Genomic DNA, 71,380 nt, shown 5'->3' with positions numbered 1-71,380 from the left:
GTAGTGGTGACTTGATCGATGTGAATCCGGTTCCCCTAGACTCTTCACCAGATCCTATCCAGGATGATGTGCATGGTGATGTTAGTGGTGACCATCAGACTATAGGTGACTTTGATACTCCCATGGATGATGTTGTGAATGATCAACAACAAGCACCTATAGCTCCACCAGCAGTTCCACTTCGAAGGTCTTCCAGAGATCGACGATCTTCTGTCAGGTATTCTCCTGATGAATATGTTCTTTTGACTGACGGGGGAGAACCTGAATGTTATGAAGAGGCTATGGAGAGTGAATGCAAAGATCAGTGGGTTGAAGCGATGAAAGACGAACTTCAATCCTTGCATGAGAACCATACTTTTGAATTGGTGAAACTGCCTAAAGGCAAAAGAGCTTTGAATAATCGGTGGGTTTACAGGTTGAAGCAAGAAGAGAAGTCTTCATCTCCACGATACAAAGCTAGATTGGTCGTCAAGGGTTATACTCAGAAAAAGGGGGTTGATTTTGAAGAAATATTTTCTCCGGTTGTGAAGATGTCCTCTATCAGAACTATACTGAGTTTGGCAGCTTGTTATGACCTAGAGGTTGAACAAATGGATGTGAAAACTGCTTTTCTTCATGGTGACTTGGAAGAAAAGCTTTACATGGAGCAGCCAGAGGGTTTTGTTGCACAAGGGAAAGAGGACTATGTGTGCAGATTGAAGAAGAGCTTGTATGGTTTGAAGCAAGCTCCAAGGCAGTGGTACAAGAAGTTTGAGTCTGTTATGGGGGAGCAAGGCTACAAGAAGACTACTTCTGATCATTGTGTGTTTGTTAAGAGATTCTCTGGTGATGATTTTATTATTCTTTTGCTCTATGTTGATGATATGCTTATTGTTGGTCAGAATGCTTCTAGAATTGAGAAGTTGAAACAAGAGTTGAGTAAATCCTTTGCAATAAAGGATTTGGGGCCAGCAAAGCAAATTCTTTGCATAAGACTGACACGTGATAGAAAGGCCAAGAAATTATGGTTATCACAAGAGAGGTACATTGAGAAAGTACTTCAAAGGTTTAGTATGGACAAAGCTAAAGCGGTGAATACTCCCTTTGCTATGCACTTTAGATTGAGTGTTAAGCATAGTCCTTCCACAGAAAAGGAGAATTAAGAGATGCAGAAAATTCCTTACTCTTCAGCCGTGGGTAGTTTGATGTATGCAATGGTTTGCACGAGACCAGACTTGGCTTATGCCGTTGGTACAGTTAGTCGGTTTCTTTCTAATCCAGGCAGAGAGCATTGGAATGCAGTGAAGTGGATTATGAGATATCTTCGTGGCACTTCCAACATGAAACTTTGTTTCGGCAATGAGAAACCTGTTCTTGTTGGGTATACAGATTCAGACATGGCCGGAGACATTGACTCGAGGAGATCTACTTCAGGTTACTTAATCACTTATGCAGGAGGAGCTGTAGCATGGCAATCGAGACTGCAAAAGTGTGTTGCATTGTCCACCACCGAATCAGAGTTCATTGCAGCAACCGAAGCATGTAAGGAGATGCTTTGGATGAAGAAGTTTGTGCATGAGCTTGGTTTTACTCAGGAGAAGTATGCCCTGTACTATGATAGCCAGAGTGCTATTCATCTTGGTAAGAACTCAACTTTTCATGCTAGATCTAAGCATATTGATGTGAGGTACCATTGGATACGAGATGTTCTTGAAGCTAAGCTGTTAGAGCTTGAGAAGATACACACTAATGATAATGGTGCTGATATGTTGACGAAGGCCTTACCAAGAGAAAAGTTTGAAGCATGTTGTTTGACCTCCGGCATGGAGGCATTCCCCACATAGTTGGAGGGGGAGATTTGTTAGGTGTGGGTCCCACTATGTGGGAAACCCATAATTTCTGCCACATTTTATTGTCTCTTTTTGGTTTTGTCAAAAGCCATTTTTGAGGGGCTTTTAACGGGTGATGTGGGCAGAAATTTTTGCAGAGCCAAAAACAAAAAAAAAATCTCAAATTAAAACAGAGAGAAAGAGAGAAGAAAATTTCAGTTTTTCAAGTTTGGTGCAGCAGTGATCAACTCTTTGATCGAAGGTTCATCCATGGTTCGATTGAGCTGATTTTTGGACAGCAGCTAGGCGATAAGGTGTTCTTAACTTTGTACGGTCGGATTTTTCATCCGAGTCTTATAGCATCGAAAATACCCATTTTTCAGCAGCTGCATTTTTGGTGATATTCTCTCATTTTTCTCTCTTTTGCTAAAGATTATTTATTATTAGCCTTGTTGGAGTTGAATGCTTGTTGTAGGCTTGATATTGTGATCTTGTAGTTGAACATTTGATGATAGTGGAACTCTTGATCGGACTCTAAAGTCCCGTGGTTTTTACCCTTGATTTAAAGGGGTTTTCCACGTAAAAATACCGGTGTCTCTATTTATTTTTGTTGTGGTTGCATTAGTTGATTTGTGGTTGATTAAGGTTGCTAGAGAACATATCTTGTGCTATTGTGATTGCCATAATTTTTGACAGGAGTTATAAGGAGAGAAAGAACACCGGTTGTGCTTTCGCTTTGTTTCGGTTGTTCGGTTTCTTCCCAACATCACATAGTGGAGTAATCAATTCTCGTGCTAATTCCAAAAATTTTCAATTAAGCCCATTCATCAATATTAGTCTAATACTCAAGTTCAAAACAATTCATATTGTTAACTAGAGCTTCCCTTGTAAGCATGCTTCCAAAAATAAACTTCCAAAAAATCCAAAATCGACTATACAGAATATATCGACAGAAAAGAACAATGCTGAAAAATCATATGAAGCATCCATCAATCCAACTACATTCAATCAACATGAATTAAAGTCATTCATTCTATCAAATCAACATATGGGTTTCAATAACACATATTTCTACAAATTCATCATTCTATCAAATTGGCGTTTCATCAAATTAGGGTTCATATGCAACTATTTTGTATCGTGATTAATCTATGTACTGCACTTGTAATTTTAATGAATTCCAACTTCTAATATTTAGCAATTCTAAACCCAAAATTCCAACTTATTTTGGTCAAGTACGTCCCAAAGGTGGAAGAATAAGAATGTCAGTGTCTATTGACTTGGTATTGCTTTCTATGCATCAGTGTCAACCAAAGCTAATCATATATAATATGACTTGGTAATATCAACATCTTGATTTCCATGTTAACTGTAAACTTAAGCTGTTAGCTTGTCAAATAATTCCTAAACAACCCATCACTGGGAATAGACCGTACACAATGCTAAAGACAGACATATAGTTAAATTCGTCAAAGCAAAAAATTAGACATACTTGTAAAAAATTATGAAAATACAATAGAGATCATTGAGACATTTTGTTTTCTCCATTTTCTTTTAGTGAGCAGTAGCTAAGATTGTTGAGACTGAATCGAAAGTCATGAAAGAAGACATAAACAGCAGCACCATATAAAATATTACACTCAAATAAACCCTTACATACAGTACGAAATGCAATGAAAGACAGGAATTGATACAAAGACAAACTCATACCAATGCAACCCTTCACCATAGGCAAAACAGACTACAAAACAGGAAATTATGAAAATACAACACTAATGCTTGAACATCATTTGCACTAATTATATCCTCCTTTGTCTATTGTTGCGGTTGCCATTCTTTGACTTTCTTCTTCGCCTCTTCCCATGTTAGTCTTCAACCAAATCTACAAACCATTTTGGCTTACCAGTTTGGAAAACAACATATCCCACGGTCATTCCAAACACTACTCCACATCCATAACCTATCAACACCGCTTTCCAGCCAAAAGCAATGTTTGATTTTGAGTCATCTTTTTCCAAAATATTTGGTGGTGTTGACATAAAAAAATCATTTTAGTCTCCGTATATTTTTTCATCTTTTTTAATTCTTGAGCTTGTATTATTTGTCAAATCACTTAATAGATAGAAAATTTATTGTCTGTTAACTTTGCTAATATGGCATCCACATGATAATCCATGTGTATGTCATGTCAGTTGCCGAACCATTTTTTTGTTTTGAAAACAACAGTCGACTTTTAGTTTGAAAGCGAAAAATGGGAGCCGCCACCAATCTTTTTTTTATGATGTGTGATCAGATCACCTCGTGATTGATCGTTTTAATAAAAAGTTTTGATTTACTAAAACAACAATTTTGGTTTACGAAATTCGAGAAAATAGGTTCGAGAGTCGGTTACGTGCAAGGAAGGATTAGCACCCTCGTAACGCCCAAAATAGGTACCTAATTGATTAACTAATGTCTTTGTTGAAACCATTTTTATTTTATTTTTATTTTAGAAACGAAAAACGGGGATCAACTTTTTGAAAACCAAACGTGGAGTCGCCACCAAACTTTTGTTTTGGTGTGATTGGATCACCTTAATAAAATATTTTATTCCATTTAAATCAATTTTGGTACCGAAATTAGAGAAAACGGGTTCGTGAGTCTGTTACGTATGAGGAAGGATTAGCACCCTCACTATGCCCAAAATTGGTACCGAATTGATTAAGTACTGTCCTTATGTCTAATATTTAAAGCTATTTTTGAAATATGGTTCCTTTTAAAACATTTGAATGACTTAAGTTGGTCGTCAGAATCTTCTTGTTTCAAAGGTATACAACATCACATCCAGCACGATAGGACACGATCCTTTATACCCTCGAAAACACGATAAATTTTTTACTTCCAAAATTTAATATGTTGAAAATTACAAAAGTATGTCCAAATATTATTTAGTCCAACGAAATACCGAAACCCAGCACGGTAGGGCACAATTTCTCGAATTTCCAAACATTAAACATTATCTTGCTTTAGAATTTATAAAACACGAGTGAAGTTCTAAAGGAATATTCAATTATTTTGAACAAATCAAAAATCGAAACCCAGCACGATAGGGCACGACTCTCTGAATTTCTAAACATTGAACATTGCCTTGTTTCAGAATTTGAAAAACACGAGTGAAATTCTAAAGGAATATTCGATTATTTTGAACAAACGGGAAATCGAAACCCAGCATGATAGGGCACGATTCCCCGAATTTCCAAACATCAAACATTGCCTTCGTTTTAAGGAATTTTCAAATAAATAATTGTAAAACCAGCTTAAAACGCATTGATTTGATTTGAAATAAAATAAAATAATTAATTTTAAAGATTTGGGCATTATAAAATGACATTTGTAAACCACGAGGAAAAATGAAAACATAGAATAACATGCATGCATGAAATACAACAGTTGATGAATGAAGATAATATAGCCTTATTTAGTCGACTAACAAAATAAACAATTAAATATAACTAACCTAAAAGTATAACCCAATTTTCAATCATATATAGAGAATAATTGATGTAACAATACAAAAATGAAATAATATGCCACAATAATAGACATAGCCTAATATAATATACTCAATATAAGATATACAAAACAAAATGAAAATAAAAAAACAATATGATATAAAACAAGTTTTAAATGATAATAAATACATGAATTGATGAATTAAAAAAAATAGAGATATATACGTAATTATTTAAATAAGTGTTATAGAATGAATACTTTTGAATTAAATAATATACAAAGCAATTTAAAATAAGTAATTTATAAGACGATTTAAAGTAACATATAAGATAATAAATGAAAAGAAATTTAAAATGCATAACATACAAAACAATATATATATATATATATATATATAGAACAATTTAAGCTAAGCAATAAAACTATTTTAGAATAAATAATACGAAAAAAAACAGATTTAAAATAGACGATATATAAAGCACTTAAAAGTAGATAATATAAATAATTTTAAATAATATATAGTAAAACAGTTTACAATAAATAATGTGAGGAAAAAAATGAAGCTAAAAAGTTAAGGATTAACTTGCAATCAAAATAAAACATGAGGTACAAATTATGAAATGCAAAAGATTAATAAAATATAAATCAAGGCCTAAATGAACACGCAAAGAACGACGGGGGACTGATCGGGAAATTATTCCAAGGCCACAAAACGCATCATTTCTACGCGGGCCAAAATGAATCAAAGGCCGAAGTCATGGGGCAAAATTAAAAATACAAAGCAGAGGAAAGGGACCCGATTGAAGAAGGTAGAAAAAGCAGAGGGACTAAGGGATTAAATACCCCAAAAACAATGAAAACACGCAGATCCTCCTCGGGTCGGGTCACGCACACAGGCCGTGCCATGAAACGACGCCGCTTCAATGCCAAATCTTACGGCTTAAAACGACACCGTATTAAACACATATATAAACTAAAATTTACCCTAAAAACTTTCATTTGGCAGATTTAAAAAATCTTAAAAATCTTTCCCCTTAAAATCCTCTTGACCCTCTCTCTTCTCTGGGCCGACCTGCGAGCGACAGTGGTGTCAAGTGCACCCCAGTCTCCGTCACAGCTTTAAACGGATCCCCAGGGATCCGTATTCCTTTGAACTAGAGAAGCAGCCACCGACTAGGTCGACGCTGGTCAACAGGTGAGAAGGCCTTCCCTTTTTGTATTTGTTAGATAGATTCTAAATAATGCAAGAAATAAAAACGAAAAAAGAAGAACAAAGGATTAGTGAGTGAATCACCTTTAATTTTCTCAGTATATTTCTCTTTTTATCATCTCCGTAAAAAAACTTACAATGGATTGTTCAAGGCTTTATAGCCGAATGTTCAAAAAAATAAAAAATATAATTTTTTTTCTTTGTTCTTCGTATTGGCTGTTGCTCTGCTGCTGTTTACTTGTTTTTTTTGCAGGTACGGAGTGTGTGCAGGCACTCGGGTGGTATACGGCGCGTTGACTTGGAGGCACGAGTGGCGTTGGGGCTGTACGACGGCTGAAGGCTGCGGCGCAAAGGTGGAAACCCTAGGGTTTCCTGAGAATTAAAATATTGGGCCTATCGGGCTTGTATTTTTGGGTCTAGATTTTAGGTTTTGAATTTGGGTTATGGTTGGTTGTTGGGCTTGTTTGGGTCTGAGTTTAGTTTGTAAATGGACTAATACATTTTGGACTTTTATTTTTTATTTAGTTTATATTTGTACGGGCCCCGGGCCAAAATTAGGCCTTACAGTCTTAACGTCTAAAATCAAAAACTCGAAAAGAATTTAAAATACGACCCCTTCTTTATTGATGTTGATTAGAGAAATGCTTGAATAAATTGAAACGAACATTAAATGCCCTCTCGTCTCGAGATAACAAAATGTCACGTTCCGTAAGTTAGGACACGACATTTGAACCCTCGAAAATAAGCTTACCTTTAAATTGTTTTATTTTAAAATTCGTACCTTAATTTTTTAAAAGGATATTCGGTTGTTTAGATTTAATCGAGCAAAACTGAAACCCCATAAGTTAAGGCACAATCTTCTCAAGTTTCTAAACCACTTTGGCTTACCAGTTTGGAAAACTACATATCCCACGCCTAATCCTAACACCACTCCACATCCATAACCCAACAACACTACTTTCCACCCAAAACCAAATTTTGATTTTGATCCACCTTCTTCTAATAAGTTTGAAGGTGGTGGTAGCTCATTATTGTTGCAATCACTTGACAATGGAAAACCATGTAATCCTTTGTTCCCTTCATAGGAAGTATTTGCAAAGGTATTGAATTGTTTTCCTTGAGGGATGCACCCAATCAATTCATTCATTGAAAGGTTTAACGTAGAAAGAGCTGTCAAATTGAGCAGTTCCCTTGGAATCCTTCCAACCAGCTTGTTTGAAGAGTGGCCTAGCCATTCAAGGTTGGTCAAACTCTCTATTGATGAGGGAATATTGTAACCACTAAGGTTATTATGAGAAAGGTTTAGCCCTTTGAGTGATCTACGCTTTCCAATAACCTTGGGAATCTATCCATCAAACTTCTTATTTAAGAGATCAATGATCGCCCACATGACGAAAATTTTATTCAATGTTATATCTTGTCCTTTCACGACAATTCCAATGGAATAGCTATAAATTCCAATACTACTATTAAAATCCTTCATACCCATGTATGTCATCGTACTTGCATCTTTTGTGAGATTTATGATAGCCTTGAAGCTGTTGATGTATCTCAAAGGTAGGGGTCCAGAAAAATAATTACTTGAAAGGTCAAAAATTTGGATTTTAGAGAAAAAAGGGCCAAACCTTGAGCTATTGACACACAAGGAACCGTATATTTGATTTGACTTTAGTACAAGAATTTGTAGCTGTGGAAGACTTCCCAACCAATGAGGAAATGCGTCATTGATCTTGTTGCTACCAAGATCTAGCACTTTCAGACCTCTATAGTTAAGGATGGATGGTATCAAAGGCCCTTCTAACAGATTTCCGTTTAAGTTGAAATTACTCAATTGGCATCCCTTTGCAAATGTTGAAGGAATCGTCCCATAGAACTTGTTCTTCTTCAGATTCAAGAATTCAAGGCTGTTGCTCAAATTTCCAAAACATTGTGGAATTGTTCCACTCAAGTTATTGTGGGACAAATCAACAATTCGAAGAGAACTGGCATTGCATATTAAAGAAGAGACCTCTCAATTGAAACTATTATTTGAGATCAAAAAGACATTGATCGTCGAAGCTGGAATCCGAAGATTTCCATAGATCAAATTGGAGCTTAAGTCAAGAACTACAATATTCTTCCATGGAAAGTGGTCAACTTCTGTCAAAGAGTTATGAGATGCATTTAAATACTAGAAAGAGTCATTCCCCACCTCTTGCATCCATTGCAGAATCTTGCTTTCAATTCTGTTGCAAGAAATGTCTAACCTTACCAAACTTTTAAGCCATTTTAAAAACTGGGGGAATTCACTAAGATTGCAAGATGACAAAAGTAAGTGTGCAAGATTAGGCAATATATGGTTAACACTAGAAGTAGTATTAGATGTTAAGGATAGGCTGTTATATGAAAGGTCGAATGTTTGAGATTTGGAAGGTTTGAGAACATGCTAAACGCTATGACACCACCAAGACTATTTGAGGATAAAGTGAGATAGGTAAGATTGAGAAGTTGGAATATTGACGATGGAAGAGGACCTTTGAGTTTATTATTCTTTGAGTTTATTATTCTCTAACGCTATCAATTCTAGTGATTTGGATTGGAATTCTTTGATATGCCCACTGAATTGATTTCGAGAGAGATCTATTTCCTTTAAGGAGGGTGCAGTATACAACCATGACGAAAGCTTTCCATTGAGTAAATTTCCATATAAATATAAAGATATCAGATTAGGAAAAGCGGTTACCTCATCTGGAATGGAACCTTCTCTAATGAATTTTTAGCTATATTTAAGTATTCAAGCTACTTTAGGTTTAGAATTGACGATGGATTTTGTCCACTCAATTGGTTCCACAACAAGTCTAAATGAGTGAGTTGCAAGAGGTTTCCCAGTGATCTTGGAACCGGTCCTAATAAGTTCGAATAGGGGAGATCTAAAAACTTCAAGGACACAAGATTCCCCATCGAGTCAGGCAATCCTGCAAATAAATTTGCGTCTCCAATAATCAAGTACTCCAAAGATGATAAATTTGTGATTGAGACAGACAATTCTTGAAAGAAAGAATTTCCTGATAGAGGTAAGTACTTTAAGGCTTGTAGATTATCAATTGAATCAATCAATTCTGTAAATAAGGATATCCACGACAGATCCAAATGTTCAAGATTGCTGCTCCAATTGAACTTCAAATGATCAAGATTGAGGTTTTGGTTGCCTCCCAAGTTGAGGAAATTGAGGTTTGGCAAATCAAAAATGTTTTTTGGGAATTTTCCTTGCAATTCACAATAAACAAGACTGAGAGGCCGTAGAGAAGAGGATAGATTCATGAAGACATGAGCATTAACAAAAGGCATGTTAATTTCATCCAAAAACAGATGTCTGACCTCGGTTCCAGAGCATGTTTGTCAAATGTTAGGTCATAAATCCAAGAGGAGAGATCAAGTGAAACCAATTTTGACAGGTGGGAGACTTGGGATGGGACTTCTCCTACAAACCTTGCATGAGAAAGGTTGAGATATAGTAGACTTTCAAACCGACCAAACTCATATGGAATTTTGGAACGATTAAAATCATTGTAGACAAGGTTGAGTTTTTGAAGGTAAGGAAGAAGGAAGAGAGTGGTATCAGAAGGGAAGTTGCCATATAGCTGCAGCTCAAGGGCAATAACATGAGCATTTAGGTGATGACAAGTGACCCCATCCCATGAGCAGCAATCTGTACCCTCCTTCCATGAATTTGTCTTGGGATAAGATTTAAGGCCAGCAATCTCATCGTAAAACTAATAAGCATCCACTGTTTGAGTGATGAAAAAGGAGTTCTTGAACTGGATTAGAGAAGCAGCTTCAAGGTGAGAGCAAGAGTGAGATCCTGAAGAAGAAGCATAAAGATTGGGAAAGAAGAGGAATAGGGAGAGAAAGAGATAGGAGGCCATGTTATGTTTGTAGAGGAAGATGAAGGATATGAATGGTATTTATAGGCAACAAATAATACCACAACATTAGTGTTACACTCTTTTTTGCCTTTACATTGAAAAGCTATGGATATTAGATTTTCAAACTTTTTGTATTTGTCACAATCATCAACAATGACTTCCTTTTTACCATATATTTTTCATTCTTAAAATTGGATGATTTTTTTTTAGCAAAGTCTTAAATTTCATTTGAACTTCCTAAACAGCTAAAAAAATTAAAATTGATGAGATTATAAAGTAGATTGATTTAGCCTTCTTCCCTATAACAGTAAATAATGTGAGTGTCATTCACTTGCCTGTCAACCAAAGCTAATTAATGTGAAAATTATTTTCCACACAAAAGAATAAAATTATGCTCTATTCACTATAAGTTTGAGGAAGAAGACTGCTGGAAATTTAATCCACTAGAAATACATCAAATATGTTGATAGATAGATAGGTTTGGGACCAAATTAATAATATATACAAAGTTAGGTAAATTCCAAGAAAAAAATAAATTCAATTCAATTTTAAGTTCCATATAACACTAAGTGTGTGTTTAAGTGTCTCAACCACAAACAATCCAATTTTGCAGAGAAATCACCCATTGGTCACAAAGGCAATGAGATGAGGAAGAAGACTGCTAGCTAGAAATTCATGCATCTTTGAATCACCAATTCAATTAATAAGCTTAACTAAAGGAAATAAGGACATTACATCCACCAATTAAAGCAACCTATATGTACCCTTTTACTGTCCGCATTGTTCCACGTTTCAATTCATTACATCATTCCTTCAACTCTGCTATATATTATTACTGTCTCCATCAAATAACAGCGAATAAAATTTTTAAAATTTTAAATTATTAAAGGTAAAATTATAATTTGGTCTTCTTTAAAATTGATAAAAAATTAATTTAATCAGTTAAAAATTATAAAGATATATATTATTAAATTAGTGAAATTATATTTTTACTATCATAAAAATTATAATTTAATTTCGACTCCTTACAAAAATTTTCTAACTTCTCATATGTTTTAGCCATTCATTTAATTTTTTTATTATCTTTTTTAGCCTTTGAACTTGCATTATTTGTCAATCTCCAAATTGAGATTCAATTTAACTTTGATAATCTCCTCAACATTATCATCACTGGACATAGCATTATCCTGTTCATTAAGGAGACGCTTCATCCTATTAATACGCCGAGGCGACACTTCATCCCATTAATACACCGTCCTTTCTCTTTTTTATTCTTAGAGGCCCATGCATTTAAACATGGCCTAACAGTCAAAAGTCGAACTGGAATTTGCAAATGTTTGTTAGAATTCCAAAGAGCTTTTATTTCATTTTCGCAAGAGTCATCCAACAACCAATCCATCTCAAATTTAAAAGCAAAAATGTTACCTGAATTCACCAAAGCTTCAATGTCGAGTAAAATATGGGAATGATCCAAGCAAGAATGACCCAAATGCATCAATATATAGTTTGGGAAAAGATTACACCAATTCAAATTTGCGACTCCCCTGTCCAGTCTCTTTCTAATATTATTGGAAGCAAAATTCCCCCTTTCCCATGTATACCAACACCTTTGATAACCCAAATCAATCAAGTTACAACCGTCCAATGCAGCTCTGAATTCACCCATTTGTCTCTTGTCCCTGAATCGTCCCCATTGTTTTTCCTAGATCAAAAGAATTTCATTGAAATCTCCCATAACCACCCAAGGATTGTTGTAATTTTGGTTAAGTTGTTTAAGCAAGGCCCAAGAATCTGCTCTTCTTCTACCATTTGAGACTCCATAAAAGCCATTTAACCACCATTCAGTGGTATTTTCATCGCCAATAACCAAAACATCAATATAGCAATCATTTAAGCTCCAGGGATTGATAGTATAGCTCGGTTTCCATCCCAAAGGAAGGCCACCCAGAGCAACATTAGCCAAACATCAATGCCATTATGAAATCCATATTTACATCTGACTTTTTCCATTCTATGATCATCCAATTTAGATTCAATAAAGAAAATAATATAGGTTTCGATTATATCTTCTTTTTGTGATATAATACCTAAAATTACATATAGTCTCTCCCCAACCCATAAATAGGAGGATAATGTGCTTCAACACATTCGAACCCACGTCCTCTTACATTGGTAATAATGTTAATGCCAATCAAGTTAAAAGCTTAATCGGAATGAAATAATTTTCTTTTGAAACATGAAATCAATTTTTAATCTTAAATTAAAAATTTTTCGAACATTCTTACAGAAAACTGTATATGCCAAAATTAAATGTTAAAATTGGACTTAAATAAATAAATTTAATTGCCACTAATAAAGTTTCAATTTGCTCTTTTGTCACAATAAAACCTAAAAAATAATATCCATTCAAATAAATCAGTTCATACGAGTCATTTATTTAAAATAATAAAACTGTTAGTAGTTAAATTAAAATAAAAATTCAATCATCCTAAAACAAAACATCTAATTTTATTGCTAAAATCAAATTTTTTTGTACATTACCTCACCCTATTTCATATTTCAAATTCAGAAGTGCAATTATTGCATTATATCAAACTTGCATGAATTTTTTAATCTTTTTAGTTCTTTTCCAAAACAGTTATATTACTTAAATGAGTATAAATGTGACTCATTGTATTAATTTAATTTTATTTGTTTAATAATTAAAACACACATTGTCGATTGAACTCCATGTGACGGCCTAATGGTTAAGATGTTCATTGTGTCAGGTGTGGTTTGGGTTCAAGTTGCACTAGTCATGTTTATTGTTCGAGCTTTACCCTATTATTATAATTCAAAAAAGAAAAATCACACATCACTTCTTTTTTTATTCGATGCTAATGTTTTACTTTTTTGAATCTATTCTTTTAAAATTTATTTCAACAATACTGATTGAGTCTTAGCTCAATCAACATAGTCATTGTTGCTAATACTGGAGTACGTAGGTGTAAGTGCGTTGAAGCGCATTATCCTCTTATTTATGGGTTAGGAAGAGGCTATGAATAACTTTAGGTAATGTATGAAAAAGAGAGATTATTCAAAAAAAATTTTATTTCAACAATATATATATAATGTATATTTTTAAAATTTTATTAGAATATATAAATTTTTAAAATTTACTTTTAAGAGAATTATACTGACAAACACCACCAACCTTTGCATTACACAAGTATACAAACTAGCATATAATATATAACAAGGTTTTGTTGCAAAAAGGCAACAATCCTGTATAGCATAATTAGAATTTGGACAAGTAGCACAGTTACTTGATTGACACATCAACATTTTAATTACAAATTTTATGAGTCCCATTATTTAAATTTTATGGGTCCCAATTCAAGCAATAAAAAAGTCGGTTTATATTTTAATCCAAGAAATATCAATTGAAGGACCCAATTAAATATGAAGTTAAGTGTTATGGTAATTACTAAAATTATGAACTTGAACATACCAATATACATATTCGATTTATATTTGAATTCAAAGCATCAAATATAAATTAGAAAACTCATATTAAGTGGTATGAGAGAAGTTACAACTAGGATTGCAGTGATTGATTCATTGATCAACTAAATGATACAAATGTATAAATTATCAAATGGAATTACTATAGGAGATTGCATATAGTACAAGGACCAGCTGAAACCTCATGCTTTGGTCTTCTCTGGATATCAGCTGAAACCCCAATTGCTCCCTCAATTAAGCCTACGTAAAGGAAATTAGGGACTTGGGATCCACCAACTGTACCTCAATTCACATCAACTTTGTTACCGAACTACGTTTACTCTGAAAATAGAGCGAAAAAAGAGACATGAGTGCTTCAAATTCTAACTTTGTCTGCACCATCAACATCTTGATTTCCATGTTAGCTATAAACTTAACCTGATAATTCATTAGCTTGTCAAGTAATTCATGAACAAGCCGTCACTGGGATTACATCAGGCACAATGCTAAAGACAAAAACATATGGTTAAATTGGTCAAGGCAAAACATTAAACACACTTGTAAAAAAGTTACGAAAATACAACAGAGATCATTGAGACATTTTGTTCCCCTTTTTCCTTTAGTGAGCAGTAGCAAAGATTATTGAGACTGAATTGAAAGTCATGAAAGAAGACATAGACAACACCACCATACAAAATATTACACTCAAACAAACCATTACAGATAGTACGAAATGCAATGAAAGACAGAGTAATTGGTACAATAATAAAGACAGACACATACCAATGCAACCCTTCACCATAGGCAAAACGGTCTACAAAACAAGAAATTATGAAAATACAACACTAATGCTTGAACATCATTTGTAGTAATTAGACCCTTCTTCGTCTATTGCTGCGATTGCCTTACTTTGACTTTCTTCTTCGCCTCTTCTCATGTTGGTTTTCAACCAAATTCACCAACCATTTTGGCTTACCAGTTTGGAAAACAACATATCCCACCAACATTCCGAACACTACTCCGCATCCATAACCTACCAACACCACTTTCCAACCAAAAGCAATGTTTGATTTTGAGCCATCTTTTTTAAGCACATTTGGAGGTGGTGGCTCAATGATGTTGCAACCTTTCGAGACCGGAAACCCACATAGTCCCTTATTTCCTTCATATGAATCATTTCCAAATGTGTTGAATTGTTTGCCTTGAGGAATCTGACCATGGAGTTGATTTTCAGAAACATTTAAGGATGAAAGAAATGGCAGATCTGCCAATCTATTTGGAATCGTCCCAGACAACCTGTTTGAAGATAGGTCCAACCATTCAAGACTTGTCAAATTCCCTATTGAGGTGGGGATACCACCATTAAGGTTATTATGAGAAAGGTTGAGGCCTTTCAATAAGTTAAGCTTCCCAATTACCTTTGGAATCTCCCCTTCAAACTGATTGTTTGATAGATCAATGATCATCCACATGGTGAAAATTTTCACCAATTCCACATCTTGTCCTTTCATAGCAATTCCAATGGAATAGGTATAGAAGGCACTACCTTCGTAATCATACATCCCCATGTACGACACTGTACTACCAATCTTCTCTAGATTTATGATAGCCTTGAAGTTGTTAATGTATCCCACTGGTAGGGGTCCAGAAAAATAATTACTTGAGAGGTCAAAAATTTGGATTTTAGAGAAAAAAGGGCTAGACTTAGAGCTATTCACACACAAGGAACCATGCATATGATTTGACTTCAATACAAGAACTTGTAGCTGTGGAAGACTTCCCAACCAATGAGGAAATGTATCATTGATCTTGTTGTTACTAAGATCTAGCACTTCCAGACCTTTACAATTAAAGATGGATGGTGTCAAAGGCCCTTCTAACAGATTTCCATTTAAGTTGAAATTACTCAAATTGCATCCCTTTGCAAATGTTGGAGGAATCGTCCCATAAAACTTGTTCTTCATCAGATTCAAGAATTCAAGGCTGTCGCTCAAACTTCCAAAACATTGGGGAATTGTTCCACTCAAGTTATTGTGGGACAAATCAAGAATTCGAAGAAAACTGGCATTGCATATTAAAGAAGAGACCTCTCCATTGAAACTATTATTTGAGATCAGAAAGACATTGATCGTCAAAGCTGGAATTGGAAGATTTCCACGGATCAAATTGGAGCTTAAGTCAAGAACTGCAATATTCTTCCATGGAAAGTGCTCAACTTCTGTCAAAGAGTTATGAGATACATTTAAGTAACTCAAAGAGTCATTCCCCACCTCTTGCATCCACTGTGGAATCTTGCCTTCAATTCTGTTGCAAGAGAGGTCTAAGCTTTCCAAACTTTTAAGCCCTTTCAAAAATTGGGGGAATTCACTAAGATTGCAAGATGAAAAAAATATGGCTATAAGATTAGGCAATATATGGTTAACAGTAGAAGTACTATTAGATGTTAAGGATAGGCTGTTATGTGAAAGGTCAAGATAATTGAGATTTGGAAGGTTTGAGAACATGCTCAACTCTATGACACCACTAAGATTATTTGAGGATAAGCTAAGCAGGGTAAGATTGAGAAGTTGGAATATTGAAGATGGAAGAGGACCTTGGAGTTTATTATTGTCTAACCATATCAATTCCGGTGATTTGGATTGGAATTTTTTGATATGCCCACTGAATTGATTTTGAGAGAGATATATTTCCTTTAAGGAGGGAGCAGTATACAACCACGAGGGAAGTGTTCCACTGAGTAAATTGCCAGATAAGTCTAAAGATATTAGATTAGGAAAAGCGGTTACCTCATCTGGAATGGAACCTTCTAATGTATTTCCATCTATTCTCATATATTCAAGCTGCGTTAGGTTTAGAATTGATAATGGAATTTGTCCACTCAATTGGTTCCGCGACAAGTCTAAATCAGTGAGTTGCAAGAGGTTCCCCAATGATCTTGGAATTTGTCCACTCAATTGGTTTCGCGACAAGTCTAAATCAGTGAGTTGCAAGAGGTTTCCCAGTGATCTTGAAACCGGTCCTGATAAGTTGGAATGGGAGAGATCTAAAAACTTTAAGGACACATTATTAAAATCAGATGGAATTTTGGAAAGATTAAAATCATTGTAAGAAAGGTCGAGTTTTTGAAGGTGAGGAAGATGGAAGAGGGTGGTATTGGAAGGGAAGTTGCCATATAGCCTACTGCAGCTCAAGTCAAGGGCAATAACATGAGCATTTAGGTGATGACAAGTGACCCCATCCCATGAGCAGCAATCTGTATCCTCCTTCCATGAATTTGTCTTGGGATAAGATTGAAAGCCAACAATATGACTGCAATACCTAACAGCATGCACTGTCTGAGTGATGGAAAAGGAATTCTTGAACTGGATTAGAGAAGCAGCTTCGTGGTGAGAGCAGGAGTGAGATCCGGAAGAAGAAGAAGCATAAAGGTGGGGAAAGAAGAGAAATAGGCAGAGAAAGAGATAGGAGGCCATGTTATGTTTGTAGAGGAAGATGAAGGATACCTAACAACATTAGTGTTATACTTTTTTTTCTTTTACATTGAAAAGCTATGGATATTAGATTTTTCAAAATTTTTGTATTTTTCACAATCATCAACGACCACTTCCTTTTTTACCATATATTTTTCATTCTTAAAATTGGATGCTTTTTTTTACCAAAATCTTGTATTTCATTTGAACTCCCTAAATAATTAAAATAATTAAGATCGATGAGATTACAAAATAGATTGACTTAGTCTTCTTCCCTATAACACGTAAAGAATGTGTGTGTCTATTCATTTGGCTGTCAACCAAAGCTAATTAACGTGGAAATTATTTTTCACACAAAAAAAACTAAATTGTGCTCTATTCAATACGTCTGAGAAAGATGACTGCTGGAAATTTAATCCACCGATTCCATAAAAATGCGTATAATTATATATATATATATATAACCTCATAATTCAAATCTAAAATCTCATTTGTTATAAATTTTGATAAATTTTTTTGGAAATAGTTATTTTTTATTTGTTAATTATTTCCCTTTTAATCAAGTAAAAAATTAAAACTAAAAAGATATAATAATTTATTTAACATTTTTTAACTTTACAAACAAAAAGTCATTTTAGCTTTTCTTTTTTATTTTTTTGTCTCTTTTAGCTTTGAAACTTGTATAGTTCATTAAATCACCCAAAAAAACATGATGAAAAAGTTACATCTGTTAACTAACAAAACTAGCACCTACGTGGCTGATGTTGACCGTTAGTAGTTAATGCCAACACTTACGTGGCTGTTAATAGATACCACACCAAACCTATTTGTTGACGTGACAATGCCACATGATCAATAATCGCTAACATGATGGTGCCACGCCATCGCCCATCGGTGACATACTAACCTTTAAGTTCAACTCGAATTTCTCTTTCCTTTATTATAAATTAAGAGTATAACTAATTTTTATAGGAATGATTACTTTTCATTAACTCGGTTTAAAAGACTATAACACGTAAAGTTTAGTTCTATTGCTGTCCGTGTTAACCAAAGATAATCCTCATGCAATGTGAGACATTTGCATTATGCAGAATTCAACACATGTATGGAAATTTTGCAGTATTGACTATTGAATATACTTTACTCCACAAAAAAAGACTTAAGACTATCAGTTGTCTATTGACTTCACTTGCTGTTGCTTCCTCCTATCACTCTCACCCAAACTAATTAATTTACAAGTGGAAATTTCAGACATTTGCAGCACAGTATACAATAATTCAACACAATTTGCAGTATTGTCAACGTTTACTTGAGTGAAGCTACCTAAAAGCCATTAGACATTCATTATTGATTGCAATTATGATTGTAACATCATTTAAAGAAACATATTATTTTAATTTATTGCTTAAAAATTCAAGGCGAATGTGGAAATATTTCATTGGTTGGCACTAAATGAGCGTCATTTTCTATTAATTGCGAGAAAACTACGGGGAAACTGCATTTTTGTGGAAAAATTTTTGCTCAAAATTTTTTGCTATAATGACTTATTTGGTTCTCTCATTTTATTTAAAAGGTTCTTTTAGTCCTTCACTTAATTTTTTTAGCCCTTAAACTTGTGTTATTTGTCAAATCACTTTAAAATTGATGTAAAAGTTGACGTTTGTGGACTTTGTTGACAAGGCATACACGTAGATTGTCACATAGATGCAATTAATTAATTTTTAAAAATATATAAAAATTGTTTCTAAAAAATAAAAATATATATTAAAATTTACAACCAGAGGAAATTTCAAATAGTTGCAGCAGAATGTCCAATAATTACATACAAAATAACAACAATTTGCAATATGGACTACGTTTATTACTCGAGAGGTAGATAGAGGTGCTGAGGGAAAAAAAGACATGGTTGCTGGAAATTCTAACTTGTTTGTACAGTCGACTAAAAGCCATTAAGGATATCAATTCCTCTAATTAGATAAAACCAAATGGAGACCAATTAGGTTTACTCTTTAAACTTTTAGTCTCGTAACACCATCATTAAATAATCCACATAATTGTGTGGAGTCGAATCTAATAGGAATATCTATCCATTAAGCGAATTAATGCAATAATAAGAGTTTTTATTAAAAAGAAATTTTAATTAGTGTAATTGGTATTATCAAATGAAGATTTCAAATGGTTGATCGTCCTCGACCACAAACTATCTAAGTTGGCAGTGTGAAAGCGGCTACTTCCATTAGAGAAACCTTTCACTGTATATTGACTTGGTCTTATTTCCTATAACACCTCATGTTTGGTCCTAGATGGTGGAAGACAGTAGAGACTCGATACAACACACCATTTGCACCGGCAATTAAGCTTCTTTAAAAGGAAATTAATAAGGTAATGGGATCCACCAAATTTACCTAAACTCACATCAACATTGTTATTGGGCTTTTCATTTCCTCTGAAGCACCTAATATTTGTCTCAACGTGTTTACTGGTTCCTCAATTTCACATCAATGCATTCAATTTCAAAACAGTTAAGTAGTTTAGTTCAAATACCAAGACTGCCAACATCTATTGACTTCACTTGGTCTGCCTTCCTCTCACTGTCAACCGAACTTAATCGATAAGTAATAAGGAAATTTCAGTCATTTGCAGCATAATGTACAGGAACTCCACACCCACAAAATAATTTATAATATAGATTAAGGGTGAGTTTGAATAGATGGTGCATTCACCTATGATTAGTGTTGAGATTAGATATTGTAGCGATATTGTAGCGTAAGATAAAAAGTAAATTAAACGCACTGCACCGTACTCAATTGCCCATCCGAATTTACCCTAAGTTTGATGTGTTGAGGAAAAAAAACATGAATGATGAAAATTAAATCCAAGTCTTACCCCCGAAAAATAATTAAAGCCAATACTTGGTAAGTAGACTAATTAGTTTACCAGTAAATATTTTTGCACTCATTATTAAGGTAAACCTTAGCCAATAAAAAAAAGTATAATGATTTATTTGGTCTTCCTTCTTTACAAAAAAAAATATCATTTTATCTCAGAGGCATAATTAGGGTTGGCAGGGGCCTACCTTTTTAAATGGAAAATTTTTCATTTAGACCCTTTAATTTAAAATTTTTAAAATTTTAAATTATTAAAGGTAAAATTACAATTTGACCCTCCCTAAAATTGATAAAAAATTTATTTAATCATTTAAAAATTATAATGGTATAGAGTATTAAAATGGTGATATTGTATTTGTACTATGGTAAAACTTATAATTTAATTTCTGCCCCTAAAAATTTTTTTTGGCTTCTCCCCTGTTTTAGACATTCATTTAATTTTTCATCATTTTCATCATTTAATTTTTTTTGGCTTCTCCCCTAAAAATTTCAAATAGTTGCAGCAGAATGTCCAATATGGACTTGAACATATATTATTTATCAAATTAGCTCAAAAAAAGATAGAAAAGTTAATATTTGTTAACTTTGCTGATGTGGCATCCACATGACAGTACATGTGTATGTCACGTTAATAATTAATTAAATTTTTAAAAACTAAAATTGTTTTTTAATAATTTTTTGAATTTTTTAAAGTTTTAAAAATTAATTAATTACCGATGTGGCATTTATATAACAATCCACAAAAATTAATTAATTATTAAAAGTTGTGTTACAATAGAATTAGTTTATGTATATTATATAAATTAGTTTGTTACATTGGAATTCTAAAAACTTTATTTGGGAATTATTACTTTTCCTTAAATTCGAGTCAATATTATTTAGTTAACTATTTCTCTTTTAGCTGACTAGAAAATTCAAGTCTATTATATTGTCAATTTTTGTTATATGTATATAAAGTGAAATTTGTTTTTTTTTTAAAGTCAAATATCACACCAACAAATTTAATAGAAGAATTTTAACAATGTTAATAAATAAACTTAAATTTTTAGATTTGAAAAGTAGAGGGACTAAATCCCTAAAAATTAAAGTATAGATATTAAACTTCAAATATACAAAGAGCACAAAAAATTTGAGCATGTTACAACTATTAAATTTCAATTAAGCCTACGTAAAGGAAATTAGGGGCATGGGATCCACCAATTGTACCTCAATTCACATCAACTTTGTTACCCAACTACGTTTACTCTAGAAATAAAAGGAAAAAAGAGACATGAATGCTTGAAATTCTAACTTTGTCCGCACCATCAACATCTTGATTTCCATGTTAGCTATAACTTAACATGTTAATACATTAGCTTGTCAAGTGATTCATGAACAAGCCACCACTGGGAATACACCATGCACAATGCTAAAGATAAAGACAACAGAGATCACTGAGACATTTTGTTGTCCTTTAGTGAGCAGTAGCAAAGATTATTGAGACTGAATTGAAAGTTATAAAAGAAGACATAAACAACAACACAATACAAAATGTTAAACTCAAACAAACCATTACAGACAGTACGAAATGCAATGAAAGACAGTACGAAATGCAACCCTTCACCATAGGCAAAACGGTCTACAAAACAAGAAATTGTGAAAATACAACACTAATGCTTGAACATCATTCGCAGTAATCAGGCCCTACTTCGTCTATTGCTGCGATTGCCATTCTTTGACTTTCTTCTTCGCCTCTTCTCATGTTGGTTTTCAACCAAATTCACCAACCATTCCGGCTTACAAGTTTGGAAAACAGCATATCCCACCGACATTCCGAGCACTATTCCGCATCCATAACCTATCAACACCACTTTCCAACCAAAAGCAATGTTTGATTTTGAGCCATTTTTTTCAAGCACATTTGGAGGTGCTGGCTCAATGATTTTGCAACCTTTCGAGACCGGAAACCCACATAGTCCCTTATTTCCTTCGTATGAATCATTTCCAAATGTGTTGAATTGTTTTCCTTGAGTAATCTGACCATGGAGTTGATTTTCAGAAACATTTAAGGACGAAAGAAATGGCAGATCTGCCAATTTATTTGGAATCGTCCCAGACAACCTGTTTGAAGATAGGTCCAACCATTCAAGACTTGTCAAATTCCCTACTGATGTGGGGATCCTACCATTAAGGTTATTATGAGAAAGGTTGAGCCCTTTCAGTAAGTTAAGCTTCCCAATAACCTTTGGAATCTCTCCTACAAACTGATTGTTTGAGAGATCAATGATCATCCACATGGTGCAAATTTTTTCCAATTCCATATAGGTCCCTTTCGTAACAATTCCAATGGAATAGGTATAGAATCCACTATTGGTAGAAGCATACTTCAAACCCATGTATGACCTTGCACTACCATTTTTCTTGAGATTTATGATAGCCTTGAAGTTGTTGATGTATCTCACAGGTAGGGGTCCAGAAAAATAATTACTTGAAAGGTCAAAAATTTGGATTTTAGAGAAACAAGGACTAAACTTGGAGCTATGGTCATGCAAGGAACCATGCATTTGATTTGACTTTAGTACAAGAACTTGTAGCTGTGGAAGACTTCCCAACCAATGAGGAAATGTATCATTGATCTTGTTGTTACCAAGATCTAGCACTTCCAGACCTCTACAGTTAAGAATGGATGGTGTCAAAGGCCCTCCTAACAGATTTCCATTTAAGTTTAAATTAGTCAATCGGCACCCCTTTGCAAATGTTGGAGGAATCGTCCCATAAAACTTGTTCTTCTTCAGATTCAAGAATTCAAGGCTGTTGCTCAAATTTTCAAAACATTGTGGAATTGTTCCACTCAAGTTATTGTGGGACAAATCAAGAATTTGAAGAGAAGTGACATTGCATATTAAAGAAGAGACCTCTCCATTGAAACTATTATTTGAGATCAGAAAGACATTGATCGTCGAAGCTGGAATCGGGAGATTTCCACGGATCAAATTGGAGCTTAAGTCAAGAACAGCAATATTCTTCCATGGAAAGTGCTCAACTTCTGTCAAATAGTTGTGAGATACATTTAAGTAAGTCAAAGAGTCATTCCCCACCTCTTGCATCCACTGTGGAATCTTGCCTTCAATTCTGTTGTAAGAGAGGTCTAAGCTTTCCAAACTTTTAAGCCCTTTTAAAAATTGGGGGAATTCACTAAGATTGCAAGATGACAAAAATAAGCTTGTAAGATTAACACTAGCAGCATGTTTGGTTGGCATGAATAGCCATTCCATTCCTTGCCTATTCCGCGCGCTACAGTGATTACACCCCTATTACACTGTTTGGTTCACCGTTTACTATTCCACCGTTTTGCTATTACTTGTTTATTCCCTCAGCACCTGTCATAGGTATTCAGGGGTGGGGGTAAGGAATTGGTATTCACCGTTTACTGATTTCTTCTCCCCAAAATTTTGAGACCAAAATATCCTACTTTTTTCTACCCAAAAAGTTTGCTCCAGATTTCATATCCCCAGATCTCATCCTTCCTTCAAAATTTCTGCCGCTACCAAAAGAACCATGACTCAATTCCCTAATTTTTCCACGAAAATTTCAAATTCTTCTCTCGCCAATACGGCGGAAGATGCCCAGGTGTCGCTGCCCGAGCCCAGGCCGCAGTCTCTGCCTCGCAAGCCGTGGCTCATCGTCAGTCTCGGTAATCCCGGTAAGAAATTCAATGGCACCAGCCACAACGTATTAATACATCCTCGTTTTAATTTTTTTAACGAATTTAATGTTCTTTTAATGATTTTTTGTTTCATTTTTTTACCAACAGGTGGTTTTTATGATGGTAGACGCTATAGCTAAGGCTAAAGGGATTTCTATTAACACAGTTAACTTTAAAGCTCAGATTGGAAAAAGGTACTTTTTAAAAAAAGTTCAATCTTCGAATGACTTTCACTATTGTTAAATTCAAGAACTTCAATATGCTTTGATGTATTGCATGCCTGTTGAAAATATAATAGCTATGGAACTTTGCTGGAATGGGTTATTGTTTCTTCATAAATTTATCATTTAGACATGATAGAGTCCCAAATTTCTAATTCTAGACTAGTATATTGCTTTGATATTAAGTTGATTCTACTTCTTCCAATTTTGAATAACTGTATGTAGTGTATTTGAAGGGTATATTTCGTAATGGGTACTTAATTATCTATCCATACTAATATAATGTCTTTGACTGAGTTGGTCTCACTTGTTAAACAGATTGTTTTATTGTTTTATTGTTTTATGGTTTTGGTGATTGAAGGGTATATTTTGCAATTGAAACTTCTAACTGATTGTTTTATGGTTTTGGTGATGAGATGTGCTGTAAAACACTAATAATTATATATTCTTTGATGTTCATAATCTACCACTAGCCTCCCACATGTCATTAACGAACCTAAGGGAGACATTACCTGCCTGAGGCATCTTGAGAGTGTTTGTAACTTGTATGCCACTCATACCTTAAAAAGTTTTAACTGCAATTGTTTGCAACTTTATTCTTGATTTTGAATGCTTTAGATGAAGATACTGTTTTACATTGTAACCTTGAAGAGTGCATTTAGATTACTCATTGGGAAAAGATCCTCCCTTCTACTACAAAAATAATGGAAGTTTCAACTACTTTGTTTAAAGGGAGTAATTTACCCTCAATTAAAATTATGGCCGAAATTTTAATGATTTTTAAGATATATAAAATTTAACTAAAAAAATATCAACCTTAGATTTAGTTGAAAGTGGATTAGTGACCCTTGGATAATGGAAACTAATTAGATTAAACAGTAAAACAAACAAGAGTGTATTGGATAATGGAAACTGATTAGATTAGAATCCCACCTAAGTTTATCTTTGATTTGGATGATGGCAGACAATAGCAGCTGCAATTCTTAGTGACTTCACAATTTTCATATTTTTTGAGAAACTTATTTAATACGTGGCATAAACTATCCAAAAACCTTCTATACTTCATCTTCTTCCATATTAGTTTAAGCATCAAGATTGGTATTTCCTTATGCATAAAGATAATAAAACATAAGTTCTAGCCTGATAGATGGAAAATAAAAAGTAAAAGTTTATTCATTTCAATGAAAATTGTAGGTAAATTACAAATGAATTCATGTTCTAAAATTTTCTTAAGCAACTCAGAATGTCCCATTATGCAATATTTAATTTGAGATAGTTACTTTTTTCGGATTTATAGGAAATGTTCCTGTCATGCTTGCCAAACCGCAAACGTTTATGAACTCAAGTGGTGAGTCTGTAAGTGAGCTATCTCAAAGGGCCTATATAATGTTTTAGAGAGACTAAGATTCTCACCTGATTGAAATTACTATAGTTCTAATATCCATTGGATGGTTTCACTTTACATATTGAAGGTTGGGGCCATTGTATCATATTACAAGATTCCATTGAAGCAAGTTCTGGTGGTAATTTTCTTCCTTTATTATGACTTAATGATAATCTTTTCCCTCCCCCCTTCGCACTTACAGTTCCCTTCTACAGATTTTTGTGCATCCTTGATCCCAACCCACCGCATGAAAAAGTTCCAGATTTGAAGCTTAGAGATTTCTATTTTGTACTTTATATAATTGTTTTTTGATTTGTTGTCTTGCATGAAGTGATCTACTACACTTTCAATGGAGAGAATATTTGCTTAAAGTGTAGGACACAAATGATTAAATTGTGTTGTTTAAGATTCGAGAATCAAGAGGTCTTAGTCTCCCAATTGACTTCCTTGAGCTAGTTTGATAAGCATGCAAGTCGTATTGTTTCTTGATGATTAATGTGTTGTTTTTTAAGGATAATTGAATTTCTCAAACACTAGTAAACTGTTTTAATCGAGAATTATTATTTTTTCTGTTTTAACTATTATTTTTCATTTATTATTCAAGTTTTAATTTAATTTTATGGATTGATGTAATAGATTTGTTTTAATTTAATTGTCTAAAATTCAGTACAATATTCAGAAGATAATAGTAATGGTTATTGAATTTATGTTTATTAAAATTAATCAATAATTGAGTTGAAGTAAACCGGTGAAATGCTTACAAATAAATATTCTTTTAAGTTTGGATTCAATCTTTAAAATTGCATATAAAAATACCAAAAGATGAGAACACAGTTATATAAATATTTAATTATTTTATTAAAATAATTAACTTAGAAACAAATATTATATTTTTGTTCATGTAAATAATTCTTAAATTTGAATCTAGATAATTATTTTAAATTTTATTAAATCATATATTTTAATTAAAATATATTTAATATTAATTATTTCAAATTATATTTTATAGTATCATATATTATGATTTTAGTAAATTCATATAAGAATATTGATTATTAGAATTTTATTAAATTATATATTTTAATTAAAATATATTTAATAATTATTATTTTAATTTATATTTTACAGTATCATATATTATGATTTGAGTAAATTCATATAAGAATATTAATTATTAAGAATTTTATTAAAATATATATTTTAATTAAAATATATTTAATAATAATTATGTTTAAATATGAGTAAATTATTTATTATTGATATTAATAATCTTATTAAAATTTAAATAAAATAATTTACCAAAACAAATTTCTGCTAATTATTAAGAATTTTATTAAATTATATATTTTAATTAAAATATATTAAATAATAATTATGTTTAAATATGATTAAATTATTTATTTTTGATAATAAATAATCTTATTAAAATTTAAATAACAATAACAATAATCATTTACCAAAACAAATTTATGCTAAGGGTATTCTGGTCATTTTAGTTTTCTCCATTATGCTATTACACCTCTATTACATTCAACCAAACACAGTTTTACTATTACGCCTCTATTCCATTACATTCAACCAAACAGTTGATTTGCTATTACACATCTATTCCATTACACCTCTAATCCAATACACCTCTAATCCAATACACCTCTAATCCAATACAGCGAACCAAACGTGCCCTAGAAGTGCTATTAGATGTTAAGGATAGGCTGTTATATGAAAGGTCGAGATATTTGAGATTTGGAAGGCTTGAGAACATGCTCAACTCCATGACACCACTAAGATTATTTGAGGACAAAAAGAGGTGGGTAAGATTGAGAAGTTGGAATATTGAAGATGGAAGAGGACCTTGGAGTTTATTACAATTCTAGTGATTTGGATTGGAATTCTTTGATATGGCCATTGAATTGATTTTGAGAGAGATTTATTATCTTTAAGGAGGGAGCAGTATACAACCATGATGGAAGTGTTCCATTGAGTAAATTGTCATATAACCTTGAAGTTATTAGACTAGGAAATGCGGTTACCTCATCTGGAATGGAACCTTCTAATGAATTTGTAGCTATTCCCAAGTATTCAAGCTGCGTTAGGTTTAGAATTGATAATGGAATTTGTCCACTCAATTTGTTCCATCCTAAGTCTAAATGAGTGAGTTGTAAAAGGTTTCCCAGTGATCTTGGAACCGGTCCTGATAAGTTGGAAATGGAGAGATCTAAAAACTTCAAGGACACAAGATCCCCAATCGAGTCGGGCAATCCTCCACAAATATTTGCGCCCCTAATACTCAAGTACTCCAAAGATGATAAATTTGTGATTGAGACAGACAATTCTTGAAAGAAAGAATTTCCTGATAGATCTAAGTACTTTAAGGCCTGTAGATTATCAACTGAATCAATCAATTTTGTAGAGAAAGACATCCACGACAGATCCAAATGTTCAAGATTGTTGCTCCGATTGAACTTCAAATGATCAAGATTGAGGTTTTGGTTGCCTCCCAAGTCAAGGAGATTGAGGTTTGGCAAATCAAAAATGTTTTTTGGGAATTTTCCTTGCAAATCACAAAAATCAAGACTGAGAGACCTCAGAGAAGAAGATAGATTCATGAAGACATGAGGATTAGTAGAAGACATGTTGATTCCAGCCAAAAACAGAAGTCTGACCTCGGTTAGGTTTTGAACAAGTCCCTCCAGAGCATGTTTGTCAATTGCAGAGTCATAAATCCAAGAGGAGAGATCAAGTGAAACCAATTTTGACAGGTGGGAGACTTGGGATGGGACCTCTCCTACAAAACTGGTATGAGAAAGGTTGAGATATACTAGACTTTCAAACCGACCAAACTCAGATGGAATTTTGGAAAGATTAAAATCATTGAAGGCAAGGTTGAGTTTTTGAAGGTGAGGAAGAAGGAAAAGAGTGGTATTGCAAGGGAAGTTGCCATATAGCCAACTGCAGCTCAAGTCAAGGGCAATAACATGAGCATTTATTTGGTCACAAGTGACCCCATCCCATAAGCAGCAAGCTGTACCCTGCTTCCATGAATTTGTCTTGGGATAAGATTTAAGGCCTGTAATACGATCGCAAGAAAAAGAAGCATCCTCTGTTATGGAAAAGGAGTCCTTGAACTGGATTAGTGAAGTGCAGGAGTGAGATCCTGAAGAAGAAAAAGAAGCATAAAGATGGGGAAAGAAGAGGAATAGGCAGAGAAATAGATAGGAGGCCATGTTATGTTTGTAGAGGAAGATGAAGGATAGGAATGGTATTTATAGGCAACAAATAATACCCAATATTAAACAAAAGAGTTGTTGATTAATACCATAACATTAGTGTTACAGTCTTTGTTTTTTTTTTTCTTTTATATGGGAAGAGTTTGAATTGCTAACATTGAAAAGCTATGGATATTCGATTTTCAAAATTTTTGTATTTCCACAATCATCATGTTGTTAGTCTTCATTAACAACCACTTAGTCTTCTTTTTACCATATATTTTTCATTCTTAATTAAAATTGATTACTTATTTTATCAAAATTTTGTATTTCATTTGAACTCCCTAAACCACTAAAATAATTATCATTCATGAGATTACAAAGTAGATTGACTTAGTCTTCTTCCCTATAACACGTAAAGAATGTATCTATTCACTTGCCTGTCAACCAAAAAATGATGGTTTGTTTATTTTTTTAGTCTCTTTTAGCCTTAAAACTTGTATGGTTTGTTAAATTACCCAAAAAAATGATGAAAAAGTTAAACATCTATTAACTACCAAAACTAGCACCTACATGATTGGTGTTGACTGTTAGTAGTTAATGGCAATACCTACGTGGCTGTTAACAAATACCACACCAACACTGTTTGTCGACGTGACAATGCCACATGATCAATAATCACTGACATGGTAACGTCATGCCATCACCCATTAGTGACATATTAACCTTTGAGTTCAACTCAAATTACTCTTTCCATTTCTATAAATTAAGAGTATAACTAATTTTGACGGGATAGTTGCTTTTCATTAACTCAGTTTAAAGGACTATAACACGGAAAGTTTAGTCCTATTGCAGAATTCACATGCAATGGGAGACATTTACATTATGCAGAATTCAACACATATATGGGAATTTTTGTATTTCCACAATCATCATGTTGTTATTGATCAACAACTACTTCCTTTTTACCATATATTTTTCATTCATAAAATTGATTACTTTTTTTTTACCAAAAAATTCATGAGATTACAAAGTCTTCTTCCTTATATCTAGTCAAGTTTGGTCCCAAATTATTTTCCAAACAAAAGAATAAAGAGGAAGAAGACTGCTACAAATTTAACTATCAATTGTCTATTCACTATACTTTAACTCCACAAAAAAAGACTAAGACTATCAATTGTCTGTTGACTACACTTTGACTCGACAAAAAAGGACAGCGACTAAGACTATCACTTGTCCATTGACTATACTTTAACTCGACAAAAAAAGGTTAAGACTAAGACTATCAATTGTCTATTGACTACACTTTAACTCGACAAAAAAAGACTAAAACTAAGACTAAGACTATCAATTGTCTATTGACTTCACACTTGCTGTTGCTTCCTCCTGTCACTCTCACCCAAACTTAATTTACAAGCAATGTGGAAATTTCGGACATTTGAACCACAATGTACAATAATTCCACACCATTTGCAGTATTGACTACATTTTCTTGAGGGAAAGTAAAGACATGAATGCTGGAAATTTTAAATAGTTTGTACGGTCAATGAAGCTACCTAAAAGCCATTTAGGATATCAATTCCTGTAATTGGATTAATCTCATCGTTGCTGAAATCTTTTGACAGTGTAATCGAATCTTAAATATATATGTTACTCTGCAATGCTATTGTAAATATTACTCTTAAATTTGTCGATAGATATATAGGTTTGGCACAAAATTAAGAATACACAAAGGCAAGTTGAATTATTCCGTGTTTGAACCTCTGCAACATAAATGCATGACACAAAGGCTCAAACCATACCTTATGTTCATGAATTCTGATTATCACATGTTTATAAATGCACCTCAAACTTGAATAATTGAATCTTTTGTAATTCTAAATGTTTTTTTTTTATGGTGAGCAGTATAATGTCTACTAAAAATTGAAATTCAAGAAAGAAGACATACATGGTTGCACCACAATAAATCATATTAAGCTCATGAGTTCAAAATATATATCTCTGCAGCTTGATTGTCTTGTTAGCTATAAACATAACCTGTTAATTCCATCATTAATACCATTAGATATATTTTGATGGGGGAGATTTTCTTTTTCTTGATTGCTTTAAGAGAGTTGTAATATGGATTTTTTAGTAGGAAAACAGTTGAAGTCATTCAAGAAGACATAAACAGCTGCAACTATGTACTCCTGAAATAACAGCTGCATACATTCATGTTCCAGACCCCTCGCTATTATAAGCAACAATAATTGTTGCAATTTTTAACATTCTAAAACCACCTAATCCTTATTTTACTACCTCAAATTCATATCATTGCCCGGTCGGTCAGCACAAGGATTTCTAGTTTAAATGTACTCATTTGGGAAAAAAACTAGTTTAAATGATATTTCTCACCATCACGATGGAAAAAAATTTATATAATTTAAGTATGAATTTATGGGTTAAACTTTTGTAGTATTAATTCTTATTTCAGAATATTTATGTTTAGAGCAACTCTTATTTAGAACAATTGTATTATTGTTCTAGAAGAGATATTAAGTAAAATGTGATGCTAGTTGTTTCACACTTAATACTATAACTTCCTGACATATAATTATTTATCTCAAAAAAGAGATAAAAATATTAATAACTAAAACCGAGTATCTACGGTGTTAAAGAAGAAATTAATCCTATATCGCCACCTTTTTGCTAGTGAGATATCTTTTCTCAAAAGATAAATTTGCGAAGATAATCTTTACCTCTAAAATAGATAATACATGGTAATGAATAGAGGTGTTCATGGGCCGATCTAGGTTCGGGCTAGTCCCAACCAAAATCTTAAATATATGTAATACATCAAAAATACTAAAAATATTAAAATAATTATTTCTCAACAAATTGAAAATAAATTTTTAAAAAATATATATAATTAAGTAACACAAAGATAGATGTAACTTAGCAAACAAATGCTTTTAAAATAATAACAAAATTAACAATAAAATAAATGTTATTCAATATTCAAATAATAACAATAAAATGATAGCAACATAATAGTAAAATGATAGCAAAATAGGGAGAAAACAAGAAAATAACATTAAAACATCATTTTTTTATCTTTTTGTTAATTTCGGCCGGGCTCGAGCAAAAGATGTCTTACTCGAGACCCGATCCATTTAAAAAATGGGCCTTATTTTTGTGTCCAAACTCATTTTTCAAGCCTATATTTTTACCCAAACCCTCTCAATTTTCGGCGGGCTCAATCCGGCCATGAACAATTGTTAAACTAACATTTTTTGTAATCTTTTATAATTTAAAAAATCTTAAAAATTTCAAACTAAATTTCATTCACCTTCAATTGCATCAACTTCGTGTTAAGGGCAACTGCAGCTCAAGTCAAGGGCAATAACATGAGCATTTAGGTGATGGCAAGTGACCCCATCCCATGAGCAGCAATTTGTACCCTCCTTCCATGAATTTGTCTTGGGATAAAATTTAAGACCTCTAAAATGATAGCAAGAAAAAGAAGCATCCTGTGTTATGGAAAAAGATATTGCTGTCCGTGTCAACCAAAGATAATCCACATACAATGTGGACATTTACATTATGTAGAATTCAACATATATATGAAAATTTTGCAGTATTGACTATATATACTTTACTCCACAAGAAAAAGACTAAGACTATCAGTTGTCTATTGACTTCACTTGCTGTTGCGTCCTCCTATCACTCTCACCCAAACTTAATTTACAAGCAATGTGGAAATTTCAGACATTTGCAGCACAATTTGCAGTATTGACTACGTTTACTTGAGGGAAGCTACCTAAAAGCCATTAAACATTCAATATTGATTGCAATTATAATTGTAACATCATTAAAAGAAACATATTATCTCAATTTATTGCTTAAAATTCAAGGCGGATGTGGAAATATTTCATTGGTTGGCACTATATGTGTGTCATTTTCTATTAAAATAGAGAGAAACGTTAATATTTGTAAAATTTGTTGACATGACATTCATGTGACAATCCATGTGTAGGCCACATCAACAATTAATTAATTTTTTAAAATTTAAAAATATTTTTTATACTTTTATTTTTAAAATTTTAGAAATTAATTAATTACAAGTGTGACAATTTTGTTAAAAAAATTAATTAATTGTTACATTATAATTAATTTCTGCATATTATATAAATCAATTTTGTTATATTTGAATTCTGACTTTTCATTAAATTGGAGTTTATTTCTGTTTTAGCTAACTAGAAAATTAAAATAGAAAAAAAGAACTCATATCAAAAGAATATAAGACGTAAAGTTTGGTCCAACACTGTTAGCGTCTATTGACTTCAACTGCTCTTACTGTTTGTGTCAACCAAAGATAACCCATTAGGTGAGAAAATTTCACATTGATGCATTCAAGTTCGAGTTACATGCTTGGTCTTATATGTAGGCATTTCAAAGCTCAGGATTATTCTGATGGTCTTATACGTAGGTATTTCTAATAATTATTATAGATTTTAATGATTTTATTTAATCGGTTATAAGCCTAAGATTAACAATTATGAGATAACTATTGTAATTCTATTCCTTAGGCATTGTGATGTAATCATATCACATCTCAATTAGATATGTATATTTCTAGACTTTCACAATTTTGGTTTGTACATTCATAATGATACCATGATAGTCATATCTCTGCTCTTTTTTTTCTTTTTTTTTTTATCTCTAGTCCCAAATTTAGGCGTGACACAATAACATAGAAACTAATTCTATTTTTGTAAGTAAAAAATAGTTTGATTCAATCTTCACATAATTGATGTTTTTGTTGTGGAAGTATTGTATTTTCAGTAATCCATTATTGTATTTTATTATTGTATTTTGTGGAAGGATCGTTTATCTATTTTTTGTTAACTACTAAGTTTTTTTATCTTCATTTCTTGCTAACCTATTTTATTTTTTGCATTACTAAATTTCAGTAATTAATTGATGTTGTTTTTGCCAAACATTGAGAGGTGTTGGTTCATCTTTAATTAAGAGTATGAATAATCTCTGAATGAAAATGAGCCCCTAACACCATATTTCCCCAAAAATGTATTCTTTACATATAACAAAAACAAAAACTTTCTTGACGCTGGAATAGCTCAGTTGGCTAGAGCGTGTGGCTGTTAACCACAAGGTCGGAGGTTCAAGCCCTCCTTCTAGCGTTTTACTTTTGGTTAAATTTCATCTTTGGTCACTTTAAATTCCATTTTGCTTTAAATTATGAAAATACAACAGAGATCACTGAGACATTTTGTTCTCCTTTAGTGAGCAGTAGCAAAGATTATTGAGACTGAATTGAAAGTCATAAAAGAAGACATAAACAACAACACCATACAAAATGTTACACTCAAACAAACCATTACAGACAGTACGAAATGCAATGAAAGACAAAGGAATTGGCACAATAATAAAGACAGACAGATACCAATGCAACCCTTCACCATAGGCAAAACGGTCTACAAAACAAGAAATTGTGAAAATACAACACTAATGCTTGAACATCATTTGCAGTAATTAGATCCTTCTTCGTCTATTGCTGCGATTGCCATTCTTTGACTTTCTTCTTCGCCTCTTCTCATGTTGATTTTCAACCAAATTCACCAACCATCTTGGCTTACCAGTTTGGAAAAAAACATATCCACAAGACATTCCAAACACTACTCCGCATCCATAACCTATCAACACCACTATCCAACCAAAAGCAATGTATGATTTTGAGCCATCTTTTTCAAGCACATTTGGAGGTGCTCGCACAATGAAGTTGCAACCTTTCGAGACCGGAAACCCACATAGTCCCTTATTTCCTTCATATGAATCATTTCCAAATGTGTTGAATTGTTTGCCTTGAGGAATCTGACCATGGAGTTGATTTTCAGAAACATTTAAGGACGAAAGAAATGGCAGATCTACCAATCTATTTGGAATCGTCCCAGACAACCTGTTTGATGATAGGTCCAACCATTCAAGACTTGTCAAATTCCCTATTGAGGTGGGGATACCACCATTAAGGTTATTATGAGAAAGGTTGAGCCCTTTCAGTAAGTTAAGCTTCCCAATAACCTTTGGAATCTTCCCTTCAAACTGATTGTTTGATAGATCAATGATCATTCACATGGTGAAAATTTTCACCAATTCCACATCTCGTCCTTTCAGAACAATTCCAATGGAATAGGTATAGAAGGCACTAACTCCCTGAACATACACCCCCATGTACGACACTGTACTACCAATCTTTTCTAGATTTGTGATAGCCTTGAAGCTGTTGATGTATCTCACTGGTAGGGGTCCAGAAAAGTAATTACTTGAGAGGTCAAAAATTTGGATTTTAGAGAAAAAAGGGCTAGACTTGGAGCAATTGACACACAAGGAACCATGCATATGATTTGACTTCAGTACAAGAACTTGTAGCTGTGGAAGACTTCCCAACCAATGAGGAAATGTATCATTGATCTTGTTGTTACCAAGATCTAGCACTTCCAGACCTCTACAGTTAAGGATGGATGGTGTCAATGGCCCTTCTAACAGATTTCCATTTAAGTTCAAATTACTCAATTGGCATCCCTCTGCAAATGTTGGAGGAATCGTCCCATAAAACTTGTTCTTCTTCAGATTCAAGAATTCAAGGTTGTTGCTCAAATTTCCAAAACATTGCGGAATTGTTCCACTCAAGTTATTGTGGCACAAATCAAGAATTTGAAGAAAAGTGGCATTGCATATTAAAGAAGAGACCTCTCCATTGAAACTATTATTTGAGATCAGAAAAACATTGATCGTCGAAGCTGGAATCGGAAGATTTCCACGGATCAAATTGGAGCTTAAGTCAAGAACTGCAATATTCTTCCATGGAAATTGCTCAACTTCTGTCAAAGAGTTATGAGATACATTTAAGTAAGTCAAAGAGTCATTCCCACCTCTTGCATCCACTGTGGAATCTTGCCTTCAATTCTGTTGTAAGAGAGGTCTAAGCTTTCCAAACTTTTAAGCCCTTTCAAAAATTGGGGGAATTCACTAAGATTGCAAGATGACAAAGATAATATTGTAATATTAGGCAATATATGGTTAACACTAGAAGTGCTATTAGATGTTAAGGATAGGCTGTTATATGAAAGGTCAAGAAATTGGAGATTTGAAAGGTTTGAGAACATGCTAAACTCTATGACACCACTAAGATTATTTGAGGATAAAAAGAGACGGGTAAGATTGAGAAGTTGGGATATTGAAGATGGAAGAGGACCTTGGAGTTTATTATTTGCTAGAAATAAATATTCTAGTGATTTGGATTGGAATTCTTTGATATGCCCACTGAATTGATTTTGAGAGAGATATATTTTATTTAAGGAGGGAGCAGTATACAACCATGACGGAAGTGTTCCATTGAGTAAATTGTCAACTAACATTAAAGATATTAGATTAGGAAAAGCTGTTATCCCATCTGGAATGGAACCTTCAAATGAATTTCCTGTTATATCCAAGAATTCAAGATGCGTTAGGTTTAGAATTGACGATGGAATTTGTCCACTCAATTGGTTTCCTGACAAGTCTAAATGAGTGAGTTGAAAGAGTTTCCCCAATGATATTGGAATTTGTCCACTCAATTGGTTGCCTGGAAAGTACAAATGAGTGAGTTGCAAGAGGTTCCCCAGTGATCTTGGCATTTGTCCACTCAATTGGTTGCCTTGGCATTTGTCCACTCAATTGGTTGCCTGACAAGTCTAAATTAGTGAGTTGAATGAGTTTCCCTAATAATATTGGAATTTGTCCACTCAATTGGTTGCCTGACAAGTCTAAATGAGTGAGTTGCAAGATGTTTCCCAGTGATCTTGGAACCGATCCTGATAAGTTGGAATCAAAGAGAACTAAAAACTACAAGGACTCAAGATTCCCTATCGACTCAAGCAATCCTCCAAAAAGGTATTTGCATTTTCAATTGAGATGGGGATGATTCTTTAAATCAAAGAATAATCAATAATATCAAAGTATATTGCCTCCTGCTTAGACTGATAAATCCAACGAAATTGTTATATCCTCTATTCAACGGGGAGAGATGAATCTGGATATTTTGATGATTCAAAACGATTTAACTATTACAGAATTAATGAAAAAAGGAATATTGATTATCGATCCAGTTCGTCTGTCGGTAAAAAATGATGGACAATTTATTCTATATCAAACTATAAGTATTTTGTTGGTTCATAAAAATAAACACCAAATTAATCAAAGATACCAAGAAAAAAACTATATTGATAAAAATCATTTTTATGAATTTATTGCAAGACATCAAAAGATGACTGAAAATAAAGACAAAAATCATTATACAAATATTAATGAGATGAATTGGATCAATATCCATACTTTACTTTTTTGTTTTTTTGTATTGTATATAATGTATACAAAAAATAGAAATAAATATATATATAATAATAATATATAAATATAATATATAAATATAAAAATATATAAAATATTTAGAATATATATAATAAAATAGATATAATATATAAATAAATTGAATATAATATTTCAAGTGTGCGATTAAATCCTTCAGTGATATGGAGTCAAATGCTAGAAAATTCATTTCTAATAGATAATGCTGTGAAGGCGTTGGATACAAGAATTCCAATTATTTCGCTCATTGAATCATTGTCTAAGGCGAAATTTTGTAACACATTAGGGCATCCCATTAGTAAGCCGACGTGGGCCGATTCCCCCGATTCTGATAGAACTAAAAACTTCAAGGACTCAAGATTCCCTATCGACTCAGGCAATCCTCCACAAATATTTGCTTCTGAAATCATCAGTTGCTCCAAAGATGATAAATTTGTGAGTGAGACAGACAATTCTTGAAAGAAAGAATTTCCTGATAGATCTAAGTACTTTAAGGCCTGTAGATTATCAACTGAATCAATGAATTCTGTAGAGAAGGACATGCTCCACAGATCCAAATGTTCAAGATTGCTACTCCTGTTGAACTTCAAAGGATCAAGATTAAGGTTTTGGTTGCCTCCCAAGTTGAGGAGATTGAGGTTTGGCAAATCAAAAATGTTTTTTCGAAATTTTCCTTGCAAATCACAACCACCAAGACTGAGACCTTAGAAAAGAGGATAGATTCATGAAGACATGAGCATTAACAGAAGACATGTTGATTTCATCCAAAAACAGATGTCTGACCTCGGTTAGGTTGTGAACAAGTTCCTCCAGAGCATGTTTGTCAATTGTTAATTGCTCATAGTCATGAATCCAAGAGAGATCAAGTGAAACCAATTTTGACAGGCGGGAGACTTGGGATGGGACTTCTCCTACAAACCCTGTATTGGAAAGGTTGAGGTAGAATAGGCTTGTAAACTGACCGAATTCGGATGGAATTTTGGAAAGATTAAAATCATTGTAGGCAAGGTTGAGTTTGTGAAGGTGAGGGAGATGGAAGAGAGTGGTATTGGAAGGGAAGTTGCCATATAGCCAATTGCAGCTCAAGTCAAGGGAAATGACATGTGCATTTAGGTGGTCACAAGTGACCCCATCCCATGAGCAGCAATCTGTACCCTCCTTCCATGAATTTGTCATGGGATGAGATTTATCGCAAGACAGAGAAGCATACTCTGTTATGGAAAAAGAGTTCTTGAACTGGATTAGTGAAGAGCAGGAGTGAGATACTGACGAAGAAAAAGAAGCATAAAGATGGGGAAAGAAGAGGAATAGGGAGAGAAAGAGATAGGAGGCCATGTTATGTTTGTAGAGGAAGATGAAGGATAGGAATGGTATTTATAGGCAACAAATAATACCACAACATTAGTGTTACTGTCTTTTTTTCTTTTATATTGAAAAGCTATATATGGATATTGTTGAAAGGTCAACAAAGGTAGGAAGCAACTTGTTAAAAAGGTTGAGCAAGTTGCACCGAATGTTGAAAAGTTGAATGGGATAATTGCAATTTTGGTCCCTAATTTTTTAGGCCATTTGCAAGTTAGTCCCTGAACTTCAACTATAAATAGGCCTTTTCATTTTTCATTTCAACCATCCCAACCAATCTTTCTCTCTTAGTTTTATCTCTTCTCCCATTTGAGAATTCTTAAGGAATTCTATTTGTTTGTAATATTTTGGAGATAGTAAAGTTATCATCTGGTGTTAGTGCCCGAGGACGTAGGTATAATTTACCGAACCTCGTTAAAACTCTTATGTTCTTTTTGTCCTATTTTTCTTTCAATATTTGAGGGTATAATAGTAGTATTTAATTGTGCTATTAAATTACGTTAGAAGGAATATTCTGACTAAGGAAAGACTTGGTATTTAAGAGATCCTTGTGATCCACCTCTCTTCCCTGGGAATTGAACTTTGTGTGATTTTTTAGTACAATAATTTACACGCTTCCGACCCTATTGGAACAACAGATATTAGATTTTCAAAATTTTTGTATTTTTCACCATCATCAACAACCACTTCCTTTTTACCGTATATTTTTCATTCTTTAAATTGGATGCTTTTTTTTAAAGTAAAATCTTGTATTTTATTTGAACTCTCTAAACAACCAAAAAAATTAAGATTGATGAGATTAGAAAGTAAATTGACTTAATCTTCTTCCCTATAACACGTAAAGAATGTGAGTGTCTATTTACTTGCCTGTCAACCAAAGCTAATTAATGTGGAAATTATTTTCCACACAAAAGAACAAAATTGTGTTCTATTCACTACGCTTGAGGAAGAAGACTGCTGGAAATTTAATCCACCGATTCCATAAAAACGTGTTTACTTATATATATATATGTGTGTCTGTATATATTTATAACCTTATAATTCAAATCTAAAATCTCATTTGTTATAAATTTTGATAAATTTATTTGGGAATAGTTATTTTTCATTCGTTAATTATTTCTCTGTTAATCAAGTAAAAAAATTAAAACTAAAAAGACAATGATTTATTTGGCATTTTTTAACTTTACGAACAAAAAGTCATTTTAACTTTCCATATAATTTTTTTTTGTCTCTTTCAGCCTTGAAATTTGTATGATTTGTTAAATCATCCAAAAAAAATGATGAAAAAGTTAACATCTGTTAACTAACAAAATTGATTAGTGATCAACAACCACTTCCTTTTCACCATATATTTTTCATTCATAAAATTGATTACTTTTATTACCAAAATTTTGTATTTCGTTTGAATTCCCCAAAGAAGTAAAATAATTAACATTCATGAGATTACAAAGTCTTCTTCCCTATAACACCTCAAGTTTGGTCCCAAATTGTTTTCCACACAAAAGGATAAAGAGGAAGAAGACTGCTACAAATTTAACTATCAATTGTCTATTCACTATAACTCCACAAAAAAAGACTAAGACTATCAATTGTCTATTTACTAAGATTATCAATTGTCTATTGACTATACTTTACTCGACAAAAAAAGACTAAGACTATCAATTGTCTATTGATTACACTTTAACTTGATAAAAACAAAGACTAAGACTATCAGTTGTCTTTTGACTAAGACTATCAATTGTCTATTGACTATACTTTAACTCGACAAAAAAAGACTATCTATTGACTTCACACTTGCTGTTGCTTCCTCCTATCTCTCTCACCCAAACTTAATTTACGAGCAATGAGGAAATTTCGGACATTTGCGGCACAATGTACAATAATTCCACACCATTTGCAGTATTGACTACGTTTACTTGAGGGAGAACAAAGACATGAATGCTGGAAATTTTAACTAGTTTGTACCGTCAATGAAGCTACCTCAATTCCTGTAATTAGATTAATCTCATGGTTGCTGCAAGGTTTTGACAGTGTAATCGAATGTTAAATATGTTACTCTGCAATGCCATTGTAAATATTACTGTTAAATTTGTTGATTGATATATAGGTTTGGCACAAAATTAAGAATACACAGGCAGGTTGAACTATTCCATGTATGAACCTCTGCAACATAAATGCTTATGGCACAAAGGTTCAAACCATACCTTATGTTCTTGAATTCTCATCATCACATGCTTATAAATGCATCTAAAACTTACCTAATTGAATCTTTTTGTAACTCACAATGTTTTTTTTTTATGGTGAGCAGTATAAGGACATTAGATCCACCAATTTATGTTTGAATCCATTACATCATTCAGCACTGCTATGTACTATAATTTCCAAAAATCATGAAAGGAGACATCCTCCAATTTAAAGACAAGAAATGAGTTAAATAATCAAGAATGGCAGTGAATAAATATGGAAAAACAATCTATATTCAGTAATCAATTGATGTTGTTTTTGCCAAACTTTGAGAGGTGTTAGTTCATCTTGAATTAAGAAATTATGAATAATCTCTGAATGAAAATGAGCCCCTAACACCGTATTTCCCCAAAAATGTATTCTATTCAAACAACAATAACAAAAATTTTGTCGAGGCTGGAATAGCTCAGTTGGTTAGAGCGTGTGTCTGTTAACCACAAGGTCAAAGGTTCAAGCCCTCCTTCTAGCGTTTTACTTTTGGTTAAATTTCATCTTTGGTCCCTTTAAATTCCTTTTTGCTTTAATTTGATTGCTTTCTAGCGTTGCAAATTACACAACACTCTTAAAATGTCTTATTAAATTCTCACTTTTACTTTTACGACTTAATAAAATTAAATTTCTTAAATTATTGATAGATGTTTAGACATTATTACTGCCTTGATTCTTAAATCTTAAAATTTCAGACAAGTTTAAGCATTAAATATAAAAGTAGTTAAATTTCAATTAAGCCTACTTAATGGAAATTAGGGACATGGGATTTCACATCCACTTTGTTACCGAACTATGTTTACTCTAGAAATAAAAGGGAAAAAGAGACATGAATGCTTGAAATTCTAACTTTGTCTGCACCATCAACATCTTGATTTCCATGTTAGCTATAAACTTAACCTGTTAATTCGTTAGCTTGTTAAATATTTCATGAACATGCCATCACTGGGAATACACCATGCACAATGCTAAAGATAAAAGACATATGGTTAAATTGGTCAAGGCAAAACATTAGACACACTTGTAAAAAAATTATGAAAATACAATAGAGATTATTGAGACTGAATTCAAAGCCATGAAAGAAGACATAAACAACACCACCATACAAAATGTTATGCTCAAACAAACCATTACAGATAGTACGAAATGCAATAAAAGACAGAGGAATTGATACAATAATAACAACATACACATACCAATGCAACCCTTCACCATAGGCAAAATGGTCTACAATTAAAACAAGAAATTATGAAAATACAACACTAATTCTTGAACATCATTTGTAGTAATTAGATCCTTCTTCGTCTATTGTTGCGATTTCCTTTCTTTGACTTTCTTCTTCGCTTCTTCTCATGTTGGTTTTCAACCAAATTCACCAACCATCTCGGCTTACCAGTTTGGAAAACAACATATCCCATGGCCATTCCGAACACTACTCCGCATCCATAACCTATCAACACCACTTTCCAACCAGAAGCAATGTTTGATTTTGAGCCATCTTTTTCAAGCACATTTGGAGGGGCTGGCTCAATGATTTTGCAACCTTTCGAGACTGGAAACCCACATAGTCCCTTATTTCCTTCATATGAATCATTTCCAAATGTGTTGAATTGTTTTCCTTGAGGAATCTGACCATGGAGTTGATTTTCAGAAACATTTACGGACGAAAGAAATGGCAGATCTGCCAATCTATTTGGAATCGTCCCAGACAACCTGTTTGAAGATAGGTCCAACCATTCCAGACTTGTCAAATTCCCTATTGAGGTGGGGATACCACCATTAAGGTTATTATGAGAAAGGTTGAGCCCTTTCAGTAAGTTAAGCTTCCCAATAACCTTTGGAATCTCCCCTTCAAACTGATTGTTTGATAGATCAATGATCATCCACATGGTGAAAATTTTCAACAATTCCACATCTCGTCCTTTCAGAACAATTCCAATGGAATAGGTATAGAAGGCACTAACTCCCTGAACATACACCCCCATGTACGACACTGTACTACCAATCTTCTCTAGATTTATGATAGCCTTGAAGCTGTTGATGTATCTCACTGGTAGGGGTCCAGAAAAATAATTACTTGAGAGATCAAAAATTTGGATTTTAGAGAAAACAGGGCTAGACTTGGAGCTATTGACACACAAGGAACCATGCATATGATTTGACTTCAATACAAGAACTTGTAGCTGTGGAAGACTTCCCAACCAATGAGGAAATGTATCATTGATCTTGTTGTTACCAAGATCTTGCACTTCCAGACCATTACAATTAAGGATGGATGGTGTCAAAGGCCCTTCTAACAGATTTCCATTTAAGTTGAAATTACTCAATTGGCATCCCTTTGCAAATGTTGGAGGAACCGTCCCATAAAACTTGTTCTTCTTCAGATTCAAGAATTCAAGGCTGTCGCTCAAATTTCCTAAACATCGCGGAATTGTTCCACTCAAGTTATTGTGGGACAAATCAAGAATTTGAAGAGAAGTGACATTGCAGATTAAAGAAGAGACCTCTCCATTGAAACTATTATTTGAGATCAGAAAGGTATTGATTGACGAAGCTGGAATCGGAAGATTTCCACGGATCAAATTGGAGCTTAAGTCAAGACTGCAATATTCTTCCATGAAAATTGCTTAACTTCTGTCAAAGAGTTATAAGATACATTTAAGTAAGTCAAAGAGTCATTCCCCACCTCTTGCATCCACTGTGGAATCTTGCCTTCAATTCTGTTGTAAGAGAGGTCTAAGCTTCCCAAACTTTTAAGCCCTTTCAAAAAATGGGGGAATTCACTAAGATTGCAAGATGAAAAAAATAAGCCTGTAAGATTAGGCAATATATGGTTAACACTAGAAATGCTATTAGATGTTAAGGATAGGCTGTTATATGAAAGGCCAAGATAATTGAGATTTGAAAGGTTTGAGAACATGCTCAACTCTATGACACCATTAAAATTATTTGAGGATAAATAAGGTCGGTAAGATTGAGAAGTTGGGATATTGAAGATGGAAGAGGACCTTGAAGTTTATTATTTGCTATATCTAAATATTCTAGTGATTTGGATTGGAATTCTTTGATATGCCCACTGAATTGATTTTGAGAGAGTTCCACTACCTTTAAGGAGGGAGCAGTATACAACCATGACGGAAGTGTTCCATTGAGTAAATTGTCATATAAGTATAAATATTTTAGATTAGGAAAAGCGGCTACCTCATCTGGAATGGAACCTTCTAATGAATTTTGAGCTATATCCAAGAATTCAAGCTGCGTTAGGTTTGGAATTGATAATGGAATTTGTCCACTTAATTGGTTGTCTGACAAGTCTAAATGAGTGAGTTGCAAGAGGTTCCCCAATGATCTTGGAATTTGTCCACTCAATTGGTTGCCTCCTAAGTTGAGGAAATTGAAGTTTGGCAAATCAAAAATGTGTTTTTGGAATTTTCCTTGCAAATCACAATAAGCAAGACTGAGAGACCTTAGAGAAGAGGATAGATTCATAAAGACATGAGGATTAATAGAAGACATGTTGATTCTATTCAAAAACAGATGTCTGGCCTCGGTTAGGTTGTGAACAAGTCTCTCCAGAGCATGTTGGTCAATTGTAAATTGCTCAGAGTCATAATTCCAAGATGAGAGATCAAGTGAAACCAATTTTGACAGATGGGAGACTTGGGATGGGACCTCTCCTACAAAATTGGTATGAGAAAGGTTGAGATATACTAGATGGCAAGCCTCGATCCTTGCTGAAGAAACAAACTCAGAAGCAAGAACAGAAACACATGCAAATGGAAAACAAAAGAAATTGAGAGAGAGTATTTTGAATGAAAAGAGTTGATATTTTTCATTAACTCACCTTAAGGCATAATGCCATTACATATAATAGATAACAACAACAAAATGAACAAGTCTTTACCTAATGACATACCTAACACCACTACATTTACATTGGAAATTGTTAATCAGCTTGCTTAAGTTTCTTTGCTGATTTTTCAGTCAATCAATCAACAAAAGCACATCATAAGGTTTACCAACTTAGTTCAACATGAACTAGATTACAAAATAATAATTAAAATACAATCAAAACATAACAAGTAGTTAGGCAACTTCAAGCTCCAGTTTCTGCACTTCATAGCTCGACTGCTTGCTGCCACTTCTCCTTGCATGGCCACCTTTGAATGTCTTGCATGGGAACTAAATTCAACACTCCTCCTTAGTTTCCATGTTAGTGACACCTAATTGCCTTCTTAATTTAACAAATTTAGACACATTGAGTGCCTTTGTAAAGATATCAGCAATTTGCTCTTCTGAATTGCAATGAACCAGCTCGATTTCATGAGCTTTCTCCATCTCCCTTATGACATGTAGCTTGATGTTGAAGTGCTTTGTTCTACCATGAAAGATAGGATTCTTTGCAATTGCAACAGCAGATTTGTTGTCACAGTAAATCTCTGTTGCCTTTTCTTGATTTTGATTTAAATCAGCTAGGATTTTTCTAAGCCATATGGCTTGATTTACAGCAGATGCAGCAGCAACATATTCAGCTTCTGTTGTTGACTGTGCTACCAGACTTTGCTTTTTAGAACTCCAGCAAAACATGCCTGAGCCAAGACTAAAGGCATATCCAGATGTGCTTCTCATGTCATCACAAGATCCAGCCCAGTCACTATCAACATAGCCTATCAGCTTCATGTTTTCAGCCCTTTTGAACAATACACCATGATCAATGGTGCCTTTGATGTATCTAAGCACTCTTTTAGCTGCTTGAAAGTGCTGATCATTGCAGCAATTCATGTATCTGGATAGCACACTAACAGCAAACATGATATCGGGTCTTGTTGCAGTCAAATACAACAGACTACCAATGAGACTTTTGTACATAGTCTCGCAAATTGGTTCACCACTCCCTTGCCTCGAAAGCTTCACTCCAACAGCCATTGGTGTGCTTGTTGGCTTGCAGTTCTTCATAGAGAACTTATCCAGGATCTTCATAGTAAAAGAACTCTGACTAAGAAAGATTCCTTTTGCTGTTTGCTTCATTTCCATTCCAAGGAAGTAGTTCATTCTGCCTAAATCAGACATTTCAAACATTTCCATCATTTTTCTTTTGAAATCTTCCAGAATTCTTCTATCTCCTTCAGTCGCCAATAAATCATCAACATAGAGTGACAGGATAAGCTGAGTTTCAGCTTGGTTCTTTTTCACATACAGTGTTGGTTCACTGAGACTTCTCTCGAATTCCAAACTGAGCAAGTAAGAATCAATTCGAGCATACCAGGCTCGAGGAGCCTGTTTCAGGCCATACAAAGCCTTTTTCAGTCTGTACACCTTGTGTTCTTTGCCAGTGACCACAAATCCTTGAGGCTGTTCGATATAGATCTCTTCTTCCAGGAAACCATTTAGAAATGCAGACTTAACATCAAGCTGATGAATGGTCCACTGATGTTGAGCAGCCAAGGCAACTATCATTCTAACTGTGTCAAGCCTGGCTACTGGTGCAAATGTCTCCAGATAGTCCAGACCATACCTTTGGCTAAAACCTTTGACAATAAGCCTGGCTTTTAGCTTGTTCAGACTGCCATCTGTATTCTGTTTTGCTCGATAGACCCATTTTACTCCAATGGTCTTCTTTCCAGTAGGTTTATCAACTAGCTCACATGTCTGGTTCTTCTCAATCATGTTGATTTCATCGACCATAGCTAGTTTTCAGCCTTCATCTGCCTCAGCTTCTTCAAAACTGCTAGGTTCTGCTATTGCAACCTGTGCCCTTTCATAAATATCATCTAGGGGCCTTGTGCCTCTTACGGGCACATCATCAACATCCATTTCAGGTCCTAGCTGCTCAAGTTCAGCTTGATTTGGCACCAGGTCTTCTGAAGCAGCTTCTGGTTTATTCTTTTCCCAATTCCAGCAAGCCTTCTCATCGAAGATGACATCTCTGCTCACTTGAACTATGTTTGTCAAAGGATCCAGCACCCTGTAGCCCTTCTTAACTGAGCTATAGCCTACTAGAACACCTGGTTGAGCCCTTTCAGAGAGCTTATCTCTCTTTGCTGCTGGCATTTGTGCATAACACAGGCAACCAAACACCTTCAGATGTGCCAAGGAAGGCTTGAAACCAGACCAAGCCTCGAAAGGTTTTTTGGATGCAAGAGCTTTGGTAGGAAGCCTATTTTGAAGGTAGACAGCAGTGTTTACTGCCTCAGCCCACATGGTCTTGGGCAGTTTCTTCTCAAACAGCAGGCACCTGGCCATATCCATCAAGCTTCTGTTCTTTCTTTCTGATACCCCATTTTGCTGAGGTGTGTAGACATTTGTAAGCTGGTGTTTGATACCAGCATCATTGCAAATGGCTTGAAACTGAACTGAAGTGTACTCAGTGCCATTGTCTGATCTTATCGATTTCAGCTTGCAACCTGTTTCTGTTTCTACAGCAGTTTTAAACTTCACAAACACTTGAGCTACCTCAGACTTGTGTTTTAAGAAGAAAATCCAGCAAAACCTTGTAAAATCATCAATGAAGAGGATGAAATACCTATTTTTGCTGAGTGATTCAGTCCTCATCGGGCCACATACATCAGAGTGTACCAGCTGCAGTTTTTCAGTAGCTCTCCAAGCTGAATTTGTAGGAAATGGCAATCTTTCCTGTTTCCCCATCTGGCAAACTTCACACACATCATCATGCTCCACTGAGCTAGTAAAGTTATCTGCCAAGCCTTCTTTGGCCATTCGAGCTAATGATCTGAAGTTGGCATGCCCAAGCCTTTGATGCCAAAGCTTGGAATCATCAACAGAGGCTGTATATGCAGACTTTGAGTCATTTGGCCAGTGTACCTCAAAGCATTTGTCAGTCATTGTGACTGTCATAAGGCTTGATCCACTTGGATCAGCAATGTGGCACTGTTTGTTCTTGAACACAACAGAATAGCCTTTCTCGAGCAATTGAGCTATGCTAAGAAGGTTTCTGTCGATTTCTGGCACTAACAGCACATTTGGAATGATCTTGTTGCCTGTGGGGGTACATATCAGCACCTCTCCTCTTCCTTCAGCCCTTATGAACTGACCATTTCCAACCTTGACCTTGGTTTTGCAACTTCTATCCAAGGTTTTAAATAAGGAGGCATTTGGTGACATGTGGTTAGTGCAACCACTGTCCAATAGCCAGCCTTTTGAGCATTTCTTCTTAGCAGCTAAGCAAGAAACAGCAAAGACCTGCTCTTCTTGATCACTACTGTCCTCAGCTACTCGAGCTTCAACCTTTGGTTGTTGAAATTGGTTCTGCCTTGGCTTGGTTCTATTTTTGCAAACCCTTTCAACATGGCCTTTCTTCTTGCAGTATTGGCATACTGCATCTGGCCTGAAGCAGCATCTGTCTTCTGGATGACCTGACCTCTTGCAATGTCTGCAGGGCTGGTCATTGCTCCTTGCAGTATCAGGCTTAGGCCTGCTTTTCCAAGGCTTTTTACCTCTTGGAGCATTGATGCTCGAGGCTTCTTTGGCCTTGGCATTGAATGCACCTTCCTGGTGGTCTTCAGCTCTGCTAGCTCTTCTTTGTTCCTGAGCATAGAAAGTGTTGATTAGCTCAGTCAAAGAGATGGTAGCAAGGTCTCTTGAGTCCTCAAGAGAGGATATCTTGGCCTCATATCTCTCAGGCAAAGTGGAGAGAACTTTCTCTACTATCCTTGCCTCATCAAAGTGCTCACCAAGGAGCCTTATACTGTTAACCACTGCCATGATTCTGTCTGCATACTGCTTCACTGTTTCTTCTTCCTTTATTTTCAGGTTCTCGAAATCCCTTCTCAAATTCAACAGCTGCTGTTGCCTTGTTCTCTCAGTGCCTTGAAACTCCTCCTTAAGCTTATCCCAGGCCTGTTTTGGAGTCTCACAGGCCATAATTCTGGTGAAGATGACATCTGACACACAGTTCTGGATGCAGGACATGGCTTTGTGCCTTTTGGTCCTCTCATCAGCATGTTGCCTGATCTGAGCTACTGTGGGATTAGCCCTCAGTGGTGCTGGCTCAGCATCTGTGTTGACAACTTCCCACAGATCAAAGGCCTGAAGGTAAGTCTTCATCTTGACCAGCCATATGTGGAAGCCCTCTCCATTGAAGACTGGTGGGGCTGCTGGTGAAAAACTTGAGGAAGACATTCAGCTTTCTTAGTTTGATAAAAAACAGGTCCACTAAGAATGAAGCTCTAGATACCAATTGTTGGTGCAAGAGGCAGCAACAGACTGTTTTCAATCTTGCTTGTATGGCAAGCCTCGATCCTTGCTGAAGAAACAAACTCAGAAGCAAGAACAGAAACACATGCAAATGGAAAACAAAAGAAATTGAGAGAGAGTATTTTGAATGAAAAGAGCTGATATTTTTCATTAACTCACCTTAAGGCATAATGCCATTACATATAATAGATAACAACAACAAAATGAACAAGTCTTTACCTAATGACATACCTAACACCACTACATTTACATTGGAAATTGTTAATCAGCTTGCTTAAGTTTCTTTGCTGATTTTTCAGTCAATCAATCAACAAAAGCACATCATAAGGTTTACCAACTTAGTTCAACATGAACTAGATTACAAAATAATAATTAAAATACAATCAAAACATAACAAGTAGTTAGGCAACTTCAAGCTCCAGTTTCTGCACTTCATAGCTCGACTGCTTGCTGCCACTTCTCCTTGCATGGCCACCTTTGAATGTTTTGCATGGGAACTAAATTCAACAGTAGGCAAGGTTGAGTTTTTGAATGTGAGGAAGAAGGACGAGAGTGGTATTGGAAAGGAAGTTGCCATATAGCCAACTGCAGCTCAAGTCAAGGGCAATAACATGAGCATTTAGGTGGTCACAAGTGACCCCATCCCATGAGCAGCAATCTGTACCCTCCTCCCGTGAATTTGTCTTGGGATAAGATTTAAGGCCAGCAATATCATCGCAATGCCAAGAAACATACTTTGTTATGGAAAAAGAGTTCTTAAACTGGATTAGTGAAGACCAGGAATGAGATCTTGAAGAAGAAGCATAAAGATGGGGAAAGAAGAAAAATAGGCAAAGAAAGAGATAGGAGGCTATGTTATGTTTGTAGAGTAAGATGAAGGATAGGAATGGTATTTATAGGCAACAAATAATACAGTCTTTTTTGCTTTTACATTGAAAAGCTATGGATATTAGATGTTCAAATTTTTTGTATTTTTCACAATCATCAGCAACCACTTCCTTTTTACCATATATTTTTCATTCTTAAAACTGGATGCTTTTAAATTTAAAAAAAAATTCAAAAAAAACTAGATGCTTTCTTTTTAGTAAAATCTTGTATTTCATTTGAGCTCCCTAAACAACTAAAAAAAATTAAGATTGATAGATTATAAAGTAGATTGACTTAGGGCGGGTTTAGATGGGCGATTGGGTGTAGTGTGGTGCATTTAGCTTACTTTTTATTTCACGCTACAATATAGCTACAGTATCTAATCTCACCGCCATCGCTATTTTTACACTAACCGCAGGGAAACGCACCGCCAATCCAAACTCACCTTTAATCTTCTTCCCTATAACACATAAAGAATATGTGTATCTCACTTGACTGTCAACCAAAGCTAATTAATGTGGAAATTATTTTTCACACAAAAGAATAAAATTGTGCTCTATTCACTACGTTTGAGGAAGAAGACTGCTAAAAATTTAATCCACATATTCCATAAGTGTATACTTATATATATAACCTCATAATTCAAATCCAAAATCTTATTTATTGTAATAAATTTATTTGGGAATAGTTATTTTTCATTTGTTAATTATTTCTCTTTTAATCAAGTAAAAAAAATTAAAACCAAAAATACATAATGATTTATTTGGTATTTTTTAACTTTACAAATAAAAAGTCATTTTAGCTTTTCATTTATTTATTTATTTATTTATTTATTTATTTCTTTGTCTCTTTGTCTCTTTTAGCCTTGAAACTTGTACGGTTTGTTAAATCATCCAAAAAAATGGTGAAAAAATTAACATTTGTTAACTAACAAAACTAGCACCTATGCGGCTGATGTTGACCGTTAATAGTTGATGGTAACACCTACGTGACTGTTAATAGATATTACACCAACACTATTTGTTGACGTGACAATGCCATATGATCAATAATTGCTAACATGGTAGCACCACGCCATCACCCATTGGTGACATATTAACCTTTGAGTTCAACTCAAATTACTCTTTCCTTAGTTATAAATTAAGAGTATAACTAATTTTGATGGGAATGGTTACTTTCATTAACTCAATTTAAAGGATTTAAAGTTTAGTCCTATTACAGAATTCACATGCAATATGGGACATTTACATTATGCAGAATTCAACACATATATAGGAATTTTTGTATTTTCATAATCATCGTGTTGTTAGTAATCAACAACCACTTCCTTTTCATCATATATTTTTCATTCAAAAAATTGATTACCTTTTTTTACCAAAATTTTGTATTTCATTTTGAACTCCCCAAAAAAATAAAATAATTAACATTCATGAGATTACAAAGTCTTATTCCTTATAACAGGACAAGTTTGGTCCCAAATTATCTTCCACACAAAAGAATAAAGAGGAAGAAGACTGCTACAAATTTAACTACCGATTGTCTATTGACAATTGTCTATTGACCATACTTTAGGGCCGCAAAAAAAGACTAAGACTATCAATTGTCTATTGACTTCACACTTGCTGTTGCTTCCTCCTATCTCTCTCACCCAATCTTAATTTACAAGCAATGTGGAAATTTCGGACATTTGCCCCACAATGTACACTACTTCCACACCATTTGCAGTATTCACTACGTTTACTTGAGGGAAAACAAAGACATGAATGCTGGAAATTTTAACTAGTTTGTACGGTCACTGAAGGTACCTCAATGCCATTAAGGATATCAATTCCTGTAATTGGATTAATCTCATCGTTGCTGCAATATTTTGACAGTATAATCGAACGTTAAATATGTTACTCTGCAATGCTATTGTAAATATTACTGTTAAATTTGTTGATAGATATATAGGTGTGGCACAAAATTAAGAATACACAAAGGCAAGTTGAATTATTCCATGTGTGAACTTCTGCAACATAAATGCATATGGCACAAAGGCTCAAACCATACCTTATGTTCATGAATTCTCATCATCACATGTTTATAAATGCAACTCAAACTTGAATAATTGAAATTCTTTTGTAATTCTAAATGTATTTTTTTTATGGTGGGCAGTATAATGTTTACTAAAAATTGAAATTCAAGAAAGAAGACATACATAGTTGCACCCTACAAGATGTTACACTCGAACTAAACCCTTACAAATAGTACGAAATGCAATGAAATACAGAGGAATTGGTACAATCATAAAAACAGACACATACCAATGCAACTTTTCACCATAGGAAAAACATTCTGACAGACTACTAAACCAGAAATTATGAAGACACAGCAGAAATGCTTTAACTTCATTTGCACCAACTAGATCCTTCTTCATCCATTGATGCGATTGCTTTATTTTGGCTTTCTTCTTCGCCTCTTCTCATGTTGGTCTTCAACCAAATTCACAAACCTTTTCGCCTTACCGGTTTGGAAAACAGCACATCCCATGGCCATTCCAAACACTACCCCGCATCCATAACCTATCAACAGTACTTTCCAACCAAAAGCAATGTTTGCTTTTGAGCCATCCTTTTCCAGCACATTTGGAGGTGGTGTCTCATTGATGCTGCAGCCTTTGGAGACTGGAAACCCACATAGTCTCTGCTTCCTTTATATGAATTGTATCCAAATGTGTTGAACTGTTTGCCTTGAGGAATCTGACCATGGAGTTGATTTTCAGAAACGTTTAAGAAGAAAAGAAAAGCCAGATCTGCCAATATCTCTGGAATTAACTCAGTTCAAAAGACTATATAACTCGTAAAGTTTGGTCCAAGAGTAGCAGCGTCTATTGACTTCAACTCTTGCTATTACGTCAAGAAGAAAGACTGCTACAATTCTATCATCTTTAAACCAGCAATTTAAAAGCAATAAGGGCATCAGATCCACCAATTTATGTTTGAATTCATTCATCATGCAGGTCTGCTATGTTCTATTATTGGAAAAAATCTTGAAAGGAGATAACCTCAAATTTAAAGACAACAAATGAGAAAGAACATGCACCAACAAAGAATCGATTATTGTTTTGTATTTGGTAAATACAATTTGAGTTAAATAATCAAGAATGGTAGTGAATAAATAAGGAAATACAATGTAGATTCAGAACCACAATAAATCATATTAAGCTCATGAGTTTAAAATATATATCTCTGCAGCTTGATTGTCTTGTTAGCTATAAACATAACCTGTTAATTCCATCATTAATACCATTAGATATATTTCGATGGGGGAGATTTTTTAGTAGGAAAACAGTTGAAGTCATTCAAAAAGACATAAATAGCTACAACTATGTAAGAGTACATTGAGAATAGATCTTTACAGGTTATTGAAATACTATACTAAAAGATAAAGACATATAGCTAAACGTTAGACACACCATAAAAATATATATATGAAAATACAACAGAAATGCTTGAACATCATTTGCTCTGCCTAATCCTTCTTCCTCCATTGCTGCGATTCCTGGTCATTGGCTCTCTTCTCTGCCTCTTCTGAATATGATCTTCAACCAAACTCACTATCCACTTTGGCTTACCAGTTTGGAAAATAACATATCCCACGCCCAATCCTAACACCACTCCACATCCATAACCCAATAACCCTACTTTCCACCCAAAATCAATGTTTCATTTTGATCCACCTTCTTCTGATAAGTTTGAAGGTAGTGGTAGCTCATTATTGTTGCAATCACTTGACAATGGAAAACCATGTAATCCTTTGTTGCCTTCATAGGAAGTATTTTCAAAGGTATTGAATTGTTTTCCTTGAGGGATGCACCCAACCAATTCATTCATTGAAAGGTTTAACATAGAAAGAGCCATCAAATTTAGCAGTTCTCTTGCAATCCTTCCTCCCAGCTTGTTTGGAAACTATGTAATTCTTTGACTTTTTTCTTCGCCTCTTCTCATTTTGGTTTTCAACCAAATTCACCAACCATTTCTGCTTACCAGTTTGGGAAACAACATATCCCACCGACATTCCGAGCAGTATTCCGCATCCATAACCTATCAACACCACTTTCCAACCAAAAGCAATATTTGATTTTGAGCCATCTTTTTCAAGCACATTTGGAGGGGCTGGCTCAATGATGTTGCAAACTTTCGAGACCGGAAACCCGCATAGTCCCTTATTTCCTTCATATGAATCATTTCCAAATCTGTTGTATTGTTTTCCTTGAGGAATCTGACCATGGAGTTGATTTTCAGAAACATTTATGGACGAAAGAAATGGAAGATCTGCCAATCTATTTGGAATCGTCCCAGACAACCTGTTTGAAGATAGGTCCAACCATTCAAGACTTGTCAAATTCCCTACTGATGTGGGGATCCTACCATTAAGGTTATTATGAGAAAGGTTAAGCCCTTTCAGTAAGTTAAGCTTCCCAATAACCTTTGGAATCTCTCCTTCAAACTGATTGTTTGAGAGATCAATGATCATCCACATGGTGAAAATTTTTTCCAATTCCATATAGGTTCCTTTCATAATAATTCCGATGGAATAGGTATAGAATCCACTATGGATAGAAGCATACTTCAAGCCCATGTATGACCTTGCACTACCATTTTTCTTGAGATTTATGATAGCCTTGAAGTTGTTGATGTATCTCACAGGTAGTGGCTCAATGATGTTGCACAAATATCTCAATTTGATTTGATTATAATCAATTTGATTAGATTCTAATTAAACTGATTTAAAGGCACCTTTAATGCAGATTTGTATCTTTATTCATGAAAATTTTAAAAATTTCTTTATATTGAATGCCTATAAAAGTCTCAAGAATTCTTGAGAATTTTTTCCAAAATTATTGCTGCAGTCTCCATATAACCAACCCTTTTACTGCTAACTTGTAAAAAAATTATGAAAATACAACAGAGATCATTGAGGCATTTGGTTCTCCTTTAGCGAGCAGTAGCAAAGATTATTGAGACTAAGTTCAAAGTCATGAAAGAAGATATAAACAACAGCACCATACAAAATGTTACACTCAAACAAACCATTACAGATAGTACGAAATGCAATGAAAGACGGAGGAATTGGTACAATAATAAAGACAGACAGATACCAATGCAACCCTTAACCATAGGCAAATACAACACTAATTCTTGAACATCATTTGCAGTAATTAGATCCTTCTTCGTCTATTGCTGCGATTGCCTTTCTTTGACATTCTTCTTCGCCTCTTCTCATGTTGGCTTTCAACCAAATTCACCAACCATTTTGGCTTACCGATTTGGAAAACAACATATCCCACCGACATTCCGAGCACTATTCCGTATCTATAACCTATCAACACCACTTTCCAACCACAAGCAATGTTTGATTTTGAGCCATCCTTTTCAAGCACATTTGGAGGTGCTAGCTCAATGATGTTACAACCTTTCGAGACCGGAAACCCACATAGCTCCTTATTGTTAACATTAATGGAAGACAATTAATAATGGTTGCCATTAACATTAATGGGAGACAATCAATAATGACAACCACCAACTTTGGAAAAGTGGCAAGGGATAATTTTTTTTGGTCCTTGAGATAATGGGCTATTTATTGTTTGGTCCTTGAACCTCAACTATAAATAGGCCTTCTCATTTCTCATTTCAATTCATCCCAACCAATCTTTCTCTCTTAGTTTTCTTTTTCTCCCATTTGATAATTCTTAAGGAATTCTATTTGTTTGTAATACTTTGAAGATAGTAAAGTTATCATCTGGTGTTAGTGCCCGAGGACGTAAGTATAATTTACCGAACCTCGTTAAAACTCTTGTGTTCTTTCTTGTCCTATTTTTCTTTCAATATTTGAGGGTATAATAGTAATATTTAATTGTGCTATTAAATTACCATAGAAGGGATATTCTGTCTAAGGAAAGACTTGGTATTTAAGAGATCCATGTGATCCACCTCTCTTCCCAGGGAATTGAACTTTGTGTGATTTTTTAGTACAATAATTTACATGCTTCCGACCCTATTGGAACAACAAGTGGTATCAAGAGCCGAAGGTTAATAGTAGTATGCTCTGTGGTTGCAGTTTGAACTGATCTTCCATATCAGAAAAGATTTCCTTAGGTATATTGAAAGATTATGGAGAAAACAGTCGGTGTAGGAGCTTCAACATCGTTCATGTGGACAAGACCGACAATTGCAAATGCAAGATTGGCCGTGGAGATCCTTGATGGCACGGGCCATTTTGGTATGTGGCAAAGTGAGGTTCTAGATGCCCTTTTTCAGCAGGGTCTAGACATTGCCATTGATAAAGAGAAACCAGATGATGTACAGGAGAAAGATTGGAAGGCGATCAATCGGTTGGCATGTGGCACAATTCGATCATGCCTTTCTCGAGAGCAGAGGTATGCTTTTTCAAAGGAGACTTCTGCAAATAAGTTGTGGGTGGCACTTGAAGAAAAATTTTTGAAGAAAAACAGTCAAAATAAGCTCCACTTGAAGAAAAGACTGTTTCGCTTCACATACGTCCCAAGTACCACAATGAATGATCACATCACCAAATTTAATCAGTTAGTCACTGATTTGCTGAATATGGATGAGACATTCAAAGATGAAGATTTGGCTTTGATGCTGTTGGGGTCACTTCCTAAGGAGTTTGAGTTCCTAGAAACTACTCTACTTCATGGCAGGAGTGATATATCTCTGAGCGAAGTCTGTGCGGCCTTATATAGTTATGAACAGAGAAAGAAGGACAAACAGAAAAACTCAATCAGAGATACAGAAGCTTTAGTAGTCCGAGGTCGTTCATACACTCGGAAGAAAACTCAAAAGGGGAGATCAAATTCAAAGTCCAGACTCGGGAAAGATGAATGTGCTTTTTGTCATGAGAAAGGCCACTGGAAGAAAAATTGTCCAAAGCTGAAGAATAAGGGAAAAGCTGCTGTAGATGCTTGTGTTGCTAAGCATGATACTAGTGACTCTGAACTATCACTGGTTGCATCATCATCGTCGTTCCATTCAGATGAGTGGATATTGGATTCGGGTTGTACCTATCATATGTCCCCTAACCGGGAGTGGTTCTCTGATTTAGTAGAACTAAATGGAGGAGTTGTTTATATGGGCAATGACAATGCCTGTAAAACTGTTGGGATAGGTTCAATCCAATTAAAGAATAAAGATGGATCAACCAGAGTTCTTACTGATGTTCGGTACGTGCCCAGTTTGAAGAAAAATCTCATCTCATTGGGAGCCTTGAAATCCAATGGTTCAGTTGTTACTATGAGAGATGGGGTTTTGAAAGTGACATCTGGCGCACTTGTGATATTGAAGGGCATCAGGAAAAATAACTTGTATTACTACCAAGGTAGTACAGTTATTGGAGCAGTCGCTGCAGCTTCCGGCAATAAAGAATTGGACTCAATACAGTTGTGGCATATGAAGTTGGGACATGCCAGCGAAAAATCCTTGCAAATTCTGGCAAAGCAAGGATTGTTGAAAGGTGCAAAGGCTTGCAAATTAAAATTTTGCGAGCATTGTGTTCTGGGAAAGCAAAAGAGAGTGAAATTCGGTACTGCTATCCATAATACAAAAGGTATTTTGGAATATGTTCACTCAGATGCATTGGGGCCTTCCAAGACACCTTCATTGGGAGGAAAACACTACTTTGTTACTTTTGTTGATGACTTTTCCAGAAGAGTTTGGGTGTATACCATGAGAACTAAGGATGAAGTGCTTAGAGTTTTTCTTAAATGGAAAACTATGATCGAAAACCAGACTGGCAAGAAAATCAAGCGGCTTAGGACGGACAATGGAGGGGAATATAAAAGTGATCCGTTCTTCGATGTGTGCCAAGAGTATGGTATTGTTCGACACTTCACAGTTAGGGATACACCACAGCAGAATGGATTGGCAGAGCGTATGAATCGAACATTGCTGGAGAAAGTTCGATGTATGTTGTCCAATGCTGGGTTGGGCAAGCAATTTTGGGCTGAGGCTGTGACATACGTTGGCCATCTTGTTAATCGTTTGCCATCATCTGCATTAGAAAGAAAAACTCCTATAGAGGTATGGTCTGGAAAATCGGCTACAGATTATGATTCCTTACATGTGTTTGGAACCACTACATATTACCATGTGAAGGAGTCAAAGTTAGATCTGAGGGCAAAGAAAGCTCTCTTTATGGGAATCACTTCTGGAGTGAAGGGATTTCGTCTTTGGTGCTTAAGCACAAAGAAAATGATCTGTAGCAGAGATGTTACCTTTTATGAATCTGCCACATTGAAAAAGGTAGCAGATAAAGATATTCAGACGAGCAATACCCCACAGCAGGTGGAGTGTACTCCAAAACAGGTGGAGTTTGAGCAGATGGGGATTTGCCCAGTTAATAAGTCTAATTCTCCAGCCACAATGGAGGAATTAGAGGTTGAAGAGGTTCTGACTCAAGAACCACTAAGTACACCAGAACCAGTTGCAGTTGCAAGGCCACGGAGAGAAATTCGTAAACCTACTCGATTTACTGATATGGTGGCCTACGCCCTTCCCGTTGTTGATGATATTCCTATCACTTATCAAGAAGCAATGCAAAGCTTAGAAAGTGATAAATGGAAAAGCGCCATGGATGAAGAAATGCAGTCTCTCCGGAAGAACAATACTTGGAAGTTGGCGCAATTACCGAAAGGTAAAAGGGCAATCGGATGCAAGTGGGTATTCGCAAAGAAAGATGGATCTCCTAGCAAGAAGGATATTCGCTACAAGGCAAGATTGGTAGCTAAAGGCTACGCTCAGAAGGAGGGAATTGACTACAATGATGTATTTTCCCCTATTGTGAAGCATTCCTCCATTAGAATTTTGTTGGCCTTGGTAGCACAGTTGAATTTGGAGCTAGCTCAACTTGATGTTAAGACGGCTTTCTTGCATGGTGAGTTAGAAGAGGAGATCTATATGACTCAGCCAGAAGGATACACAGATGCTGGTGGTAGAAATTGGATTTGTAAGCTTAACAAATCGCTATATGGATTGAAGCAATCCCCGAGGCAGTGGTACAAGCGATTTGATAGCTTTATGAGAAGGCAGAAGTACACAAGAAGCAAATATGACAATTGTGTATATTTGCAGAAGCTGCATGACGGATCTTTCATTTATCTACTCTTGTATGTTGATGATATGTTAATCGCTTCGAAGAGCCAAAATGAGATAGATAAGCTGAAGGCTCAGTTGAATCAAGAGTTCGAGATGAAAGATCTAGGTGAGGCCAAGAAGATTCTCGGCATGGAGATAAGTAGAGATAGACCGAGAGGCAAGCTCTGTTTAAATCAGAAGCAATATCTGAAAAAGGTATTACAATGTTTTGGTGTAAATGAAAACACAAAACATGTAAGTACCCCACTTGCTTCTCATTTGAAACTTAGTGCTCAATTATCTCCGAAGACTAAAGATGAAAGAGAATATATGGCGAAAGTCCCATATGCTAATGCAGTTGGGAGTTTGATGTATGCGATGGTGTGTACGAGGCCTGACATTTCACAAGCTGTTGGAGTTGTGAGCAGGTATATGCATGATCCTGGAAAAGGACATTGGCAAGCTGTGAAATGGATTCTACCGTATCTTCAAAAAACCGTAGATGTTGGTTTAATTTTTGAACAGGATGAAGCACTTGGTCAGTTTGTAGTTGGATATGTTGATTCCGACTTTGCTGGTGATTTAGATAAACGTCGTTCAACTACGGGGTATCTGTTTACTCTTGCGAAAGCCCCAGTGAGTTGGAAGTCTACCTTACAGTCTACAGTAGCTGTGTCTACTACAGAGGCAGAATATATGGCAGTTACAAAAGCTGTTAAGGAGGCTATTTGGCTTAATGGATTGTTGAAAGACTTAGGAGTTGTTCAAAGTCACATAAGTTTATATTGTGACAGTCAGAGCGCTATTCATTTAGCGAAAAATCAAGTCTATCATTCAAGAACCAAACATATCGACGTAAGATATCACTTTGTGCGGGAAGTCTTTGAAAAAGGAAAAATTCTACTTCAGAAGATTCCAACAGCAGATAATCCCGCAGATATGATGACCAAGGTGGTAACAACAATCAAGTTTAATCATTGTTTGAACTTCATTAACATCCTGAGAATTTGAGCACCTTCAGGTGTATGGCGCTCGAGAGCGCATTTGTAGGCACTACAAAAGATAGCTTTATCGAATTTGGGGAGTTGAAGGAAGTGTGTGAAGATGTGATTATCCTAATCAAATCTTCAAGGTGAAGATTGTTAACATTAATGGAAGACAATTAATAATGGTTGCCATTAACATTAATGGGAGACAATCAATATTGACAACCACCAACTTTGGAAAAGTGGCAAAGGATAATTTTTTTTTGGTCCTTGAGATAATGGGCTATTTATTGTTTGGTCCTTGAACCTCAACTATAAATAGGCCTTCTCATTTCTCATTTCAATTCATCCCAACCAATCTTTCTCTCTTAGTTTTCTTTTTCTCCCATTTGAGAATTCTTAAGGAATTCTATTTGTTTGTAATACTTTGAAGATAGTAAAGTTATCATCTGGTGTTAGTGCCCAAGGACGTAGGTATAATTTACCGAACCTCGTTAAAACTCTTGTGTTCTTTCTTGTCCTATTTTTCTTTCAATATTTGAGGGTATAATAGTAGTATTTAATTGTGCTATTAAATTACTATAGAAGGGATATTCTGTCTAAGGAAGGACTTGGTATTTAAGAGATCCATGTGATCCACCTCTCTTCCCTGGGAATTGAACTTGGTGTGATTTTTTAGTACAATAATTTACACGCTTCCGACCCTATTGGAACAACACTTATTTCCTTCATATGAATCATTTCCAAATGTGTTGAATTGTTTTCCTTGAGGAATCTGACCATGGAGTTGATTTTTAGAAACATTTAAGGACGAAAGAAATGACAGATCTGTCAATCTATTTGGAATCGTCCCGGACAACCTGTTTGAAGATAGGTCCAACCATTCAAGACTTGTCAAATTCCTTGTTGAGGTGGGGATACCACCATTTAGGTTATTATGAGAAAGGTTGAGCCCTTTTAGTAAGTTAAGCTTCCCAATAACCTTTGGAATCTCCCCTTCAAACTGATTGTTTGATAGATCAATGATCATCCACATGTTGAAAATTTTCACCAATTCCATATATTGTCCTTTTATAACAATTCCAATGGAATAGGTATAGAAGCCACGCCCTCCATGATCATTTTCACCCATGTACGACACTGTACTCCCAATCTTCTCTAGATTTATGATAGCCTTGAAGCTGTTGATGTATCTCACTGGTAGGGGTCCGGAAAAATAATTACTTGAGAGGTCAAAAATTTGGATTTTAGAGAAAAAAAAGGGGCTAGACTTGGAGCTATTGACACACAAGGAACCATGCATATGATTTGACTTCAATACAAGAACTTGTAGCTGTGGAAGACTTCCCAACCAGTGAGGAAATGTATCATTGATCTTGTTGTTTCCAAGATCTAGCACTTCCAGACCTTTACAATTAAAGATGGATGGTGTCAAAGGCCCTTCTAATAGATTTCCATTTAAGTTGAAATTACTCAATTGGCAGCCCTTCGCAAATGTTAGAGGAATCGTCCCATAAAACTTGTTTTTCTTCAGATTCAAGAATCCAAGGCTGTCGCTCAAATTTCCAAAACATTGCGGGATTGTTCCACTCAAGTTATTGTGGGACAAATCAAGAATTTGAAGAAAAGTGACATTGCAGATTAAAGAAGAGACCTCTCCATTGAAACTATTATTTGAATCAGAAAGACACTGATCCTCGAAGCTGGAATCGAAAGATTTCCACGGATCAAATTGGAGCTTAAGTCAAGAACTGTAATATTCTTCCATGGAAATTGCTCAACTTCTGTCAAAAAGTTATGAGATACATTTAAATACAACAAAGAGTCATTCCCCACCTCTTGCATCCACTGTGGAATCTTGCCTTCAATTCTGTTGTAAGATAGGTCTAAACTTTCCAAACTTTTAAGCCCTTTTAAAAATGGGGGAATTCACTAAGATTGCAAGATGACAAAAGTAAGCTTGTAAGATTAACAGTAGAAGTAGTATTAGATGTTAAGGATTGGTTGTTATATGAAAGGTCAAGATATACGAGATTTGGAAGGTTTGAGAACATGCTCAACTCTATGACACCACTAAGATTATTTGAGGGTAAGTCGAGCTCGGTTAGATGGAGAAGTTGGAATATTGAAGATGGAAGAGGACCTTGGAGTTTATTATTGTTTAACCTTATCAATTCTAGTGATTTGGATTGAAATTCTTTGATATGCCCACTGAATTGATTTTGAGAGAGTTCCATTACCTTTAAGGAGGGAGCAGTGTACAACCATGACGGAAGTGTTCCATTGAGTAAATTACCAGTTAAGCTTAAAGATATTAGATTAGGAAAAGCGATTACCTCATCTGGAATGGAACCTTGTAATGAATTTTCACCTATTCTCAAGTATTCAAGCTGCGTTAGGTTTAGAATTGATAATGGAATTTGTCTACTCAATTGGTTCCCCGATAAGCTTAAATGAGTGAGTTGCAAGAGGTTCCCCAATGATCTTGGAATTTTTCCACTCAATTGGTTTTGCCACAACACTAAATGAGTGAGTTGCAAGAGGTTCCCCAATGATCTTGGAATTTGTCCACTCAATTGGTTCCACGACAAGTCTAAATGATTAAGTTGCAAGAGGTTTCCCAGTGATCTTGGAACCAGTCCTAATAAGTTGGGAGTAGGAGAGATCTAAAAACTTCAAGGACACAAGATTCCCCATCGAGTCAGGCAATCCTCCAAAAAAAATTTGCGGATGGAATTTTGGAAAGACTAAAATCATTGTAGGAAAGGTTGAGTTTTTGAAGGTGAGGAAGAAGGAAAAGAGTGGTATTGGAAGGGAAGTTGCCATATAGCCAACTGCAGCTCAAGTCAAGGGCAATAACATGAGCATTTAGGTGGTCACAAGTGACCCCATCCCATGAGCAACAATCTGTACCCTCCTTCCATGAATTTGTTTTGGGATAAGATTTAAGGCCAGCAATATCATCGCAATACACAGCAGCATCCCTTGTTTGAGTGATGGAAAAGGAATTCTTGAACTGGATTAGAGAAGCAGCTTTGTGGTGAGAGCAAGAGTGAGATCCTGAAGAAGAAGAAGAAGCATATAAGATGGGGAAAGAAGAGGAATAAGGAGAGAAAGAGATAGGAGGCCATGTTAAGTTTGTAGAGGAAGATGAAGGATAGGAATGGTATTTATAGGCAACAAATAATACCACAACATTAGTGTTACTGTCTTTTTTTTTTCTTTTACATTGAAAAGCTATGGATGCTTTTTACAATCATCCACAACCACTTCTTTTTTACCATATATTTTCATTCTTAAAATTGGATGCCTTTTTTTTTAGCAAAATCTTGTATTTCATTTGAACTCCCTAAATTACGAATTAGACTGATTTAGTCTTCTTTCCTATATCACATAAAGAATTTGAGTGTCTATTCACTTGCCTGTCAAACAAAGATAATTAATATAAATGTGTATATATATAACCTCATAAATCAAATCTAAAATCTCATTTGATATAAATTTATGCTATAACAAATTCTAATAAATTTAATTGGGAATTGTTATTTTTCATTAAATTGGCACTGCCTACGTGACCGTTAACGGACGCCACACCAACACTATTTGTTAAAGTGATAGTGCCACATGATTACTAATCACTGACAAGATAGTGCCACGCCATCAACCATTGGTGACATATTAAATTTTGAGTTAAACTCAAATTACTCTTTCCTTTGTTATAAATTAAGACTATAACTAATTTTTATGGGAATGGTTAATTTTCATTAACTCAGTTTAAAAGACTATAACACGTAAAGTTTAGTCCTATTGCTGTCCGTGTCAACCAAAGATAATCCACATGCAATGTGGGACATTTAATTCAACACATATATGGAAATTTTGCAGTATTGACAATTACTATACTTTACTCCACAAAAAAGGACTAAGACTATCAGTTGTCTATTGACTTCACTTGCTGTTGCTTCCTCCTATCACTCTCACCCTAACTTAAAAGAAACATACTATTCCAATTTATTGCTTAAAAATTCAAGGCGGATGTGGAAATATTTCATTGGTTGGCACTAAATGTGTGTCATTTTCTATTAATTGCAAGAAAACTACTCGGGAATCTGCATTTTTGTGGAAAAATTTTTGCTATAATGACTTATTTAGCTCTCTAATTTTCTTTAAAAGGTTATTTTAGCCTTCCATTTAATTTTTTTTTGCTTTTTTAGCCTTTAAACTTGTGTTATTTCTCAAACCACTTCAAAATGGATGGAAAAGTTAACGTTTGTAAACTTTGTTGACGAGGCATACACATGGATTGCCACATGGATGCCATGTCAGTAATTAATTAATTTTTAAAAATATATAAAAAAGTGTTTTTAAAAAATAAAAAATATATATATTAAAATTTACAAGCAATGAAGAAATTTCAAATAGTTGCAGAAGAATGTCCAATAATTCCATACAAAATAACAACAATTTGAAATATCGACTACGTTTACTCGAGAGGTAGGTGGGGAAAAAATGACATGGTTGCTGGAAATTCTAACTTGTTTTTACTGTCGACTAAAAGCCATTAACGATATCAATTCCTCTAATTAGGTAATACCAAATCGGAGACCAATTAGGTTTACTTCATTAAATTTTTAATTTCATAACACCACCATTGATAAGTGTCAAAAGTAGTATTTTTTGGCCTCATTCTTAGTGCATTGTTGGGTGATTATGTGGCATTAATTGTGAATTATATACTTCTAATCTTTTAATTCATGTTTTAATGTTTAATAGGGCCCTGGGAGCAATAGGACTGAAAATCGGTAGAAATTTTGGAGCATTCCGGAAGCTATGCACATGCAACAAATTTTCACACAGGCAATCCACATGATTATGTGGAGCCACATGTCTATGTGCCCAAAGTGTGTCGATCTCGGGAAATATATGTGCTGACAATTGCAAGTTACATTTCTTAGGGGATTTAGCACTTTAAGAGTATAAATAGGGAAATGAAAAGGGAAGAAATAAGCTACAAGGGGAGAGCAGAAAATTACTTTGAGAACAAGCAATTTTTTATCAAGATTCAAGAGTCCAAGTTGATTTTAAAGGGAGTTGTCATGGATTTTTTTTTTATTCTAGTGGTTATATCTTTCATTACAATGCTATAAATAAAACGACATAAATATATTAGATAAAAGTCAAATATAACAGGATGATCCATTAAGCGAACTAATGCAATAATAAGAGTTTTAATTCGAAAAAAGTTCTAAATGTTGTATATCGTGAATGAGAAATTCTATTTAGTGTAATTGGTATTATCAAATGATGATTTCAAATGGTTGATCGTCCTTGACCACAAACTATAAGTTTGCAGTGTGAAAGCGGCTAGTACTTCCATTAGAGAAACCTTTCACTGTATATTGACTTGGTCTTATTTCCTATAACACCTCATGTTTGGTCCTAGATGGTGGAAGACAGTAGAGACTCGATACAACACACCATTTGCACTGGCAATTAAGCTTCTTTGAAAGGAAATTAATAAGGAGATGGGATACACCAATTTTGCCTAAACTCACATCAACATTTTTATTGGGCTTTTCATTTCCTCTGAAGCACCTAATATTTGTCTCAACGTGTTTACTGGTTTCACATCAATGCATTCAATTTCAAAATATATTAAGTAGTTTGGTTCAAATACCAAGACTGCCAACATCTATTGACTTCACTTGGTCCGGCTTCCTCTCATTGTCAAACAAACTTAATCGACAAGTAATAAGGAAATTTCAGTCATTTGCAGCATAATGTACAGGAACTCCACACCTACAAAATAATTTATAATATAGATTAAGAGTGAGTTTGAATGCATGGTACGTTCATCTAAAATTAGTGTAAAAATAACTGTGGCGGTGAGATTAGATATTGTAGCGTGAGACCAAAAATAAATTTAACGCACCACACTGTACTCAATCACCCATCCGAATTCACCTAAGTTTGATGTGCTGAGGAAAAAAAGCATGAATGATGAATAATTAAAGCCAATACTTGGTAAGTAGACTAATTAGTTTACAAGTAAATATTTTTGCACTGATTATTCAGGGAAATCTTAGCCAATAAAAAAAATTATAATGATTTATTTGGTTCTCCAACTTTATAAAAAAGAATCATTTTAACTCAGGGGCATAATTAGTGGTTAGCAAGGGCCTGCCTAAAATTGCAATATAGCGCTCCCTAAAATTGATAAAAATTTAATTTAATTATTTAAAAATTATAAAGATATAGAGTATGAAAATGGTAAAATTACATTTTTACTATCGTAAATATTATAATTTAATTTTGGCGCCCTAAAAAATTTTTCTGGCTTCTCCCCTATTTTAGCCCTTCATTTAATTTTTCATTTTTTTAGCTCTTAAACTTGCATTATTTGTCAAATCACCTAAAAATATATAGAAAAGTTAATGTTTATTAACTTTGTTGACGTGACATCCACATGACAGTACATGTGTATGTCACGTCAACAATCAATTAATTTTTTAAAAATTAAAAATAATTTTAATAATTTTAATAATTTTTAAAAATTAATTAATTATTGATGTGGCTTTCATATGATAATCTTCAAAAATTAATTAATTATTGAAAGTTGTGTTACATTAAAATTAGTTTGTGTATATTATATAAATTAGTTTGTTAGACTGGGATTCTAATAAATTTATTAGGGAATGATTACTTTTCCTTAAAGTGGAGTCAATATTACTTGGTTAACTATTTCTCTTTTGGCCAACTATAATTTCAAGTCTATTATAAAATTGTAGAGGGACTAAATTTTTAAAAATAAAAGTATAGAAATTAAACTTCAAATATATAAAGAGTGCAAGAAATTTGAGCATATTACAATTATTAAATATTTCCTCTATAATGTAGTTAAAAATAAATAAATAATTACCTCAACGCGAAACGTGGATAATAAATATACTAGTTTAATGTATATTTTTTGGTACACTTTTTTTTTAGTAAGAGCATATCACTGCCATGTCAGCAATTTTATGATGATGTGGTAGTGCCACGTATTACTATTTCTCTTTTAGCTAACTAGAAAAGTAAAATAGAAAAAAAGAAGATCTCATATCAAAAGAATATAAGACGTAAAGTTTGGTCCAACACTGTTAGCGTCTATTGACTTATACTGCTCTTACTGTTTGTGTCAACCAAAGATAACCCACAAGCGATGTGGGACATCTGCATAATGCAGAATTCTACACAAATAATATGAAAATTTTGCAATATTGACTGCATACATTTACTCGAGAAAACCGCAATTAGGTGAGAAAATTTCACATTCATGCATTGAAGTTCGAGATACCTTTAGAATTTATTGGCAAAATGGTAATTTTTGAAAAATTTGAGGCATATTTGTGATTGGTAAAGGTAGAGAGTTTGAATCATAAAACTATGAGACATTTACAACGGTAATCTACTTGTGACTTGTGTTGAGGAAAATGAGAAGCATTAGTCCTATGTTGAATCATAAAACTATATAGAACTTGTATATATATGTGTGTGTAAATCAACTTAATAGCTATTTAATGACTAAAGCTCGAAACCCTGTCTCGTGCGCAGTGGGGGTACAAATCTAAATCCATTGAGGTTAGGGCGCACCAGCAAAACATTGGTGACACAAAATGTCTAGACATCGGGCCCAAGAAGAGGATGCTGATATTTTAGCCCAATACAAAAGATATTATACGGAATCTATTTAAAAGGACAAATATCTCAATTTGATTTGATTTTATTCAAATTGATTTTATTCATTGAAATATCTAAAATTCCTCCATATTGAATGTTTATAAAAACCTAAAGAATTCTTCAAAATTTTTTACACACAACGAATTTATTTCACTCTCAAGAATTCTTTTATTTTTCCCTCAAAAATTTTCAAATGTTTCAGTAATAGAAGAAGGCAATGTTTGTTCGTTGATCACTACATAGGTACTATTGCTGCGATTATTTTGTTGTTCTATCCTGAGAGACAGATGACCTGCGTTTCTCCAAGTGCCATAGGAGCGACCGAATCGGTCTTTAAGGAAACTATAAAAACATGCCTCAACATCTAATAAAACTTGATTCCCTTATTCGATTGTTGGTTTTTCAAAAACTTGTTTATTTAATTATTTTCAGATTTAATGCTTTAAATTAATATAAATATTTATTTAATTTGTTTTATTTAGATCTAGTGTTTTTACATAAATATAAATATTTGTTTATATTATTTGTTTAGATCTTATATTTAACATTTATATTTGTTCGTCAACATGTTTTGTCCAATAAAATTATCTTTATGGTAGATCCACTTTTTGAATTATATTAACACTACAAATTATTCTGATGAGTCTTACTGGAAATTGTTCTTTTGATGAAATTGTGGGTCAATGTTATTTCGTAATTTCTCTTTTTAACCCATAAATATATATATATATATATCTGCAATGCTATTGTATATATTATTGTTACTCAAATATGTTGATAGATATATAGGTTTAATTTGGGACAAAATTATGAACATATAAATGCAGGTAAAAAAAAAAACATTTAAATTTTAAGTTCCATGTGACACTAAAATGGTTAGAAATTGGGTGTGTTTAAGTGTCCTCAACCACAAACATTCCGCTTGGTCTTGTTTCCGTGGAATTTCAAATTATGGAAAATTTTCAGTATTAACTATACTGGGTATTTTACAAGGAAACTCCCTTTTTTTCTAAAATTACGGAAATAGGCTGACTTTTTAATTATTTATCGGATTAGGCCGTTTTCTCCGAAATCGCGTCCACGTCAGCGATTTTATTGTCCACGTCAGCAAAACGCTCCCCCAGGGAAGCGTTTTGTCCACGTCAGCAGAAATCGCGTCCTTGAGGGGCGCGCTTTGCTGACGTGGACAAAACGCTTCCCTAGGGGAGCGTTTTTGCCCGTTCAACTGTCAAAAATTTGACCGTGATACTTCCAACTGTCAGGAAAAAAAACTATAAAATGGCCCCCCTAATTCATTTTTTCACACAAATCACTCTCAAATTCTCTAATTCTCTCAAAATTTCAATCCCCTCCTTTATTTTTCACACAATTCTTTGTTTAATCTCGATTTTCTTTCAATATTCCCTTAAAAAATCTATCAATTTTTAGTGAACATTTCTTAAAATTCCATCAAAATTTTACCAAATTTCTCTGTTTAAAATTTTTTTGAATTTAATATTTTTAAATTAAAAAAATTACCATCGTGCTAGCAATGGCCAGAGAACTAATTCGTCTTGATAATAAGCATCTTCGTTGAGCAAATGAAAATGGTAAGTGATACTTTAATTTATTTATGAAAATTTAATTTTCATTTATGCAAATTTAATTTTTTAATTTAATTTTCAGCTATGATGTTTGCATTAATTAATTTATGCAATTTTAATTAATTTTTGTTTTATAATTTTTTATAATAGTCTGTAGATCGGGTGTTAGAATGTTACATTCGTAATATGCCTAATCCTCCATCGCCCTTGATCTAGAATTACTTGCGGGAAGCGAGATTCTGGCACGTGGCTACGATAAGCCGGGGGTGCAAGTTGGACCCAAAACTAATCAATGCGTTGATAGAGAGGTGGAGACCCGAGAAGCATACTTTTGATCTTCCATGCGGAGAATGTACTATCACTCTGCAAGACGTGCATTTGCAATTGGGATTGCCGGTGGATGGGTACGCAGTCACCGGATCCGCATCATCTACTGATTGGAGCACCGTATGCTACGAGCTTTTGGGTGCTATACCGGATTATATTAACGGAGGTCGGATCTAGATGGGTTGGTTACGAGACACGTTCCCGGAGCCGAGTACGCCTTGAATCGACATTATGCATGTGGGCTGAGGCGAGTACGCCTTGAATCGCACATTTTCTTCATCATCTGAACCCCCTTCGACATCTTCAGGTATGGTTGGAACAATCTCTGGTTCAGAAAATAATGCAATTTCTGCACCATCGGGGCCAGCCTCTCGAGGTGGATCTGATCGGACTCATCATCTAACCGATCATCATGTGCAACATACGAGGTCCCCTCACCGGCAGACGTCGTGGGGAGTACATCATCCCTCATTGTGGACGTTTCACAACGTCTCCAATCAGATGTGGATTGCCAACCACTTGAAGTTGATGTCATTCCCCAGTACATATTTCCAGCATCAAACATCGACCCACTGAGGTGCATGTCCCATCCACTAACGGAGTGTCGTGTAGGGGTCGGGTGTTTCATACTGCTACCAAATACGGGCGCTTCCGTGTTTTGCCACCCACTAACGGAGTGCCGGGCAAGGGTCATGTATTCCTCTCCACCAGTAGTAAATGTTGAAGTTCCAAATGCATCATTTGGCGATGAAAATTATACATATAACTCAAGATAGGGTGATCCACTATCGAGATGAGTCTGCACCATTGCCTCTAAGCTCCGATCACCTTTGATGTCGAATGATTCGTATGTCACCGGATCAACAGAAGCACAAAATCGATACTTAATACACAAAACTTTCATTGGCGTCGTTCCAAAGATTTTGTGCCTAATTCTTTTACGAAGTTCTGTCAAATCTATGTTCTGGTTAAAAACCAGTCTCGCTGTGTACTCCGATAAAAAAACAACACCGTTCTCGGTGTTACAGGCCTCACCATCATAGTAAATAACAGCACTAATACATTCACTAATCTTAGATTTCTATTCTTGTTTATCTCTCAATTTTTTTTTACTGTAAGTTATGCAACCTGAGAATAAAATTTGGCTTATTTATAGCCTCAGTTTTTCTACGAACTACTGTAGCAAAAGCGCGTCCACGTGGGATTTTTTTTCTGAAATTTTGCTGACAGTGCATCCTGCTTGAAGCGCTTTTGACACTATTTGTTCAGAAACGTCTACTCAGAATTATTTTTCTACGAACTACTGTAGCAAAAGCGCCTCCACGTGGGAGCTTTTTTTCTGAAATTTTGCTGACAGTGCATCCTGCTTGAAGCGTTTTTGACACTATTTGTTCAAAAACGTCTACTCAGAATTATTTTTCTACGAACTACTGTAGCAAAAGCACGTCCACGTGGGAGCTTTTTTCGAAATTTTGCTGACAGTGCATCCTGCTTGAAACGTTTTTGACACTATTTGTTCAGAAACGTCTACTCAGAATTATTTTTCTACGAACTATTGTAGCAAAAGCGCGTCCACGTGGGAGCTTTTTTCCAAAATTTTGCTGACAGTGCATCCTGCTTGAAGCGTTTTTGACACTATTTGTTCAGAAACGTCTACTCAATTAACCTAAACTAACCCTAAGTTAATCAATTAACGCTCATTTAATCAAATGATTAATCGAAACGCTGAAGTAATCGAATTATTTTTCTAATATTAAAATAGTATGTGTAAAGCATTATGTATCAATTAACCCTAAATTAATCA

The 71,380-nt window shown here is 34.5% G+C and overlaps 9 protein-coding genes, 2 long non-coding RNA genes and 1 other non-coding gene across 12 annotated transcripts; 3 read left to right on the top strand and 9 right to left on the bottom strand.

The window, feature by feature from the left end:
* The first annotated feature begins 6,274 nt into the window (after positions 1-6,274).
* On the top strand, positions 6,275-7,119 carry LOC107931133 (uncharacterized). The gene is made up of 2 exons (XR_001693133.2): positions 6,275-6,495; positions 6,764-7,119. It is a non-coding gene; the product is annotated as an uncharacterized lncRNA (long non-coding RNA).
* A 181-nt stretch (positions 7,120-7,300) lies between these two features.
* Positions 7,301-11,626, bottom strand: LOC107931115 (receptor-like protein 9DC1). Its single transcript, XM_041111004.1, has 4 exons — positions 11,558-11,626; positions 9,868-10,262; positions 8,186-8,492; positions 7,301-7,855 (listed from the first exon to the last, which is right to left on the bottom strand). The coding sequence occupies exons 1-4, from the start codon at positions 11,624-11,626 to the stop codon at positions 7,301-7,303; spliced, it is 1,326 nt and encodes a 441-aa protein (XP_040966938.1).
* Positions 11,627-14,072: 2,446 nt separating this feature from the next.
* On the bottom strand, positions 14,073-17,371 carry LOC107931138 (receptor-like protein 33). Its single transcript, XM_016862918.2, has one exon. It carries the CDS (start codon positions 17,369-17,371, stop codon positions 14,804-14,806), a length of 2,568 nt encoding a protein of 855 aa, XP_016718407.2. The 3' UTR covers positions 14,073-14,803.
* Positions 17,372-21,871: 4,500 nt separating this feature from the next.
* Positions 21,872-23,158, bottom strand: LOC121227986 (receptor-like protein 9DC3). The gene is made up of 2 exons (XM_041111003.1): positions 23,151-23,158; positions 21,872-23,046 (listed from the first exon to the last, which is right to left on the bottom strand). The coding sequence occupies exons 1-2, from the start codon at positions 23,156-23,158 to the stop codon at positions 21,933-21,935; spliced, it is 1,122 nt and encodes a 373-aa protein (XP_040966937.1). The 3' UTR covers positions 21,872-21,932.
* Positions 23,159-25,410: 2,252 nt separating this feature from the next.
* Positions 25,411-26,116, top strand: LOC121227831 (uncharacterized). The gene is made up of 3 exons (XR_005925354.1): positions 25,411-25,518; positions 25,635-25,685; positions 25,762-26,116. It is a non-coding gene; the product is annotated as an uncharacterized lncRNA (long non-coding RNA).
* A 1,292-nt stretch (positions 26,117-27,408) lies between these two features.
* Positions 27,409-34,878, bottom strand: LOC107931710 (receptor-like protein 9DC3). The gene is made up of 3 exons (XM_041111002.1): positions 34,389-34,878; positions 34,128-34,226; positions 27,409-28,700 (listed from the first exon to the last, which is right to left on the bottom strand). The coding sequence occupies exons 1-3, from the start codon at positions 34,876-34,878 to the stop codon at positions 27,409-27,411; spliced, it is 1,881 nt and encodes a 626-aa protein (XP_040966936.1).
* Positions 33,859-33,932, top strand: TRNAN-GUU (transfer RNA asparagine (anticodon GUU)). Its single transcript has one exon. It is a non-coding gene; the product is annotated as a tRNA-Asn (tRNA).
* LOC121203376 (receptor-like protein 50) lies at positions 34,879-36,425 on the bottom strand. Its single transcript, XM_041111001.1, has 2 exons — positions 35,708-36,425; positions 34,879-35,630 (listed from the first exon to the last, which is right to left on the bottom strand). Exons 1-2 carry the CDS (start codon positions 36,423-36,425, stop codon positions 34,879-34,881), a joined length of 1,470 nt encoding a protein of 489 aa, XP_040966935.1.
* An 899-nt stretch (positions 36,426-37,324) lies between these two features.
* On the bottom strand, positions 37,325-38,480 carry LOC107931112 (receptor-like protein Cf-9 homolog). Its single transcript, XM_041110672.1, has one exon. The coding sequence runs from the start codon at positions 38,329-38,331 to the stop codon at positions 37,837-37,839; it is 495 nt and encodes a 164-aa protein (XP_040966606.1). The 5' UTR covers positions 38,332-38,480; the 3' UTR covers positions 37,325-37,836.
* Positions 38,481-41,836: 3,356 nt separating this feature from the next.
* On the bottom strand, positions 41,837-44,441 carry LOC107931111 (receptor-like protein 9DC3). The gene has a single exon (XM_041110671.1). The coding sequence runs from the start codon at positions 43,365-43,367 to the stop codon at positions 42,039-42,041; it is 1,329 nt and encodes a 442-aa protein (XP_040966605.1). The 5' UTR covers positions 43,368-44,441; the 3' UTR covers positions 41,837-42,038.
* A 9,253-nt stretch (positions 44,442-53,694) lies between these two features.
* Positions 53,695-54,450, bottom strand: LOC107944231 (putative receptor like protein 25). Its single transcript, XM_016878052.2, has one exon. The coding sequence runs from the start codon at positions 54,448-54,450 to the stop codon at positions 53,695-53,697; it is 756 nt and encodes a 251-aa protein (XP_016733541.2).
* Positions 54,451-60,783: 6,333 nt separating this feature from the next.
* Positions 60,784-70,048, bottom strand: LOC107931110 (receptor-like protein 43). Its single transcript, XM_016862892.1, has 6 exons — positions 70,015-70,048; positions 69,767-69,958; positions 62,783-63,007; positions 62,188-62,588; positions 60,930-61,685; positions 60,784-60,807 (listed from the first exon to the last, which is right to left on the bottom strand). Exons 1-6 carry the CDS (start codon positions 70,046-70,048, stop codon positions 60,784-60,786), a joined length of 1,632 nt encoding a protein of 543 aa, XP_016718381.1.
* Positions 70,049-71,380: the final 1,332 nt, after the last annotated feature.

The sequence above is a fragment of the Gossypium hirsutum genome, chromosome A04, assembly GCF_007990345.1.
Source record: "Gossypium hirsutum isolate 1008001.06 chromosome A04, Gossypium_hirsutum_v2.1, whole genome shotgun sequence".
Lineage (NCBI taxonomy): Eukaryota > Viridiplantae > Streptophyta > Magnoliopsida > Malvales > Malvaceae > Gossypium > Gossypium hirsutum.
The sequence above is the reverse complement of the archived record's forward strand: the minus strand, read 5'-3'. Positions and strand labels throughout refer to the sequence as shown.

Bases quoted from the DNA above. Each gene is read 5' to 3' on its own strand.
- LOC107944231 (XM_016878052.2), bottom strand. From the start codon at position 54,450: ATGGGCTTGAAGTATGCTTCTATCCATAGTGGATTCTATACCTATTCC.
- LOC107931111 (XM_041110671.1), bottom strand. From the start codon at position 43,367: ATGGAAGAATATTGCAGTCTTGACTTAAGCTCCAATTTGATCCGTGGA.
- LOC107931710 (XM_041111002.1), bottom strand. From the start codon at position 34,878: ATGATCATTGATCTATCAAACAATCAGTTTGAAGGGAAGATTCCAAAG. The intron at 34,227-34,388 runs GTAAGCCAAGAT...CTTGTTTTGTAG, and splicing joins ATATGTTTTTTTCCAAACTG to ACCGTTTTGCCTATGGTGAA. The intron at 28,701-34,127 runs GTTTGTTTGAGT...TTTCTTCTTCAG, and splicing joins ATTTCGTACTGTCTGTAATG to GATCTCACTCCTGCACTTCA.
- LOC121203376 (XM_041111001.1), bottom strand. From the start codon at position 36,425: ATGCCAAGATCACTGGGGAACCTCTTGCAACTCACTCATTTGTACTTT. The intron at 35,631-35,707 runs GCAAGATTCCAC...ACTCTTTGACAG, and splicing joins CTCTTACAACAGAATTGAAG to AAGTTGAGCAATTTCCATGG.
- LOC107931115 (XM_041111004.1), bottom strand. From the start codon at position 11,626: ATGAAGCGTCTCCTTAATGAACAGGATAATGCTATGTCCAGTGATGAT. The intron at 8,493-9,867 runs GTCAGACATCTG...ATGCAATGCCAG, and splicing joins AAACATGCTCTGGAACCGAG to TTCTCTTCGAATTGTTGATT. The intron at 7,856-8,185 runs GTACTAAAGTCA...TTTGATGGATAG, and splicing joins TTCCACAGCTACAAATTCTT to ATTCCCAAGGTTATTGGAAA.
- LOC107931110 (XM_016862892.1), bottom strand. From the start codon at position 70,048: ATGAGGGATGATGTACTCCCCACGACGTCTGCCG. The intron at 63,008-69,766 runs GTAACCAACCCA...CTTCTTCTTCAG, and splicing joins CGGCTCCGGGAACGTGTCTC to GATCTCACTCTTGCTCTCAC. The intron at 60,808-60,929 runs GTTATTGGGAAG...ATCTTCAAACAG, and splicing joins TTGAAGGGGAGATTCCAAAG to GTTGTCCGGGACGATTCCAA.
- LOC107931112 (XM_041110672.1), bottom strand. From the start codon at position 38,331: ATGACAAATTCATGGAAGGAGGGTACAGATTGCTGCTCATGGGATGGG.
- LOC107931138 (XM_016862918.2), bottom strand. From the start codon at position 17,371: ATGGCCTCCTATCTCTTTCTCTGCCTATTTCTCTTCTTTCCCCACCTT.